The following is a 72,089-nucleotide window of genomic DNA, read 5'->3' as shown; positions in this document are numbered from 1 at the left end:
AGCGGCCACAATTGCAGCAGGGACAGTTTGGGCACCCAAGACAGGTTCAGCCATGCAAGACACTGGGATACCGGCTGGATGACCGAGGGGGAAGGAGGGAGAGAACAACCCACGGTGAGCCTGCTCATCTGTCTGGTGCTCCGTGGGTTGTTCCATGAACAATCCACACTGCATAGCTTATTCTCAAGGTGGCTTAGTGTGTCATGCGAATGCTGCCTTTTGATTGGCAGCATTCGCCAATCAAATGTCTTTTGATTGGCAGTGCTAGGGGCCCTCCATCTGAAAGCACCAGTCTCTGGGGCCAGGCACTTATTGCAACCCCTAAGCCAGGCAGAATTAATACTGTCCCTACACCAATCTCCCATTTTCTCTAGAGACCAGCAGGTTACATACAGACAAAGCAAGTAGGCTTTAAAAATTTTATTGCTCTGAAGTTTGAAGAACATGTAAGTTTGTTTCTAGGATTTTTATAGCTTGTTTCTAGGATTTAAAAAACTAGTTGGCCTAGTCTTTTTTTAATCATAACTTTGGTGTGTATTTCTCACGGTCTGAGATAATTTCTCCAGAAACTCTTAGTTCCAGATCCATCATAATACTTTTCCGTTTTTTTCCTGTGGAGATTTTTGAAAAACTATGGGAACATTTAATGACAGTATATTTCCAGAAGCTATAGCAACAAAACCTAACCTGGACCATGTACTATTGCCTATAAGCAGAATGACAACATAGGACATAGGACTCCTTAAAGGGTACGTGTGTATGTGGCTGTATTTTATTTATTTATTTCGTCCTATTTATATTCTGCCCTTCATTAACAAAAAAAAATCCAGGAAAGGTAAAAACAGTATTAAAAACAACCAACAATAAAATACAAGAAATTAGCCTCTAATAAAACCAATAGATAATCACCAGAGAAATGAAACAATCAGCATTTGATTATTCATTGCAGAGTGACTAAACACTCATAAATGCCGAGGTAAACAAATGGGTCTTAGTCTGGTGCCAAAATTCTTTATTCATTCATTTATTTATTACATTTCTATACCACCCAATAGATGAAGTTCTCTGGGCGGTTCATAGCAATTAAAACCACAAAATGCATCATAAAATACAATATAAAATGTAAACACTTAAAACTACAATATAAAATACATACTACAATAAAAATCTAGCAGCGATGCAGAGATTTAAAATACAATAACAGATTTAAAACAACAGAACTAAATGACTAAGATCTGGTAAAATAAAAAGGTCTTCACCTTACTAAAATGTTAGTAAAGTTGACCCCACACGCACTCCTTGGGGGAGGACATTCCAAAGTCAAGCCACCACCAAGAAGAAGGCCCTATCTCATGTCACCATTCAATGTATTTCCCCAAGTGGTGGGACAATAAGACAGGCCTCTCCCACAGATCCAAGTGCATGGGCAGGCTGCTACAGAGAGAGAGGTGTTCCTTCAGATACCTGGGTCCCAAGTCATTCAGGGCTTTGTAGATTAATGACAGCACCTTGAATTTGGCCCAGAAACAGATAGGTGACCAATGCAGCTCTTTCAGGATCTATGTTATGTGATCCATGACAGCTGTCCCTGGCAGCATCCCAGCAGCTGCATTTTGCATCAACTGTAATTTCTGGATTGTCTTCAAGGGCTGCCCGCCCCACGTAAAGTGCATTACAATAATCAAAACAAGAGATTACCAGAGTATGGGTCATTGTGGCTAAGTGATCTCTGCCCAGGAATGCATCAGCTTCTGGTGCATCAGCTGAAACAGGGCAAAGGCTGTCTGTGCCACTAAGGTCATTTGGTCCTCCAGTGACAAAGCTGGATCACAGAGTACCCCCTTCTATCAGGGAGGATGCAACCCCATCCAGAATAGGCCAACTACCCCAAACCCAAGAACCACTCACCCGCAGGACCTCTGTCTTATCAGGATTCAGTCTAAGTTTATTGGCCTTCACCCAACACATTACTGCTTCCAGGTCAAGATGATGTGGGCTGGTCATTCCTGTCAGTCATTCCTCTCACCAACACAAGGTAAGGAAATGAGGTATGAGAAGCCATGAGCAGTGAAGCAAGTAGTGGAGATAATCTTTTCAAAGGTTAAACTTGCCAATAGAATTCAGTAGTGCTTCTTGGGTCAGTGGTAGCTGGTGACTCCAGTTCCAGAGGGGCAGTAGTTCCATTCTGGGTTTTCATTACCACTAGCCAAAATGCTAAAGGTGCTATCCAAGGTGCTGAACCTTATCCCCAAAATGAGTTCAGCACCTTGGATAGCACCTTTAGATTTTGGGATGGCGGCAACTAAAACCTTGAATGGAATTACCGCCCCTCCAGAACTGGAGACACCAGCCACCACCGACTTGGGTTATATCAGGGGTTCATGGATATGGAGCAGAAATAGATGTACTCTTTCTGGCTTGATAAATCCTTTCTTAATGGTACCCCAAGCTTTGTAGTCTTTGATTATTTAGACTTTGCAATGAAAGTATCCATGAATTTGTACCTTTTGCCTCGAACGAGTCAATACCTCCTGGTTTGGATGGTGGTGGTGAGAGTGAAAAGTCACATAATAAGTAATCTGAGCCATTGTGTTACTTTCTGAAGGTCACTCAAAGACAGTTATTCAATGTATTGTTTGCTAATAGGGTATGTTTACAGTCTGATGTAGACTCAACAATCCAGGGTTATTGTGTTTTGGGCAATGTCTTAACAAGAGAAAAAATGTGTTTATTATTCCCTCAAAGTCCCATATAACTATGAGAAGAATGTGTAAAAAACACCCTACAGTGTTTTCATCAATGTTATTTTCCTCAAAACTAGCAGTGTTGCCATATACAGTACCTTTAGACTGACTCTATGTTAAATAATATAATTTATACATTTTGGGATATACTTCCCTTACCAGAAGGAACTCAATCCAGGTTACTTCAGGTCAAAACCGAATTGGTCATGCAACATCTGTTGGGTAGCAAAACTTTAATAATGTGTTGTATTTAATAACACAGATCTATTTATTTCAACTCAAAACACATGCACTGTCCTATTTCTTTATTAATATGCTGAGCACAATAGTATTCTGACCCTTACACTGCTGTTTTAGATACATTTATCGTGCATGAGTAAGACAGGGCAAAGTAGAAGAAGAAAAGGCTCAACGTGAGTTGAAACTGGCGAGATATACTGGAATTCACAACAAATTCGATATGTAGTGAAAGGGCAGCAAAGCATATATGGCAGACTCCCCCAAATATGAAGGTTGAAATGCCTCTCCTAAAGCTTAGTTACTGGTAGTAAGTTACAATATGCTGCTATTTCTGGAAATTTTGGCCCCACCCCTTTTTCCTTTGGCCACGCCCATCACCAGAGGCTTCTCGAAAATTTAATTTGGTCCTTCGGCTGAAAGACGGTCAACGTCCCTGTGGCAAGGTTTTCTACCGTGTGGTTGCTTGGTCATCAGTATTAATGCAAACATACTACATGTGACGTGACAAAGACTGGGAGTGGTAGTAAGGCTTCTCCATTGGTATGTGTAATCTTGGCAGGTGGCATTGAGCGAGGAAGGTATTCCTCCCAACTACAGTGTTCCATGGCTAGAGTAGCCTTTTGAAGAACAGGTTGCTTTCCCTGCCTTTTCTCCATGGTTTTCAGAACTTAAGTTCAGATTTCTGTCCCAAGTGTTGTTTATGTATTTCAAAAGGTTTAGATATGGCAGTTATTGTGAGGCATTTTTTAAATATTCACAAGCGTTGATGTCCCTGAGGTTTTTTTTTAAAGTGAGAAAACATAATCATATCTCTGAAGTTTCAGTTCTCTTCGTGTTGTGTGATGAGGGGGCTGCACATACGTATATATGATTAATCTTGATTTAAGGTTAACGTGACCTTTAGTTTGGGGGGGGGCAGTTGCTATTGCAATGGGTGCATTTACACACATATGCACATGAAAACGCTGCAATCATTAAGCAACAAAAAAGTTGAAAATTAAAATAATGTTCCCTTTATATCTTAAAATCAATAAATGACTTTGCAGACTTAACAGCAACATAATTTCCTTGTCAAAATACCAGAAATTAGAACTATGAAGTAGGGCTTCTCTACACAGGGCTTTTATCCTGCAATCGAGATTGGTTACTCATGAAATTTGCAGGCCTTTACATGATGTTGTCATCCTCCAGGACCTCTTTGCTCTTTGTAATCATTATTGTGGGTTCTTTCATGACGAGGGAAGTCTAATATTTTCTCTCTATCCTGTTATATTCTGCCATAGATAGAAGCCTTGTGAAAATGAGCAATTCTGCTATACCGCAGCACCATCTAGTGGCTGTATAATGAAACATATAGAACTTGTCAAGAAAGAAAATCCCCCCAAAACAGCCTGTGTAAGGAGCCGATCTGAGTCCAGCAAAGAATCCGGAAGCAGAAGCCCTGGTAAGGGTGTGGGAGTTTACCCTCATGTAGAAAAGCCCATAGTGACAAAACACTGCAGCAATGTATGGAGCGAGAGGTCTTCATAGCAACAGAAGAAATCAATAGCCAGGGCCCCAACTACACAGGAGATTTATTCTGGTTCTACTGCACCTCACAGATGATCATGGCCAATGATGTTACCCCTACTGTACAACAAGCATGGATTTTTCTGCCCGAAAAGCCACTTTTTTGCAAAGTTTTTTTCCACTGGATTTTTCTCTTCACAGCAGCTTCAGTGCAGTTTGGGAGTCAACGTTGCTCTGTAGACAGAGCTGGAGTAAAGGGCTAGATGGGGAAAATAATTCTCACTTGCCTGGCTCCTTATCTAAACAGTGTCTTCAAGCATCTCTGTCACTATATCTACCCCTCCCAATTATCAGTGCGTTGGCAGCAGCCTATAAATGCTCCCCCATGACAGATGCATTCAATTGACATAGAAGGAACATCCTATTCCTGCTTTCTTCCCTCAAGCCAGCCACAAACTTTACCACGCACAACAGACCCAAGTGATTTGCTAGTCAAAAAATAATTATGGGACAGAGCAAGTGGTATGTAAGGTCTGCTGTGTCAAGAGCCACTGAGAGCTTTACGACAGCCACCAGGACTACCAAAACTCCAGGTGACAATTGGTCACCATGGTTACCTCAACCAAAGCCAGGCTTGAAGCCAGACTGAAATGGGCAGAGAGAGGATGATTCATCCAGAAAAGCTTGAAGCTACTCTGCCAAAACACACTTAGTTTCTTCTCCTGAAAGAGGATGTAGCTGTGTAACTGGCCAGTCTGGCTGGGGAGGCTGGGAGTTGTAGTCCAACACATCTTGAGGGCACCTGTTGGGGCAGTCTGGAGCAGACAGATGGCTGAAAAGCAGAGACCTGTGGAAACAGTGGGTGACTACAGATGACCAACTTGATACTTAGTAAATGTGTGGAAGTTTGCCTCACTCCTGAGCCACATCTACATGGAGATGGTTTCTGAAGCAATTCCATGTAAATCCAGATTTTCATGAATTCAGGTTTGTTCCTCCGGTGTCAAACACAGCCAGTAAAGCAGAATATATGGTTTTAAAAATACTGCTTTCATGGGGCAAACAACACCTGAAACCACGTTAGTTCGGGGTTGGGTGGGCAGAATCCTGTGAATAGAACTGAATGTCATCAACTGCATAGGTGTGAGGCAGCGAATGAGCGGATGCTTGCTCCCTGCCCATCTCCCTGCTCCTGTGCTCAGTGAAGTGCAATGGAAGACAATGAGTTACTTCCGAGTAGACATGCTTAGCCAACACCTCTCCTCATGTCCATCCTTTCTTGGCAGGAATAAGGGTCATTTGGTGTTCAGTTTTTAAAATCATTAAAGTTATGCAGACCTTCACTCTTCCGCAAGAGTGGAGATTTAAAACAACAGGCTTGCTCCCCACCCCTGCCCTTTAATGATGCAACTTTCTCTTCTGCCTATCAATGCTGCTCCCCTTTGCCTGTGCTGAAGGCTCAGGCTGGCTGGAGGGTCTTGTCCCTCAGGAGACAAACATGGGGTGGGGGCTGAGATTTTGACCCTATCATGAAATTATGTTCCGTTGTAGATTTTTAGTACTGCTTGGGCCAGATGTTTTTATTGCTGTTTTTAGTTGTTTTTAGAAATGTGTGCTGTTTTATTACTGTATCAGTCTATCTTATTGTAGCAAGCTTCTTTCGGAGGGCTCCTGCCCTGAAAGGTGGCCTAGAAATATTTTAAATAACTAAATAAGGCCTCGTCCCACACCTCCCATCTGCCATATTACTCCTGACAGGGATGAGTCCAAGCCACTTGAGATTTCTGACAGCTCCAACTCTGAATCAGAGTTGGAACAGCTAGATCAGAGCCCAGGGGAGGGACCTTCCCTAGAGCCCCAAGTTACTGGCAGAGTTTCCTCCAAAGATCTTGACAGACAGATGGCCCAGGCTGAGTTGCTGCCCCCTCCCTCCACCATGAGAACTCAGGTTTCCAAGGAGGAGGAAGAAAGGCATGACTTGAGAGATGTTCGGGCACGTCACAAAGCAAAATGGGAAAAGTTAGAGACAGGGCTCCGATGTTCTGCCGGGATAGCCACTCTTGGAAGCCAATGTAGGAGGGAGCCACCCTAAAGGAGGGGCATTACTGCGAAGCAAGTTTGGCCATGAGGTGCAAGGCCAAACTGTCAGCAGCTTCACTACTCTCCGGTTTGTCTCCTCTGATTAGAGATCGCAGATTAGTTGTTTAGGACCCGAGGCAGCCTGATAGCTTCCTTGAATCTGCATTTGTAGAAAGGCTAGTCTCTAGCAAATGAAGTCATATTAGCCTGAAGTTTGTCTCTTTGTGGTGTTGATGTGAAGGGGAAGGACGATCCAATCCCAACAACCCCAGGTGTCTGTGGTTGCTCTTTTTAGGGGGATGAGAAGGATTGTTTTTTATGCTGTCCAGACTGCATTAAAAAAAACACAATCAGTTGTTAGTGAGGTCATTATTTAGATTTTATTATATTTATTGAAACCAGGCAGGTGGGATTGTAAGGGAGGGAGGGAGAGACAGAGCCCATAACATGGATCTGTGCTCCTATTCTAGTAAATAGAGGATAGGAGGAGCTCTCCCAGGAATGGGGAGACACCTGTACTTGGATAGTGGGTGGAGCAGTGGGGCAAGGATTGATCAACAGATCTGGGATGGTACCCACTGGTGGCCTAGCCGTCACCAGATGCTTGAGGCTTTATCACAGGCACTTAAGCTCAGGGGTGAGTACGGCACCTACGGGACACACACGGCATGGACAGCCAGGCCAGTTCCTTGGGTGCAGACAGACTAAGGAATGGGGCCCCAAAACCCACCCCCATTTTTAGTTGCCTCCAGTTAACTTTTATGTAGTTGTATCTAATAAAATCTTATGTAGTTGCAACCATATTTCATCCAATATTGGCATTCACCTCTTTATTGTTGCCCCAGTGCACAAACCCTTAACTGAACCTTCAGTACTTTGGGCAGCAGGTAAGGATGTCTCTAGAGCTAGCACATACAACACTGTATCACCTGCAAAAAGGCTCATTTGATGATGTATACCAATTCAGTGTTAACATTATGCCTGATTGCTTCTGCAAATATCTTGATGGAGGAAATGAAAAGGCGGTAGGGAAGGAGAAATCCATGTTATGACACTCTCTTAATTAGGAAGTCACTAGTTTTCATTATCCTTTACCTGTCTCCATAATTGTTTTATATAAGGCCTCAGTTGTCCAAGGGAGAGTGGGGGCAAATTTCATTTGCTTAAATAAATTTGATCAAAATGCTCCTTCTAGGCAACTGAAAACTTCTGTGTTCAAACAAAGAATTAACATAAAAGGTTTAAAACCAATTTTATATTTAAAAAAAGAATTGATTACCTCCAACATGCTTCTTATGTTTTCAGTAATACAGTGTTTAGGAGTGAGTCCGGTTTGGTCGTATTTGACACAAAGGCCAATGATATTGTTAAGCCCAGAGGCAAGAAGGGAAGGGCACATGTTGATGTCCTGATTCAGGAGGTAAATTGGGTATTATGATTCAGCTATGGAGCAATATTCTCCTGGTTTGGGGAACACTTTGTAATCTGTGCTTCTCTCCAAGATTCCAAAAATTATCCCTTTTCCCCAGTGCCTTGTTTAAAAAGTCAGCTAAGGCCTGGGCCAAAATTTCTTATAAAGCTCAGCAGGGAAACCATCATTGCCTCATCATTTTTAAAAATGACTTCTCTGTAATATCCCAATTTAGAACATGATTCCTCTATGAGAATTTTTGTCACTTACAGCTCCCAGCATTCCCTAGCCAGCCATACTAGCTGGGGAATGCTGGGAGTTATGGGACTTTTTCTGTCTAAACATGCATAGGATTGCGCCCTAAAAATAGTAAACAGCCTCATTGTGCAATGGCAGCTGAGTTTTGTACACGTTGATCTAGTATTCAACAAATCTATTTTCTATTCCAGTAGGCTACGTCAGCCATTTATCCTCGGTGCTTCTGATGGGAAATTATATTAGCATTCAATTTCCAGGAGAGTTGGTGAGCTAAAAGCTTGTCCACTTTACTTCCCTTTTCCATAATGAGCCTGCTTTAGGTAGAAAAAAAACCCTTTGTGTTTTGTTGGTTTCAGGTTTGTTCCTAAAAGAAGAAGAAGAAGAAGAAGAAGAAGAAGAAGAAGAAGAAGAAGAAGAAGAAGAAGAAGAAGAAAAGAGACCTGGATATATCTTTGCATCTGCTTTATCTGTATGGTTGGCCTCAAATGTCGTGCCTCTGTTGGTAATTGCTAGGCCACCTTTGGAGAGATCCTGTTTGGAACTGCAGGTTATTATGTGTGTTCCTTTTGTCCAAAGCCTAGTCAACAACAGAACTGAAGTGCCCAACCACCCTCCTCTGGAATACTTTAGGCTTTTTTAAAGGGACAGGAAAGCAAAACAGCTTGCTGGCTATTGAGGGCAGATGCTGGGCACAGAGGTACCACAATTGCCTTTAACAAAATCAAGGCCTCAGTCTTATCCTATGCCCTCTTACCTGGAACTGGCAAGCCCCACTGAACTCAATGGGACCTGCTTCTGCTGAGAAGGCATGCCTATACGGCACTTTTGGGGTCTACCTGAGTAGCTGTCAGTTCAACAGAGAAATCTTTAGAGGAGATTTTGGAGGACCCTTGGGCAAGACATCCTCAACAGGCCCCCTCCCACAGTGAGTCTATCTACTCGCCACCATTGCCACTTTCTGCCACTATTGCTTATTCCTTTTTAATCATTTCCACCACTTGCTTGCTTGGCAGGTGGAGAGCCAGTGAGCTAACAGACAATGGCAGTGACATGTACTGCTCCTTCTCACTACCACCTTTGTTGGGGGCAGAGCGAGAGGCAGGGGAACAAGCAGGTTGCAGTGGTGAAGAGGAGGAGCAACTTCGGGGGGCTCTGGTCAGTGGGCCCCTGCTGGGGTGTGGGCCCTTGGCAGCTGCCCAGCCATGCCTGTCCCTGACGCCGGCCCTGCCTTAGGGCAAAGAATTGCCACGCCTCTTGATTGTGATGACTCATCGGTTACATGCTGACTTATAAACGAATTGGATTTTATTATCGTGGTTCTGTTATTTTTTGTGGCAAGTCCTGTATAAAGGAGGTCTGGGTTTATTTTTTTTTTGCTGCAACACTATACACAAGGATGAGGAGAATGTGGCTCACTAGATGTTGTTGGACTGCAACTCCTACCAACCCTAGCAAGCATAGCCAGTGGTGAGGGATGATGGGAATTACAGTCCAACAACATCTGGGGGGCCACACATTCCCCATCCTTGCTATACACATTTACCTGGACATAAGTCCTTTTGGACACTTTTCAGCTGACATACATAGGATTGCACTGTTAGCCCCTGGTTCACAATAAGTACTTCACAACTCCAGTTGTGAGGGACAATACTATGGTTCATATTCACTGTAATTGCCCTTGCATTTTCAGTTAATTGACCTCTTAACTCTCTATTAACAACCTTAACAACAAAACAGAGAAATTATATTTCGCAAACAAGCTTTAAATCCAAATGACTTTTCTCTTCACCCCTCGCCTCCCCTTTTCACACCACCATAACTGTGGTTATATCCAGCTGGAGGAATATATCCCCAGTATCGGTCTAAAATAACCATGTATCAAGAAACTGGATAAAGGCAAAGAGAACCCCACCTCCCTTTTCCACTGATACCCATTCAAATACAAGGCTGCTGCACATTATGGAGAATTAAGAGCTGATCATTTAGTAAAGACTGTTAAGAGCGGGGATTATTCCTCTGACTTTTCATCTGTGGAGTCTTAAGTTTCTGTCCTCTAGGCAAATGAGGTTCGTCTTGTTTTCTTTTGTTTTGTTTGCTGGGAAGGTGATCTGGAGGAACAGTGTCTATGGTGATCTCTTGGGATTGACATTCAAGACAACCAAAAGCTTGTAGTCTTCGTTTAAGTTGCTTGGTGTAATAAGGCTCCTGCCTCTGTGACCACCAACCTGATGGGGAAATTGCCAGCCTGCAACAGATGCATGCTGTGGGCAGGGCTTCTGAACTCAGTTTAAACTGCTGCTGTTGTCCACATGCGTCTGGCACATATCTTGAAACATCTTGGATTTGTACATCTTGCTAGAAATAAAGGAATGTTTCCTTTTCTTCATTCTTTTGTGCAGTGGTGCATATTTTTAGCAATGAAGCCTCAACATCTTGTTGCTGATTTATCCATTAGAAGGTCTGTCCTGTATGCCCTTTGCACTACAGGGGCTATGCCTCCTTCCAAGCTCATTAATTGAAATAGTATCCTCCTGGACCGCCTGGAGGGGTTGGGCATTGGAGACACCGTATTGCGGTGGTTCCGGTCCTTCCTCTCTGGCAGGTACCAGAGGGTAGCACTGGGAGAGGAGGTTTCAGACCCGTGGCCGCTCACTTGTGGGGTGCCACAGGGTTCCATCCTCTCCCCGATGCTATTTAACATCTATGTGAAGCCGCTGGGGGCTATCATCAGGAGGTTTGGGGTGCAGTGTCATCAATATGCGGATGACACGCAACTCTACCTCTCATTCAAATCTTCACCAAGGTTGGCCGTAGAATCCCTGTCCAAATGTCTGGAGACGGTGAGTGGCTGGATGGGGTGGAATAAGCTGAAGCTGAACCCTGACAAGAAGACCAAGGTACTTTTGGTGGGAGACAAGAGGAGGCTAGGGGATGTTGACCTGGTGTTGAATGGGGTACGGCTACCCTTGAAAGACCAGGTCCGTAGCCTGGGGGTCATTTTGGACTCCCAGCTATCCATGGAGGCTCAGGTGTCAGCTGTGAGCCGGACAGTGCTGTATCAACTCCATCTGATACGGCGGCTGCGCCCCTTCCTTCCCGACCATCTGCTCGCATCGGTAGTACATGCCCTGGTCTCCTCTCGTTTAGACTACTGTAATGCGCTCTATGTGGGGTTACCCTTGAAGACGGTTCGGAAATTGCAGCTGGTACAGAACGCGGCGGCTCACCTGATTAAAGGCAGCCGCCGGCGAGATCACATCACTCCAGTGCTGAAGGAGTTGCACTGGTTACCAGTTGTTTTCCGGGCCAAATTCAAGGTGTTGGTTTTGACCTTTAAAACCCTATATGGTTCCGGCCCAGCCTATCTTAAGGAGCGCCTCCAGCAGCACCAGACAGGCCGCTTAACAAGATCAGCCTCGGATGGCCTTCTCTCTGTCCCATCAGCCAGGACAGCAAGACTGGTGGGGATGAGGGAGAGGGCCTTTTCTGTGGTGGCCCCCACTCTGTGGAACTCCCTCCCTAGGGAACTCCGTCATGCCCCCTCTTTAATGAGCTTCCGTCGTGCATTAAAAATGTGGTTGTTCAGGCAGGCATTTGGGGTGGGTTAGGGTATTTTAGGAAATGTTTTTATTGTAGAATTTTATTGTTTTAAACTGTTTTATTGTATGCTGTACATCGCCCAGAGTGGCTGGGTGACCAGCCAGATGGGCGATTAATAAATTTAATAATAAATAAATAAATAAATGTATGTCATAAGGTTATACAATTTCCAGGCCCTTCTGCTTCCTTAGGAAATCTATGGATGTACAGGTCATTCTGCTGAAGTCTGTTTTTCCCAGGTCTCATATCATCTTCTGCTTGCTGTGTGCTATACACATCTTTCGAAGTGAGATGGAGGTGAATGGCGGATTCACCCAACCTAGCCATCACTGCGAGCTTGCTGCCAATAGAAGTAAGTGCTGTAAAGAGGTTTGATGTATTATGAAAATAAAGAAGTACTTCCAACTTGATTACAGTGCTCCAGTGTGTGCTTGATTTCTCCAGCTAGGCCTTGCGTATCTTCTTTTGTGAATAGGCTTGGAGATAAGGCATTACCCATTTGAAGTGGGTCTGCCATCTTTTTGTCCTGAGACATAGTTTTTGCAAGGATGTCTATAGGCTTTTTTGTGCACTGGGGAAGACGTATTGTTTAATTACTTTGGCAGAGCCTCCTAGACTTTCCTGCTTTCCTGTTTTTGCCAGTTTAGCTTTTCCACATGAGGCATTTATCGTGCACTTGTCATTCCCTACTCATGGTTGCTTTCGGGTTCTTTAGATGACATCATGACCTTCCAGTTTTGCTTCTGTGCCCAACCAGCACTTTTGGTGAGTTTTTTTAGAGGAGAGGAAATGCGGCATGTAATTGTGGAAGTGGGGAAAAAATGCTTTTTCCACTTGTGTATTTGTGCTATTCTCTATACCACAGCGCCACCTTATGTAGTGGAAAAGCAGGAAAGAGAACATTCTTCATGTAGTGCTCAGATCTCAGTGCTGGGACAAAACCGAAAGTATATGTGGCGGATTAAAAGCCTTGTATAAAAAAGCTCCCAGAAACAGATTTGCGGGATGTGGAGGGTGCAGGGGAGAAGAAAGGAAGATGAAGCCCCATCACATGAGGGTGGCCACTTATGAATTGCCAGAAAAGAATAAATGCATCACCAAATAAGAGGCCAAAAGAGGATGGTGATTAGCAGAAAATTTGCATGTGTTAAATTCAGTAATTATTATAATTTAAATAGCAATTAGTAAATCTCACTACAGTGCGGAAGAATGACCAGGTGACCTGTGCGCCTGCCCGTTCAGTCTTCAGTAGGACTAGGAAAGAATCCTGCCTGAAACCCTGGAGAGTCACTGCTGCCAGTCAGTGTCGACAATGCTGGGCTAGATGGTTTGACACAGCATAAGACAGGTTCCTTTGTAAATTCCTGATGTTGCTGTAAGTTGCTTTGAGCATGGCTTTGTATGCCGATGGTTTTTATCGGCATACAAATAAACTGATGCTGATGCTGTCTCCTCTTCTGTGCTCTGGTCTCAGTTTCCAGCCCCCACTCTGCTGCTCACTGGCTTTCTGGACCATGCTGGACATGTGCTCTGACCCTTTTTCTACAAGATAAGGCTACCTGATTTATGCTTCCTTGTGGTACAGAGCTGAGGGGACAAACTTGTACATTTCAATGGGCAAAGCCCATGCTATGATCAAAATGTGAAAGAACTGGTCTGCTAACCTAAAGTGGCCAGGCCAGACCAGACAAACTGGGAAGTGTGGCTGAACTCTCAGATCAACTTGATCTTGTGCAGTTAGCCATATTTACAAACAACACGGGAATTTAGAATGTGTCAGAAACATTTCCATTGTTAATCAGCTAGTGATTTCACCTCTTGTGGCACAGGATCAAAGAAAACCAGACTGCCAAGGTCACATATGCAGTGTGGTGTACTCTGTTACACTGAGGGCACTGCCCCTTCACACAGTTAATTTCTAAACAAGGATATGTCTGGTCACAAGGGAAGGTCTGCTAACATTTATAGACTACTGTTGAACCAATGTCTGTTCACAAGGTGGTTATAGATGAGTGAAGCTCTGCTCATGCTCAGATGTACTCATTATTCTGCATTTATCAGGTCTGAGCCATGGGACGCAAAATAGTTTTCAACCTTCATGGGTTCCAGGCTTCACACTATAGTGAAGCTTCCCCCAACCTGGTGCCCTCAAGATAGGTTGGACTATAACTCCCATGTTGGCTGGGGATTGTGGGAGTTATAGTCCAATACATTTGGAGGGCACTAAGTTGGGGAAGGCAACTGTAGTGTGCCACCAGCAAAGAGCAGAAATAAGCATGCTATACCATGGGTAATACATTCTTACTTAAAATATTTATGCCCTAACTTTCCATCTATTAGGTTCCACAAGATGGCTTAATAAGAATATAAACTATACAATTAAAAACCTAATAGGACAGCCATATCCTAAAAACATACAAAAATAGCAATAGCACTCCAAAAATAGCAATAGCACTCCAAAGTGAGACAAAGCACTGGGAAACCTCATTACCTACTACCCCATGGAAAAACCCTTGGAAATAGTTGAGCCTTAATCTGCTGCCTGATCCCCTTTAACAAGGGAGCTAGGCAGGTCTCCATAGGAAGAGAATTCCGCAACTTAGGTGCCACCACTGAAAGGACCTGACGTGTGTAGTGTTCAGATAGTGTGGGGAATGGGCTGCACAGTAGACCCCCAGAAGATGATTTAAGAAGAGTTTAGATGCATTCATATGGGAGAAGGCAGTCCTTGAGGTAGCCTGACCCAAATGTAGCAAATGGAGCCAAGGTATCTGTTGACATTCTGCAGAGAAAAGCGAAGAAACCTAAAACCACCAGCCAGTTCAACCAAATTTCAATATTCCTTGCATTATATGATCAGCTGGATTCTGTACTCTGTCCAGACATATTTGCAAAAGAAGGAACAGCCATTCTTGAAGAAATAATGCACATTTTATCATTTGAGCATTTGAACATAATATTGCATATTTTGGACACATTTCACTGCTTTTGTGGTTGCTACCTGGCAGGGTTGTCAAATCTCAGGTTTGCTGGCCAAATCCAGTCCACCTAGGGTCTCAGTCTGGCCCTCTGGGATTCCCCCATGGCCACACCCCCTTTCCCTGGCTCGCAATTGTTTGGTGGTTTCCCAGCTTTTACACAGCTTCCCCCCTCCCATTCTAAAAGGTTGAAATGGCTCTCCTAAGGCTTCATTCCTGGCACTAACAGCTTGGAGCTACAATATGCTGGTATTTCTGGTATTTTGTCCCCGCCCCCTTTGCCTGCAGCCCCTGCCCACCCCTGGAATGCGGCCCCCGAGAGCTTTTCCGAAACTGAATTCAGCCCTCAGGCTGAAATAGGTTTTGCACCCTTGCTGTATGGAATGTGGCATCACAGGTACCTATTGGATACTGGTTGTGACGCAATTAATTACTGACAGCAGTAGTGTTGTGGCCAGTTCTGAAGTGCAGGCACTCATCAAGACAGTCCTCATAACCACACTCCCCAAGAGAGTCCAAAAATGCAGGCAGAGGTGTTGGTCCATATCAACAAACCAATGCTTGCTGTTTTCATCTCTGCCAGGAGCAGGTCTTTTGTGAAGCTAATGCGTCTTCCCTGCCCACTCAAGACGAAGCCAAAATACTTTGCGTTACAATAGGGAACAATGTATTGTGCTGGGAAAATGCATTTCCTTCCAGCTACTGTGAGGATAGTGACAAATCCCAGAGAAAACAGGGAATTCCGAGGGGGGTGGCAGATGACGTCAGCATCCCTGGTAATCAAAAAGTGCTGGAGCTGCGTTCCTGCGAGCCCTGGCGCCACTACACCGCTGACTGACACAATGCATCCCCCCTCAATATGTGTTCAGCTCCTGTGGGTGTCATTAACTTCATGTTGGTGGCGGTGATGTGTTTAAGCCTTTAGAACCAGTGCACTCCACCGCTGCACAACTCCTGTGTAGGAGTGGGGAGCATCTAGCTAAGTCAGATGTTCGCCTTGTTTTAGCGGGCCCAGCACCAGCAGCAGTGCTGTTTTCATCACTGTCACAGAGAGGTGGGCAGTTGTCACTGGATAGCGCTAAGAACATAAGAGCCCTGCGCTGGATCAGACCAAAGATCTATCTCGGGGGGGGGCAACTTGTGCCCCTCCAGATGTTTTGGGCTATAATTCCCCTCAGCTCTAGCCAGCATAGCCAGTGGTGAGGGATGAGGGGAGTTATAAGCTAAAACACCTGGAGGGCCACGAGTTGCTTATCTCTGGTTTATCTAGTCCATCAGCCTGTTTCCCACAGACAGTGGACAACCAGATGCCAACAGGGAACCCACAAGCAGGATCCAGGGACAACAGCTCTGTCCCATTTTTCCCCAGCAAGTGGTACTCAGAAGCACGCTGCTTCTGATCCTGGAGGAAGTATATAACCACAGTGGCTAGTGGCCATTGACAGCCCTATCCTCCATGAATTTGTCTAATGCCCTTTTAAAAATGCCTAAGTCGGTGGCCATCACCGCATCATGTGGAAGCAAATTCCATAGTTTAACTCATTACCTAGTCACTTGGGAGTACTTACTTGCACAATGGCAAAACTGCACTTGGGTCATGTGTTCAGTGACTAATCCAGAAGGTTATAAGTTGCCTAAATGCACCACCATTTACGTTTTGCACCAATGCGTGGACATCTTAAATAATGTTTTAAGTTTCCATTTGTTTCCATAACTGATGCCTGCAGTTTGTGCATGAGTGCTGTGTGGCTTTTCTTCTGTGAGTTCCTTTATGGAACTTTGTGCCTTCAGGATTTGTGGCCTTCAAGAACTCAAGCTGCATTTCTAAAACAAAGTGAAAGAGGGTGCAGGGAGGGAATGGGAGCTTTACAAACATGTGTTACTCAACACCCACAGGATCAAAGTTTAGATCTCCTGGCCCTTGAATTCCTGTTTAAATACAACATACATTTGTCCCCTGAGGGTTTGTTTATACTAGGGTTATGTATGTGACTTGCCTCTTGCTCCACTGCTAAATTCTTTGTAGAATTGTAATCATATCAAAAATAAATGAACAACCAGTCCCCCTTTGTGGGGTGAAATAGGCTAAGGAATCACATAAACAGTGTCCATGGTTACAAAAAAAATGGTCATTTCCCTCTATGTGCCTTAATTCTTCAAAGCTGTGACAGCCTAACAAAGGATTACATGCAACTCCTATAATTTTCCTAGAACATTCCTAACTCGCTGAACAACTGCTAATTTTATAGCCTTTTTAGTGGTGGCTTCCTGAGCTGTCTTATGGGTCTGGGTTAGGCCAAAAAGCAGAATAAATGAATAGGATCTATAACTACAAATACTCATCATAGGCACTATTAGGAAGCTGCTGGTAGAGTTGGCTGTGGGAGCCCCAAATTGATCCATACCTTCACCTACTTACAGTGCAATCTACATGTCTTACATCTTACATCTGAGTAGTGACTTACATCTGAGTAGACATACATAGGCTTTTAATGCAAGAGTCTATGGCAGCTAGGGGTGTATGAGAAATTTGTTTCAGTTGGTTTTTCATCAGGATTTATCCAGCTCACACCTTCTAGACTAAACACAGATTTGAATGCTATGTGCAATCGAAGTCCATAGGTTTCCAACCTTGCAGTGTGATTTGTGGACAAAAGAAATGTGTTCGCCAGCATGTGTACATTTGAAAAATATGCACAAACACGCTTTGATCAATGGCCAAAAAATACACACAATTCAAAGATGCACACAATTGATGTGTATGTTTGGGAAAATACCCATGAAAATGCACACAAATTTTCATGCGAAAAGAAAAAAACAGAATTCACAATCCGATACAGACACAAGACGGAACGAGGTACGAAGTGGAAATGGGAGTGAACTCAATTAAATTGAGTTTTGCTTGTACACACATCCCTAGTGGCAGCTGGTCTGATCCCTTGGGATGGGTCAGAAAAGAACTGTTAAACAAAAATAAAGTAGGTGGCCAACTAACAGAGTGCACTCTGAAGAGGGCAGCAGAACGTGGGAGGTATTTCTCTTTTCCCTTCTTGGCATGGCCATGGTACACTTCCTTCTGCTCAGCATGTGAACAACAGGATGAAGCAGAGACTCATTGCAAAGATGGATGCCTTGGGAAAGTAAGGAAACTTGTGGCGATAGGCATAGCATTCCACACTCTGAACCAAACCTGATTATATCTGGCATGGGAACATGGAAATATAATGTGAAAAAAGAGAGGAGGAGAAAGGCTGTGACTATGAGGGGCATGTTGCCAAATGCACGTAATGTCTTAGAAAGGAGCAACACAGCAACACACCAAGCCCAGAGGTAACAACAACAGGAACTGCAGAAAATACGTTGATTGGCCTTAAGGACAGGGAATACAGGAATATTATCCATATTATTGGGCTGGGGGAGGGGGAAGAACATGGAGATGTGGATTGTCTCCTGGACAGGGCCGGCCCTACCATTAGGCAGAGTGAGGCAGCCATCTCAGGCAGCAGATGCTGGGGGGTGGCAGTGAGGTGTTGGAGGATGTGGCCTGCCCTGTGCCCCCTATAAGCTGGCCTACCACCCTCAGAAGGATGCTGTGCCATCACCAGTGCAAACTACGATTCAACCACCAGTCCAAGCAGCTTCTGTCCGTGGAATGGGGGATATCACCTTGTCCTTTGCTTCGGCAGCAAAATGTCTTGGCCTGTGCCGGCTCCATGTTTTGACAGCCCCTGAGCAAGACACCCTCCACAGGCGCCCTCCTTCAGTTAGTCTAACTTCTCACCGGCTCCTGTTGCTCCTCCTCCTTTCCCTTATCATTGCTACCACCTGCTTGCTGGCAGGCAGAAAGCCCGCAAGCATGGAGGCAGAGGCATCTACTGCTCGTCCTTCTCACCGTCACTTTTGTCTGGGCCAGAATGGGAAGCAGATGAATAAGCAGGTTGCATTGGTGAAGAGGAGGAGCAACTACAGCTGGCTCTTGTCAGTCGGCTCCTGGTGGGGTGTGGGCCCTGGGCAGGAGCCCAGCTATGCCTACCCTTGACGCTCGCACTGGTCTTTAGCCAGCTCTGGTCCTGGGTGAACATCTCACTAGTAGCCTCACTGAACTACCTCTAGCCCCACTTTGAACTAGACCTTGGACCATAATTGTCATGTTCCTGCATGAAACAGTCAGAGGAATGTACGAAGGAGGCTATAGAAGAAAATCAAATCTTAGGGTCCATTCAGAAAGCATTTGCATACTTTGCACAATGACCCCAAGACTGTGACAAATCTCAGGTCATCCTTTTCCAGGGTCAGAGAACTGGTGCTCTATGCCGTGTCTATATATCTTTTGAGTGCTTCCTGGAAAGCTTACTTCATACACACCATTAAAACTCCTGGAGAAGCTGAAATCTGAAATGCTAACTTTGTCCCAATACACAGGTTTCGGTTGCCACCTAGTGACAAGACAGTAAAACAAGACCAAGCGTCATGGATCTGCCACGAAAGGTTGGTGGCACAGTCCTCAATGTGCTCAAAATGATTATGGAAGGAAGTGACCATTTCTCCCCAACAGAAAAGCAAAAGCTGTTTTGTCTTGGAGCTGCAAGCCCCAGGCAACTAAGCACATTGCACAGAAGGTAATTAGATAATTAGATAATCTAGATAATTAAATAAATAATAAGGTAAGTGGTACCAATAGAGAAGACGCAAGCAAGTTCACAATGTATTCTGCCTAACTCACATAAAAATAAGACGGTCAAGGTGACCTGGATGGTATCCAAAGAAAAAATGCTTTTTTAAAGCCCTATCACTTGGGCCAAAAAGTTATTTGAGTAATGAACAGGTGTGAGGCTGTATTATTCTAGGTCAAAAATGTACTTAAAATTTTTGCCTGTCAATTAATTAGCAAAAAAAATTTTGTAAGTTATACACATCAAAAAGCTTGATGTATAGATGCCTAGAAAAATGTATAGACTTGTTTAATCAGCAATTTTTAAGTAAAGAGTTATCTTCTCAAAGGTATAATTCAAAATTGATCTCACCTAGCCTGAAAGGTGTACATATAAACCTTTTACTGTATGTATGTTCTAAATTTTTAGAAATGTTTAATAACAATGAGATAATTAAGACTGTGAGCCCTATTTTATGCAAATAGATAATAGTTATGAGGTAATTTCTACACCAAAAAGGTATAAATATGTGCCGATTTTACAATGCGGGAGCTTCTTCTTAGAAGCTCCCCAGGCCTGTGTACCTGATAGCTGAATAGCCTATTCAACATTGAATAGGGAACTTTGTACCTAGAATGAGATCTCTCCTTTTTAAGGCATTAAGACTAGAAGTCTAAGAAGAAGAAATAGTTAAGAAATTCTATTTCTTGTTAAGATATTAACATCTAAGAATCTTTGGCAAAGCCCTGTTTAACAACTGAAATGTTTTTATCCTTTTATATCCACAATATATTCTAATATAAACATATTTGTAATTAAAAAATAAACCATGGATCAAAATAGATTTTCCTGTACTAATTCTTGTTAGGTCAAATCCTGGATTGCAACCCATGAAATAATCCTAGGTTTACACTTTGTTTAGGAGTATTTTATCTGCTATAAGTGGTAAACAGGCAGCTAAATGCTCCCAAAGTACTAAACTATAGACGGGTAGCTCAAACAAAGTCCCCAACCGTAACACAAGCATTCCTCAAACATCAGGGAAGCACCACTTCAGCTCAGGGACACATCTGGACAAGTAAAGCTAAGCTACTCCAAATAAATTTTATTTGGAAATGGGTCATCCTACTCACCTATTTGGCAAACATAATTACACATCCAGTTGATCTCATACACCACCATACAACCTTCCAAAGAAACATAATATTTGCCAAGCAAGAAACAGAACTTTTCACACTGATGGGGACAAATTTCTCACTCGACACAGAGACAAGGTGAAAGTGTCAAAGACTGGGTTGGGGTGGGAAGAACTGGTTGTATCCGAAGGTAGAATCCAACTAAAGTCCTACTTAGAGTGGACTCATTGAAATGAAGGGGACTTAAGTTAGTCTTGACTAACTCAAGTCCCGTTTATTTCAGTGGGTCCACTCTAAGTAGGACTTTAGTTGGATTCTACCCTGAAAGTACATAGAAAATTCTCTTGCTTTGCTGGTCTTCCTGCAGCTGAAGTAGTTGCAGGCCATTGTGCATATGGCAAGGAGGCCTTGCTTAATTTACTGCCATCTGAATTACATTTTGGGAGATTCAGTCATGGCAAGGATGGGGCAAATTGAATTTGTTAATGTTGCCTTTGTAAGCACTGCCTTGGAAATATTTTATTGAAGGGTGGTAATACAACTTTAAAATAAATGTTAATTTGGCTGAGATTTTAAGTTTGATGCTGCTGTCAAATTCATCCCCCCCCCTTTTTAAAAAAAGAATTGGATCCAACTTTCTCTTGGAATGACTGTGCTGAGAGAAGATCAATGGGATCTTCTCAAACTGGGGAGAGGTAACGAGTGGGGTACCACAGGGCTCAGTCCTGGGCCCAGTGGTCTTCAACATTTTTATTAATGACTTGGAGGAGGAGGTGCAAGGAATGCTGATAAAATTTGCAGATAACACAGAATTGGGCAGGATAGCTAATACTTTGGAAGACAAACAAAATTCAAAGTGATCTTGATAAGCTGGAGCGCTGGGCAAAAAACAACAGAATGAAATTTAATAGGGATAAATGCCAAGTTCTGCACCTAGGAAAAAGAAACCAAATGCACAGTTGCAAGATGGGGGATACGTGGCTGAACAACACTACAAGTGAGAAGGATCTTGGAATTTTTGTCGATCACAAGCTGAATATGAGCCAACAATGTGATGTGGCTGCAAAAAAGGCAAATGCTATTTTGGGCTGCATTGATAGAAGCATAGCTTCCAAATCCCAGGAAGTACTAGTTCCCCTCTACTCAGCACTGGTTAAGCCTCATCTTGAATACTGTGTCCAGTTCTGGGCACCACATTTTAAGAAGGATGCAGACAAACTGGAGAGGGTTCAGAGAAGGGCAACAAAGATGATCAGGGGACTGGAAACAAAGCCCTATGAAGAGAGACTGAAAGAACTGGGCATGTTTAGCCTTGAGAATAGAAGACTGAGGGAAGATTTGATAGCGCTCTTTCAAGTACTTGAAAGGTTGTCACCGAGAGGAAGGCCAGGATCTCTTCTCGATCATCCCAGAGTGCAGGACACGGAAGAATGGGCTCAAGTTACAGGAAGCCAGATTCCGGCTGAACATCAGGAAAAACTTCCTGACTGTTAGAGCAATACGACAATGGAACCAATGACCTAGGGAGGTGGTGGGCTCTCCCACACTGGAGGCGTTCAAGACGAGGCTGGACAGCCATCTGTCAGGGATGCTCTGACTTGGATTCCTGCATTGAGGAGGGGGTTGGACTCGATGGCCTTGTAGGCCCCTTCCAGCCCTACTATTCTATGATTCTATGATTCTAAGTGGACTTCCCCACCCCCTCCTTCCCATGGCAGCCCCTCCAGCCCCCTGAAAATTCTACACAGGGAGCCAGGAGACCCTGCTGAAAGGGGTGAGGTGTGTGAGGGAACCCCAAGAATCTGGTGGAGGGACCTTGTGGAAGCAGAGCCCTTCCTCTTGCAGAAGACATATCCTGGATCCAGCCCATGTTCTTTGGGTGAGAGAATGATGTAATTTTTTTTTGCACTGATCATATGAATGACAGCTTTTGTGATGTGATATGGCAGAAAAGCTCAAATGGCATGGCAGTGGAAATACTGAGAACCATATATACAGCCAGCTAATAAACTGTATGGTTTTCTGCTGTGAAGCAGTAACATCAGTGCCTTTAGGTTTCCTGTAATGGCAAAACATTACACAGACCATTAAGAGTGGGGAGAGGCAAACATTCTAATATTTAGCAGAAATTGGGTTTTCCCCCCTCACACCTTCTCTATCCTGAAAATAAATGGCTCAGAATATAGTGGATGCAGGTTAAATCCATTATCACCACACGTTAGAGCAACTTGTGGGCTTCCAAAAGTTTTGGCCTACAACTCCCATGATTCCTCACCTTTGGCTGTGCTAGTTAGGGCTGATGGGAGTTGTAGGCCAAAAATCTGGAGGGCTGCAGGTTTCCCACTCCCGCTTTAGGGTGAAGACAAGTATTCATTCTGATGTGGCATGGTTAAAATTAAGGCCCAGAGATTGTTGATCACTGAGATGCTGTAAACAGCAGCTTTGCAGAGCTGAGGAATTCTACAATTCTCATGCGACAAAAAATTCAGAGACTCTTTAAGTGATGATTACCAGTGTTTGGAGGGACGTCTATTCCTGTTTTACTGACACCATGCAATTCCTATTCCCAGAGGAAAGGACTCGCCCCACCCTCATTTCAGCTCTACATATCACCACCTGCAGAGTCAGTTGCAAGGAAAAGCAGCCAAGCCATAAAGGAGGAAAAAACAGAAGTCGAAGTCGAGCTTTGTAAACTTCTTCCTCCTGAAGAAAATGTAAGATACTGCCAGCAAGGGAGCAGGCAGCAGTATGCTTTCCTTGCCAGGATCACAAGGCAAGGAGAGACCAGAGAGACAAATTCATGGAGGATAAAGGCTATCAATAGCTACTGGTTATGAAAGCTGTATATTACCACCAGTATCAGAGGCAGTATGCCTCTGTATACCAGTTACTGGGGTAAACGAGTGGGAGGGTGCTGTTGCACTCATGGGCTACTTCTGGGCTTCCCCTGGGCATCTGGCTGGCCGCTGTGGGAACGAATGCTGGACTAGTTAGGCAGGAGGCCCTGCCTTCAGTCTGATCCTTTGCCTCAGGCAGCAAAATGTCTTGCCTCCCTCCCCCATTGCCAGCATGCCCCCCCAATACAGATCAAGATCCTAGCTAGGACATAGGGGGCTTTAACCTTTTGGCCCCTGCTGCGGTCCCAATGCAGACTGAGGCCTCATGCCTGCAATGTGCATTGCAAAAAATAAGAGGTCCCATTAAAACAAAAATTAACTTAATCTGGTGAGGTGGCTGCCTGCAGTGTTTGCCTTGCCAGATGGCGATCTAGCAACTGTAGTCCATGCCTTTGTCATTTCAGCTGCAATGTATGAAGTCGCCCTTAAAGCAGGGGCCTAGCACTCACCAGATGTTTTTGACTACAGCTCCCATAACCCACAGCCAGCACAACTAATGGTCAGAGATTATGGGAGTTGTAGTCCAAAATATGTGGAGGGCACCATGTCACCAATCCCTGCCTTAAAGGCCTCTTAGAAGCCTCTGCCAGTGCACAGTATGGTAGTGTGTGTCATAATGGGGTGAGGGACCGGCAACGTATTACATCACTGTTCCAGTCTGTGCTCCTGTTGCATTCCTTGTACAATTCAAGGTGCTTTGGGACCTTTTAAAGCCCTACATACAACAGCCTTTAGAGACCACCGCCTTCCCTAGGTTCCTTCCTTCATAGCCCTTGAGCGGCCCTTGTAACAATGCCAGATTCAGACAGCTAAAATGCACTCACAGGCATTTTCTGTTTGTGGGACTTCCCGGAAAATGGGCTAGTTTCCAAGCACACGCATCTTTCAGAAGCACTGAAAAGCTTATCTATTTGTACTGCCTTGTGGAGGTCAGGCATAAAGTGGCAAAGGGTTAGTGGATTTTCATATAGTTCAGTGCTTGAGAGTTTATCTTGTTTATATTGTGCCAGATAAGTTTAAATACTTTTTTCCATTCATTATTGACACCCATCCCATGTCTCTGGGATTGGTATGCACTATACATTTAAACAAACAGATTAACAGATGGGAACCACTGAGGCCTTTCTTTGAACTCACAGTATGCCTGCCAGCTGACGTAACCAGTGACTTCCTGAACATATTGATTCTCATTATTTGGGAACAGAAGGCAAAGGAAAAGAATCTGCCATCATGAGCATTAACATGAAAGTGAATAGGCTTTGCTCTTCATTTCGTTGCTGGATGTTTGTTCTGTATCGCGGTATGCTGACTGCATTTACCTTTCCCTAATGGACAGAATAAGCGACTGTTGAAACTGGAATGGCAGGAGTGGAACAGGAGAATCAAAAGCAAGCATGCAGCCCTTAATTTCTGGCCCACCTTAAAAGCATTTGTTATTTAGCTATTAATTAAGGCATGTCCTCTAATAAAACATCCAAAGAATTATTTTTGTCTGGTACTTATCTGTTCAGGTATCCAATTTATAAGTTTATTTAGTCTAATTGTAGTTTATTATGAACACAAATGTCCTCTTAGTGCATGATAGAAGAGAGGAAAGTGACATACGATTTTTCATGTTGACGTCAAAAATAATTATTGTGCCATTTGTTTTCAAGAGTAGGCATGTTCTGAAGTCAAAGTCTAAAGTAAAGTACATTGATTTACAGGAAATTGCTCACTTCCATTGCATGCTAGTCATTTACAAATGTACTTTGAGAGGGCCCCTTTGATGCTGATAAGCTCTGCATTGGCTGAGCCAAGTGTGTCTCCAATAACATCAGTGCCTCTTTAGGAACGTTTATGCCCACTGCTGGTATTCAGAGTTGAGAAAAAACATTTTCTTAATGATGTCCTACTCCAGACAAAAGGCAGTTGCTCACATAGCTGGAACACACTTTACAGAAATGCATCTAAACTGTGGAGCAGGGGTGGGCAATGTGTGGCCTGCCAGATGTTTGGAGGAAACAGCAAGAGGGGAAAGCACTCATGAGTCCCAAAACAGAAAATATACTCAGGTGCCTGAAATAAATGTTTTATTATGCCCAACATGTTTCGGAAAGGACTTCCTTTCTTCACGGGCTACTTATCTTTCTCCAAATGTGTCGGGGGGTGGGGTGGGAATCTTTCCAATGCTGCTTCTGTCTTAAAATGCTCTTTAACATTTTGGGAGTAAGCCCCATTGAACCAATGGAACTTACTTCTGAGTAGACATACATAAGATTGCCCTGCTAGAACAGTAAAATGATCATGCGTAAGACACTGATGCTAAGTTGATCTACCAAGTGTGTCTACAGGTGGTGCACAGTGGATCAGCTCCCACTGTGGTCTAATTGCAAAATTGGCAGAGAGATCCAATGAATAAGCAGTTGTGGACTAACAGCGGCTGTAGCTGAGTAGTGAGCTGAAGCTAGTTAGGTGGCACCACTATCTCCCAGAATTCTCCACGTAACACCATGATGGTGTTGTGATGTCTTCAGTGCATCCTGTAAAAATAAGCCTGCTGCCTCCACTGCCTTATGAGTTCATCTTGGGGAAAAGTCAAACCAGACAACAGGTGGATAGTTCATATGCCTTCTGGCAACAAACCTTTGAACCAGCCAGCTTTGTGTATAAGCCAGCAAACCCCTACCCTGCTTTCTGGGTTCATACTGGGCATCTCTACACCAGCCTAAAATCCTGCATTTAAAACGGGGTTTTATGCTTCCGTTTTAAATACAGGATCACAACGGCTCCCTTTTTCACATGCTTCCTTTGCCCTCACCCCCTTCCCCCTCCTTCTCCCCATATCTGAGTCTTCCATTCTCTTTCACTGGCCTCGCTCCTCTTCTTGCCGCTTTAACTCTTTTCACAGAGGGAACTCAAGCGGAACACAACGGGGTAATTTGATAGCTCATTATCTGCAATCTATTTAAAAACGGAACAAAGAGCATTTAGTGCAGGAGACACCTTGAATGATCATGGTGTCATGTAAAGAGCCTGCAAACTTCTGTGAAGGAGCAATCTCAATTGCAGGATAAAAGCTCCATGTGAAGGAGCCAGGAAAAGGGTGATTTGATTCTGTACTAGAGTCTGTAGCATGGCTTAGGCTTTTGCAGCAGAACATGACAGAAGACACTTTGTCCTGGCTTTCCTCCAAAGGAATGTAGCAAAATGGCTGCCTTATGAAGATGGTCAGTTGCCACATCCAGTTGCTTCACTAAGGCGTAATATGTTAGCATTTGGATTGGCTATTCATGGTCTTGTGTATAACTAAATCCTCAGGCGTTTGTGAGAAAATATTCTGCAGTGTAAAGCTATTGTTTTTCCTGTGGCCTATAAAACAGCAATTAATGCTTTGAACAACAACATTAATACTTCGTATAGCTATTGGCAATCCAACAAAAGACTTCTTTGGAGCTATATCATACTGATGGTTAACACCACAATCCTATATATTCCTCCTTAGAAGTAATCCCCGCTGAGACTGCTTCCAGAGGCTCCTAGTGCTAACATTCAAAAGGTATTGTGCAACTATTCTGTCTTTTCTTCCTTAATAGATTTTTTTCTGGTAAGAAAGAAGATGGAAGAAGTGGTGGGAAAACACAGGAGAGTTACAAGTGGAAGATCATGTTGTCTGGAACCTCACAAAATTCCGTGAATGACACAGTGTGGTTGCACAAATAAAAGCCTTGTCTGGAAGCACCCTGAATTCAATGGGAGTTATTGGCAGGTACACACTTACCTAGGAATAACCCCCATTGAATTCAGTGAGGCTTACTTCTGAGCAGATATGTACAGGATTGTGTCATAAGCCACCTTGTAAACAGATCAGTTCTTTCTTCCTCTATCAGCTGCCATGTCCTGAGAAAGCAAAAATGTTTACTTTTACATTTCTTATCTACAATATTTCTAGACCATCTTTCAACAAAAATGTTCACAAGGTGGCTTACATTTTACTACAACAATGTAAAACTACATAAAAAGTAATGTAATATACTCCCCCAGTACATGACCTTTGCATATTGCAGTAATTTGGGCTCAATTTTTTTTAATGTGTGTATAAATACAGAAAAAGAACAAGAAATTATTTACATACATGGAGCATGTATTTTGACATACATGGAGCATGTATTTTGTCCTATAGCAAAGGGGGGCAGGGAGGTAAATAGAACTACCAATTTTAAACAAACTTTACATGTGAAAAACTGAAAGACTTGGCATAAATATTCTTAAACTTTAAAACTACAGATTCCCCATCCCTAGTCAGTTACGTTGACTGTAGAAGTCAATGAAATTAATGATTAAAACTAATAAAGAAATATCTTGCAATAATGGAAACATTTTTTGTTTTGTTTACACCAAGTGGTAAATAAAAAGGGAATAGATATATAGAAAGTCGCTAGCTGCTTTTACATCCTTGAGACACACTTGTATGCCTTTTTTTTCTGTAATAAGCATGTTTCAGTCTAAATCTTCCCCAATGAGTGAAGCTGGCATGCAGCAAAGCAGGGTCGCATAAGACACACCAGCCACCTGGTGAATAGGCCAGGAACAAAATGTCAGAGCATGTAGCCATGCCCCCTGACATCATTTGACCCATGGAGGGTTGGGTCAGTGGGTCATTCAGGCCCCCCCGCCCCAATTTAGTTGCCCACCTTCTAAGGCCTAGTTCTCAGACGGCACATGAAGCAAAACTATTTCTGGACTATACCCAGGGCTCATCTATTCAAATGTTCCTGCATGCACAGGAGAAAACTACTATGCCAGGGAGAAGTATTCTAGCATAGCCTTATCCCTGCCACACTAGTTTTCTATTTGCAAAGGATTTTTCCATATGGAGGAGCATTCAATCATACAAGCTCCCCACCTGCAGCCTGAAGTGGTATAGTCCAGAAAAAAGTTTATATTCCTCATGTGCTCTCTGTGACAACTAGGCCTTAGAAGCTATTATTGAGCTACAGGGGCATTTGGTATGTTGGCAACTGCACAGTTACTGCATATTGCACTGGAGTCCTTGTCAAGCAATGCTCTTGTTTACCAGAATAGTTTAATAATGCTCCACTTTACATCCCACAATGTCCTCCATTTTTCTGTGATCTTTTGTTTAAAAATATAACATAGATTATCGGCAGCTCCAGTACCTATGAAAAGGTGCGTACAAGCCAGAGTCCTTGAAAACACACCATTACTTGCTATCTTCTGCTGTTGTGATATAGTTATACTTCAAAGGACTTAAATAACATTGGATTAGCATTTTAAAATTCATCTCCCTAATTAATGTGAAGAGATTTCCTCGTTTTCACTATCTCTGAAAATCTTTTTTTCGGATCACGGGACATCCCAACTCTGCCACAGTACTTACTGAGGTAGTGAAATTTGTGTTTGGGCTGTACCACTTCATACTGGAGGTTGGTACTCATATAATGGAATACTCTCCCATACAAAAAAAACCCCTCCTGCTCCTAGACAACTAGCATGCCAGGAAGAAGCCTATACTTTTAAGTGCTGTAAATCGCCCAGAGAGCTTCAGCTATGGGGTGGTATAGAAATAATAACAACAACAACAATAATACAAGTTCTGGTGTGGGGAAAGGATTGGGGTTTAAAAACTGTAGCTCCACCAATTCAAGGTTTTGAATGGTCACTGAATATATAAGGAGAATACATGGACTTCTAACAGGCAGTTCTAGGGAACTAGAAGGAGCTACCATACACAATTGTTGTAAGAATAATACTAGTACATTAACAACTATTACAGCAGGTGAGGGCAATACATGGCACTCGCTCCCACCCCATTCCATTAAAAAAAAATAACAAAAGGATGGCACTCTGTCTTGGCTATGTAGTATTAAAAGGGCCCAATTTCACTTGCAAGCAAGTGAAATATAATCCTTTTAGCGCTACGGAGTGGTTCACCACTGAATTTTGGTGGAAAACTGACAATTTGAAGAAAAAAAATCTCCCCCTCCCAGTGTGGCCTAAGGGTGCACGTGTGTCTGGGGGCAAAAATGGCCCCTGGACCTCATGCAGGTGCCCACCCCTGTATTACAGGGAGAACCGTAAGCCTCAGTCTTGGATCTTATGCTAGAACCCTTTGTGTTCCAATTCATTCTGACTTCCCATTAAGCTATATAAAATGAGATGACAAACATCTGTGCATCCTACATGGGTTTATTTCCCAGATCAGTGACTGAAAGCAGGCTTTTAGTATTTGTTAAAATATGATGGGCTGGATTCTGTGACCAGAGTTCTGCTCATTGAAAGGGTGTTCCTGGCACCTACTAAGAAGTTGGGGGAAGTGATTTTCACCAATACCCCCTGGAGTATCTGCACCAGATGGTTGATAGACCCTCCAGAACTGTGCAGAGGGTGGTTTGGGGGGCTGCAGGTAAGGGAAAATTACCTCCTCGTTTTTCGTTAGCAAGAGCCTCCACTGGATCAAAGGCTCTTCCGTTCACAGAAGGGCATGTTAGGATTCAACTCATTGTAAATTAGCAAAGATTACTTTAGAAAAATCGCAACACATGTTGTCTTTGGCAGATTAAATTTTGCGCCTATTTGTTCAGGTTCTATAAATAGCACATTCAAAAGTTCTTCCTGTTGGATACAACCAGTGTTTAATCGGCCAGGCATTCTTTTACTGTCCAACAACACCACAAACATGAGTGAGACTGCCAAGAAAAGCGTTGACCGCAGTGCACTAATAATTTTACTGGATACCAGTACCTTGTTTTGTTTGCTTCTTGAGCAAAACAGCTGTGACTATTTTGATAAAACAGATGATAAAACAGTTATCATGGCATCTTTTTATAATTGTAATTTACACTCCTGTCCATTCCTAAGGTTCTTGGTGGGTCACAGCAAACTGCCCTTCTGGTTTTGTTTGTACAGATGGAGAACTAAGGCTGACAATGACTTCTCCAAGAGCTACATGTCCCAACTGGGATCTGAACCTGCCTTTTTCTTCTTTTTTTTTAAGTGGGGGCGGGGGGGGGGGAGGAAGGGAAGGGAAGGGAAGGGAAGAAGGAAGTATCTCTTGGCTAGATAGTAACATATAACTATACCTACTTGAACTGCAACAATAGTGAAAATGTAGCATTTTAAAACATTGTAATTATTTTTACAGCACATTTAGCTCCAAAACATTTTAAGAACAAAATGCTGAAGCTGGCCCTATCCCAATGAAGAACAATCCACGGGACAGTCTGAGCACATAATACTCTCGGTTCAGAGACAGAGACCCTTAGACTGGTCTTAGTTTCTTCATTTCTTTCTGGTACAGAGTGTTGTATTTTTGAGTACGAAACCTTCTGCATGGTTGTTGATTATCTTGCCTCATAACCAACTTGTATTTGTGGGCAAGTCCCATTCTACACAGTGCAATGCAGTAAACAAACCTAGGCTGCAAATCTTTTATAATGAATGTTACTGATCTTCTATAAATTAATTCTATAGATTTTAATTAAAATACCTCAAACCAGGAAAGGATGCAATACAATTAAAAACACAGCAACAACAGAATAAAAACTGCATCCGACCCAACAGACCCGCTTACACACCAAAGGCCTGCTTGAATAAAAAGGACTTTGCCTGCCAGCAGAAGGACAGCAGAGAGGGAGCCAACCTAGCCTCCCTCTGGAGGGAGCTCCACAGCCTGGAAGGGGCCACCAAGAAGACACACCAAAATTTGCATCTTCAGGCCTACTTAAAGGTCCGCCCAATACTACAAATGGGAAAATGATCTTTTTGCTTTTAAGCAGCATTACTATTAAAGTGATTTTTGTGGCAAACCACATCTTCTTAGTATCTATGCAAGTTAAATTAGCTCTTTAAAAGTTACATTAATAAGGCTTTTATAATATTTTTTACAGACGTATTAGGCTCATGATTTAGTGTGTTATGTACTTTATTCATCAATCTGATGCATGAAACATTCATTAGTCATTTAATCACACGTACAGACACCTGGAAATCCCATGCACATGAATTAAAATAGCCACTACAAATTTCTCTGGGTTGGATTCAGACTAAGTTAGGTTCCATTGAAATCAGTTACAAAGGTTAGCCATTAGTTTCAATGGGAACTAAGTGCAACTAACTTAGGGCACAATCATATGCATATCTAGATGGAAAAAAGTCCTACAACTCCCAGCATGCACCAGCTAGCCATGCTGGCTGGGGAATGCTGGGAGTTGTAGGGCTTTTTTTCTGTCTATACATGCATAGGATTGCGCCTTTAGGAATCCAACCCTCTGTGTGGTCTTTAACATCTCCTATGATTTTTAAAAAACATAACTGGTATTAACAATGCAATCCCATACATGTTGACTCAGAAGCAGGACCCACTGAATTCAGTGGGACTGACTCCCAGGTAAGTGTGTCTAGTACGGGACTGTGGCCCAAACTGTCAACAGTATTTACCACTGTCCATGGTCAATGAAATATCCTTCAGTATGATGACATTTATGAACTTGAGCACGATCCGGGAGAGAGCAGAGGACAGGAAGGCCTGGCGTGCTATCGTCCATGGGGTCACGAAGAGTTGGACACGACTGAACGACTGAACAACAACAACAACGACATTTAACCAGCCTGGAAAAATTCAGGTTTCCTAATGCCAGAACTCTATGCTAGCCATCCTGCTTTCTGTTGGTGCATGCTTCAAGATCACCAGAAGGCATATTAAATAATGTTTAGAGAAGTGGGGATTGGGAGGGGGATGTTTCGCCTTAACTACATCTAGTGAGGAACCAAATGACACACCAGCTTAACCATAGCCCTATCCACTCATTCCCCCCTCAGCATTCCAATCACATGAAGGGAGGGTGCAGTGTGACACAGTAGTGGGCTCTACCCCGTCTGCTGTATCCCTGCCACCGCCCTCCATAGATGGGGTGTGTGTGTGGTGAATGTCTGCAGCTGGAAGTCTGCTGTCCTCATGAGTGCATCCTGCACAATTTAGAACCCTGCATAGTTATGTGGGGATCCTATGCAAGTACAGTAGGCTCCCCACTGCAGGCGTTCAGACCTCCAACGTGTGGAGGGCAATGGGGACAGAGAAGAGGGGGTGCGGCCAGCAAGAGCAGTCCCACTCTCCTCCTCAAGCGACGGGAATTGTAAGTGGGGGGCGGGCGTGAGTGCATGAATAGGGCTGGTGTCCATCTAGAACATTGCACAGAGCAGCTTACAAGCTCTATGCAGGGTTCTATAGAACCTGAGATGCACTCAGCAGTTTTCAGAGCCTGTTTTGCAGATGTAGCATATACACTTGCATGAGAAAACCATTTCTGAAAAGTTATACTAATTTACTGAAATTACGAAGGCAACAAGTTGTCTGGCATTCTGCTCCTCTTCTTCCCAACACAATCTACCCCACAGCAACTTTCCCCCAAACTTATAGCTTCTTGCTTGGAAAATCAATATTCAGGACAGACTTTGACGAATTACTTCACTTAAATTTTCCAGAACCTAAATTTAGATTTTTATCTTTGCTCCGAGTACCAGTGGCGGAAAGCCATGCATCTAAGCATTGGACCTTTAACCAATCCAGAGACTGCTTTTGTTCATAAGGGTAGTATCTCCTTCAAATTATCAGGGGAAGAATAGCAGGATAGTGCCAAAATTGGCCAAGTCACCAGGACAAGGAAGTGCTTTGCTTACACGCAATTTATTTTATCATCATCATTACAATAAAAATTATTGTGATTTTTCTCACTCAAAGAAACCTGGATGTTCTCACAAAGTTTTTCCAGGTTTAGAATAATGTAAAAATAATTTTAAATCTAAAGATGGCTTTTACCTCCATCTACCAACAAGGTTATAGCCCTGCGCATCATAAGACCACATAAATCCCATTAAAGACAAGGGGATTTCAGCCAACTAGCTTCGTGCACAATTGTAGCCCATGCATGCAGTGATTACCAGGCTGCCAGCAAGATAAACACCATATTGCCATTGCCTATCTTGAATTTGCATGACCACATTCTAACCTTAAACAGTGGGAATATCAAACGGAATGTCTTGGACAATAAGATTAGGAGAGAAGTGCTTGAACTTGATGAGGCGATCTGTGTAATATTGTTTCTGGCTCTTTATAACCATTGTCTGGATTCATCACAGCTGAATATACTTCACTATAGGCTCTGCAGACTAGTTCCGTGGACAGCTTTATGATCTGTTGTCTAAAAACACACACACCAAAAACAGCCATGTAAGTAAATACACAATTGATGACAATAAGGAGTAGGTCTGAATAATGCCCTGCTGCCCCCCTCAAAGGAAACTACTGGGGGTAAACACTGTGCTTGTGCACTGCTCTTGTGGTGCTGGGAAGAACCTCGGCAGCAGAGGGCAGGTGCTGCTACCTTCACCTGCTAGGGTAGGAAATCAGTTGCAGGGGGCATCGGGAGGACACACAAACTCTGGTGTAGGTCTTCCAAGCCCAGTCCCTTCCTACACTTATTTCAGTAGCAAAGTACTACTGCCCCACAAGGCAATGGACCACAAGGGTATCCTTGCCTCATGTATTTCCATGGCTCTGCACTGTTTCATTATAATGATGGAAACAGGGCTGCAACCTTTCATCAGTGAACTGGTGTGATGAAATCATTCACCCCCCACCAGCACCACCTTGGTGCAGTAAAGAATTACCAGCCAAAAGGGGGGGGGGCTTGGACCCTTTGCCACCAAACAGTTGATTAGATGTAGGAGGGGTGGTGGTACCCAAACACCTTAAAAAGTAGCTGCAATCATCTCACTAAAAAATGTTACTGAATGTTCCGGTTTGGGACCGATGTAGCCCTGGCAACTTCCACGGACTCTCCGTGGGAGCTTTCTCAAACAGCTTTTTAAAAGGCTGAAAAACCTTTTCATCTCCCCCCTAGAAATGAAGGGGGGGCAAGGCAAATAGCTCTGGATTTTTGCCTGGAGTAAGGTGACGCCCACGCGATAGTGGAGGAGCTGGATGCCAGGGTTCTCCCCAGGGCTGTACCAACATGAAAAGCCGTAATGAGACTCCTATTTTATAGGAGAAAAGAGGGCTGGCGTGTTCCATAACAATATATCCTGCAAGAAGAATCAGCAACTTATGAGAGACAATTTAAGAACTTTGAACAATATCTGAGATAATCTGAGGACCTGTATGATTTATTGGAGAAAACAATGGCTGAACCGAGGTGAAAAGGGCTTGCTTCAACACCTCCCACAACTCCTGTGTCAAAGGTGCCGAAAACAGAAGATTTAGCAGAATTATTTACGATGATGAAAACCCTATCTTCGCAATTTTCGGGACTAGTTCAAAAGCTGGACAATTCAAAATTCCAGAAAAATTCCAGAAAATTCTCAAAAAAATGGAGTCCAAAATTAATGAGCTTGAAGACCGAGTGGCAAGAAATGAAACTACGACACAAGTTATTTGTAAAAATATATCTGACAGAATCTCTCAACTTGGAGGCCTATATGAAGAGAGCCAACGTACGTATAGTGGGGATTAAAAGCTTGTCTAATGATGTGAAATTGTCTACCTTTGTGGATAAACTTTTGCATGAGATACTTTCTATATCCTCTAATTATTCTCTTGATATTGAGCAGGCATTTCGTACGCCAAATCCTAAAGGGAATGATTATACAATTGTAGTTCAATTTGCAAAAGTCTCCACAAAGTGTTATATCCTGAATTTGGCAAAACAAGCTGGAAGCCTTTCCTGGAAACAGGATAAAATTATGCTGTTCCCAGATTACATCAAAGAAGTGGCGAATAAAAGAAGGCAATTTATCAAAGCAAAGAATCTGGCAAAACAAATGAACTTGCAATATTACTTAAAATATCCTGCTACACTTTGTATTGTGTCTGAAGACCAGATGAAGAAGTTTACGAATCATGAAATGGCGGAGGCTTGGTTGAATGTTAAAATGCGTGAGAACTCTGTCACAATTCCATGAATTGGAATTTCTAAATAAGTACTGTTAACTGCTTGTGTGTAGTTTTCATGATCTAGGCTAACTCAGAAGAAATGACTTTATATATATTTGTTTACCTTTATGTATTCTTTTTTTCTCTCTCTCTCACTTTATGTATCTTCTTCTATTTTATATTTTAAAATAGACAAAATATCTAGTATAAAAATATTATTGACTGTAGAAGATTTATCTTAAGTTTTATTATTATACAATACTATACTCTCTCTTTTTGATTATTATTATTATTACTAATATTCAGGCTCTGGGGAATGAAGTGTAGAACTGCTGCGTTGATATAAAAGATTGTTTTACTAAATTGTAAGATTGTATAATAGATATAGTTTTTTAAAACAGAATACCATTGGAGGTTGGGAGATGTTGGAGTTTATTTTTCTTTTTTCCTTTCTTTCTTTTCTTTCTGTTATTATGGTGTCCTAACTAAAATATTGTATGGATGAGAACTGAAGTACTGAATAGGTTGTTGATAATGTTGGTAGTGTTTATAAAGATAAAATAAATAAAAAATATATTCAAAAATAATAATAAAAAAATGTTACTGAAGAACACTAACGAGTAAGGAAAAGGTTTTTGGCCAAGCAACCTTGAGGCAAAAGCCCCTCCAAATAAACTCTTGCTACTTCAGAAAGAGTTGTGTATAGGTGTGCTTTCATTCTCTGGCACAACTGCCAGCCAAGAAGCTGAGGGCACAAGCATGCTGACTTTGGTCAAAACTCTTAAAACTTCCCACTTTGGGGCCTGTGATTGCCGAATATTGGCTTGCACAGATATAGAAAGGAGAACTAGGAATTCTGATATGGATCATCATCTACTATCAAAAGAAAGAAAGGAAGGAAGGAACCCAAGGCCAAAATGCTTACTTAACAGCAGTGCTTAGAAGAAAATTTATTTGTGGCATTAGCAGACCATCAGGAGCAGACAGATAACGATCAAACTGGACCTAGCAGAAGAAGAACAGACATTAGCCAATGTGTGTGTCACCCAATGAACTGTACACAAATTTCCTCCAATGTAAAGCTTTGCTCATACACCGGAGACTCAGCTGGCATTATTTGTAATAATTCCAGGTCAGGAAACAGGCAGCATAAAAGAAAAGGCACTAACTAGAACCACACTGTCTCCAGAATGTGTTTTAGAGGTCCAGGGGGAGCGCGTTGGGAGAAGGACCTTGGAGAACAAGAAGTTTGGTGGCTCCAAGCACATATCAACAGAGGGCAGGCAGAGGCACACAAAGATGCTTCTTCTTAGCCCAATCATTATACTGCATAGTGGTAGTGAGTGAGTCTCACAATGTCTTTGGAAGTGAATATGGAAGTGAGATCTAAAACTGACTCCAAAACTGACTTATTTTGGGTGGGAAGGAGGTTGGCCCAGATTACCCTGTCCTTACCCAGTCTGTCAGGTGCCCCTAGCCTCTGTCCTCCTCCATGAAGCATCATATGGCCCTGATCCCCCTGCAAAGAAAGCTTAATTCTGGTCTTGAATCCTAATCCATAATGTCCGTGTGTGCAAGTGTACTGTTTATTTTAGCAGCACAGATTAAATCAATGTCCATGATCAATGATTAGGAACAACACTGGACATATTTCAAAGTGACACAATGGAACAGTTGCACCAGAATGGGATTTGGTGAGTACCTCTTACGTGTTCTACAATAACACCGACTGTACTAGTCATTAGTCAAAATAGTTTTCTCTGCCAAGAATTTGCTTCAAAAACCAAATGAAGTATGTCAATTTTTGGATATTTGCACTTGATGAGATGTCTTACTTAATACTTCGGGGAATGTTTTTTTTTTTATCTCTTATTGCTGTGCAGTGATTCAACTAGAAGAAAGGTAAGAATCACTACACAGTAAATAAATTCTAACTTTCCTTAAAATACTATGAAATACTATACAAAAACTCCTTATTCCTATGCCCTACTAGGCCTAAACAAATATAAGTGAAGGAAAAAAAATGTATTGTTTCCTTGCTTAACCCTGCCTCTACTTCCCTCACCTTACTCTTAACGTTCCTCCTGTGTTGAATTTTAGGTCGTAATATCCTCAGAGCAGGGACCTGTTCTCTTATACTCTGTAATGTGTCATGCACACTGATGCTGTTATATTATTATTATTATTATTATTATTATTATTATTATTATTACTACTACTACTACTACTACTACCCACTATCAAAATAGATTTCAGTGTCTTCCCCCCAAAAGAGTTTAACACAGCTACATACAAAATTTCAGTATCTTACCATTGCAGCTTTTAATGATATAGAATCCATACTGGGTACATTTGCCAAGGGACCCTAAAAATACAGCAAAGCTAAGTAAGTAAATAAATACATGAAAATCACTGCAAAGATCTAACTAGAATGTATATCGCTGCAAAAGGTAGCATGCTCTAAAGCTGTGTTGTGCCTGGGACATCCATGGAACCGAGTATGATTATCGTCTTGATTGCTTCCTTGCCAGCCCATGTGCCACAGGTCAGACTCTGATCAGACTCTGAGTTTTAGATCAGACTCTGGAGTTTTAGGGCACAGTCCTATCCAGATGCTCATCAGCCTCCAAACTTGGAGGGTGACAGTCATCCTATGCAGAGCGGGAGAAGCGTGGAGGCGATCTTTGCCTTTGTGATGCTCCTGCTCTGCATTTTTGTTAGATGGGCTTCTTCACCCATCTAGCTAGGGCTCTTCGGAGGGTGAGGGAAGGAGGCTGGGGAGGGCGGGGGATAGCTCATATTCCTGCTTCCCCAGTCCCCTCCCCACCCTGCTCACAGAACTGGCCCCTTTCCCTCCTCTCCGAGGTCGCTTTTGCAACCGCAGAGGCAGCCAGAGCAGTTCTCTCCACACCGGCTACAAGGGTGAGGGAAGCTTGGACTCCTGGGTCCAAAGGGAGCTCAGACTCCAGGAATCCAAACTATCCTATGGCCCCCCAGATGCTGTCTAGGGGCCATAGGATTGCTCTCTAATTTATTTAAAAGCACTATCACCTGCTTTTCAGCCAAAGAAGGCTTCCAGAGCAGCTTACAAAGATCAGTAATAAGAATGTCCCTGGCCTCAGGCTTACAATCTGAAAGATGCAATGGAAAAGGGAAAAGGATTGTGAGGATAGAGAAAAATTCATACATTGTTCCGTTGTCTAACATGCACAACTTTTCTGTGGGTCTCTGGATTATTCAGAGGAATGGTCTCATGACCACAAAAGACAACATGTGAGTCTTGTATTTGATGGAAGAGAAGAAGATGACACAGGAAGGCTGTAGGAGACTATAGAGGAGCAGAGGTAACAAGGATGCTAGGGGATCAAAACTGCAAAGATAGGTGAGATTGGGCAAGGAAGGAAGATTGAAAGAGAATTTTAAGATTGAAAGGGAGAAAAGAGAAAAAAGAACTTGGTATTGGTATGGAATGAAGAGTTACTAGGTTTTGCTAACAATATTGCAAAACATTCTTGCTATTTTTTAAGCCTGATTTACGCACTCATGAGCTATGAAACAGCCTTCTTTTTCAAGAGTCAGCTTGGTGCCTTAAGACTGAAATAATATCATTCTTCCCTTCCATTATTTTATCCACAAACAGTCAAGGACACTGGGAACCACTGTTTATCTTCACAAATGTGAGGGCAAAAAACTTAAACAAAAATAAAATACCAAAATCTGAAGGAAACAACCATGCCACAGCCATATGTGATGAACCAAGTTGTAACCAACAATAATACTCCTGTCACAGTAATTCAATCTATTATTCTTAAGGTGAATAAATCACTGAATTTGTGTCTTGACCATGTAGATTTGAATCCCACATACAGCCGTACTGTTGAAACCAAACCAGGGTTGTTTTAGCCCCATTTCATATTTACACATTGGCAGCATTGACACATCACTTTAAGCCTAAACCACAATGTGAACGACAGCATGCTCATGCATGCAACCCATTTATTCCCACTTTGTGCAAGTGGGTAAACAAATCAGAAAGGGATAGCTTCATGTTACATCTGAATCTGGGATTATGGTTAAGTGCCCCCGAACAAGCCAGAATTATAAACTAGCTTTAAACCAAGGCTGGTTTATGAATCCTGGCTTGTTTTGCCATACTCCAATTATAAAATATAAAATCAAGAAATTCATCTGCATTTATTTGACAGTATAATTACACTATAACTGCTTTCTAATCCCAGTTTAGCACAAAAGTGGGTAGTATTTATGGTTCCCCAAATTATTGCTTACCTGCTCTGGTTTGTGTTGCTGTACAACATTATATATGCAGCTTAGGCCCACTCTAGTTAATACATATGAAGCTTGTTCATTTATAAGGGTATCCAAATGTGCTTCAATCTAAGATGCAGAAGGAAGACATTTTTTATTTATTGGGATTGTATTCAAAGTGGTACATTGCTAGTGAAAGAAAATTAGTGTTAGAAAATTAGCCAAAGGCAACAAAAGCATTTTGGCTATGTTCCAAAAGTAAGTGCTTTCAAATCTCACTACCTAGGCAAAAAGACATTTCAGAGAGCAAACTGGACCTTTACAAGATGTCGGTACGTAAAAGCATTTGGGTTTACCATGTTTTAATAACTTGATACCATTTTTTTTTAAAACCACGTATCTGCCTGGCAATTAATGTTGTGCAAATTACTTGCCCCACAGTCTATGGAGTTAAGGAAATCTCTGAAGTGTTCCCTGTTAAGATTTTTGAATACTACTCATTTTCTCAAACATCTCACCATGTAGTAGCATTTCTCCTCCTATATTGAGCAGTCTTAGAACTAAGATCTTAATCAGCGGCCTTTGTGGGTACCTCCACCTTCAGAGGTGAAGCCAGCAGCAACTTGAAAGAGGGCCTTTTCAGTGGTGGTGCTCTGTTTATGTAACATGCTCACCAGAGAGGTCTGCCTGGTGCCTTCTTTAGGCACCAGGTTAAGGCCGTTTTGTCTGCCCAAGCTTTTTAGCAAACAGAGACCTGCTGAAAACTCTAGCACTGACTGTTGTAACTGCAGCTTTATCTGAGTGTGCGTGTGTGTGTGTGTGTTTTATTGCTCATGCAGCTTTTAGTCATACGATCTGCTGCTCTATGATTTCACTTTTATTGCTTTCTATAATTAATTTTTGCTATAATTAATTGATATAATATTTATGGTTTGTCGATTTGGAAATTTTCTTTCAAGATCGAAAAGTGCTGCAAGAAATAAAATAAATAAATATTCCAAATAAACTGTTCCCACTATAAAGTGAAATTGCTTGAGGAAGTTATATAAACTATGGCTAAATTAAATTACCATGAAAACTGTTGTAAAGTACTATTAATTTAAACATAGCAGATGACAGTCCTTTACACAGCAGGATTCCCTGACTTCAGAAAAACTGCTCAAACCTCCCCTAATGCAACAGACTTGCCTTAACACAGGCAAGTGTTAACACAGACAAGTGCAGTACTATTCTGTAATGTAACGCAAAAAGAAAAATAAAAGAAGGAGATGTAGGACTGCTACAAACATTTTTCTTATGAAGATATAATCCACACCCAAGCATACATGTTCATCTTGTACTCTCACTCAGATTTTGGAACTGAATGTTATCTCTCCTAAAAGACTGGGGATAAAGATAAGCATTTGGGCCCGGTACCAAGACTAATCCACCACATCCATTTGCCCTTCCTTATGCCACAATAACGCTGCATTCAGATGATCATTTCTCTGCTTATTAAGACAAGATAAGAACGAGCCTTTTTCCTGAGCACGCAGCCCCTCTGCAACACATAGCAATCTAGCCAGGAAGTCTCTAATTGACCACAGTTTCCTGTTTCATCCGAACTGGGAAACTATGGCTAGAGACTTCCTGAAGGAAGGAGCAAAGGGGCCATGTTTGCAGGCAAACGGCTCATTGATGTCTTGGCTTAATAAGGTGCTGCAAATATGGATTCATCAAAGGCAAATGCAGGGCAGGCACAAGGTGGTGATTTCTGCAACTCAACCATCACTTGCCAGCACTGCAGATTTCCTATGATGCCTGCTAATTAATTGTACCTGTCCATCATGCTACCGAGGCCCACAGGAATCCTGGTTCAGCATGATTCTATTTGAAAAATCTAGGAAATGCAAAATTCCGCTAACCCTAACATTAAGAGGGCCCATATAAAATAAAGATGAAGATTCTATATCCCATAAATCAAACACTGGATAATGCCAGCAGTTTGTGTGTGTTGTCATTCTTTGAAAAATAGCTCGTTCTACAGGTATGGCGAAGTTTTACATTTCCCTGCTTCACTGCATAGGGGTTCTTTTATCTTAACTCCCCATTAATGACGTTTTTGTGGTTGTATGCATCTGTGTGTTTACTTTATATATAAAAGCTGTGAGAATACACACATTTACGAGGATTGTGTTATATTTATTCCCTGTTAATGTTTAATGGCAAAGAAAACATTAGGAGGTTGACTTTGGACATTTACCTGGTACTGTAACATTTCTAGCCGTTTATCTGTGAATTCAAATAGAGCTAGTGTTGTCTTCATCATATGAAGTGAATTCACCATGAAGGTTGCCATGTCAGCAGACCCTAAGTTACTGGCAGACACAGTACACATCTGTAACAGTGGATCCAGCACACAAGATATAACCTGAAGAGAAAAGAGTGGGGTGTGGGAGCAAACATAAAATAAATATTGCATCTTATGGAAATTCGTTTGTATTTCCCATTCTATTAATCTCTCAATGCAGAGGACAAATCCTGAAAGGGAAAAAACTATGCTTGCCTCTGAGAGCAATTTCAGAAGTTACAAACGGGCTTTGCCAGCCATTTATGCAATTTATTCCACCTTTAGCTGGTGATGCTTGTTGGTTAACGTCTAAAAAGGCTATTGCATAAGAAATGTGCGCAGGCACTGTCAGCCCAAAGCAGAAGTGACAGCATGGGATCTACGCTGCAGGCAGTTGATGATGCTTTGTTTGTAGTGTCCAAAACTGGTTTGAGAAAAAAACCCAGACAGGTTCAAATTACAAGGATGCAGATTTAACTTCAATGTTTGAAACAGCTTCCCATCACATCAGCACAGCAGTAGAATAGGCTGCCTGGCAAGGTTGTGAATCTCCTTCTCTGGAGGTTTTCAAGGCAAGGCTCAACAAGAATCCATCTGGGATGCTTTAGGCCAGCCTTCCACAACCTTGTACCCTCCAGATGTCTGGCCTACAAGTCCTAGCACCCCATCCAGGCTGGCTGGGGGATGATGGGAGTTGTAGTCCAACACATCTGGAGGGCACCATGTTGGGGAAGGCTGCCTTAAGCAGTGGACATCCAAGCCCTGGATAGACTCATTGTGTTCTGCCCAAAGCCTGATTTAATAAGACTCATGATCAGAGGCTGCAGTAGTCACAGTTACAGAACCCGAAATGTATGAAATGATAATACTAGATGAAACCTAAAAAATAGTGTGAGCAGTTTTGAAGACACTTAGGTGGCAGTAATGCATGGCCATCATTTGGAAACTATCAGAAGTTTATTATTATTATGTCTACGGTAGGGGTGAGCTGAAAATAGCTCAGATGTTTGGGACTTCAGCTCCCAGCATTCCTGATCATTGGCCATGGTGGCAGGGACTTCTGAAAATTGACGTCCCAAACATCTGGAGATCTACCTTCTGCCCACCCCTGGTCTACAGTACCGGTACAGTAATGCACCCTTGTTAACAAGCCCCCAAAACTTACTATTCTGCAAAAAAAAAAATGTACTAGTCTGCAATGGGCTGGCAGACAAGGGATGTAGAACCTGACCCCTTCTGCAGAAGCTGGGTGCAGCGAAGGGGGCTTCCCCTCTCTGGTAGCCTACTTGGTTTCTACGCTGAGCTTGGAGAAGGGATGGAATACTCTGTCCCTCCTTCAGCAGCCCTCTCACTTGGATGCATGCAGTTCCTTGTCACCTATGGCTACCAGGCTAGTGCTAGTTTGTAAGGCTGGAGTAACTGTACATGAAACAAAACAGTCACCAGCTATGCCCCTCTGGCTTACAATCTAAGAGTAAAGAGTAATGCAGCACTGCTCTCCTAACAGTAAGAGGGGGGCATGACATTTAACAACCCCCATGACAATTGCATTTGCCAAATCAGACCTGACCTCAAACTCCATCAGTATAGGAGGAGAGAGCCTGGTTGCTAGAAGCAGTGGTGGCCCCAGGCTGTGGAACACTCTTCTTTCTGAGATGTTAAACTGAATTTCTTTTACGAAGGGCTGAAAAATGCACCCTTCCCAGCAGTCTTTTGGCTTGGCTGATTTGGTGCTATAAGCTGAGCTAGGTGAGCTGGATGTTTAGTGGAGGGTGCTATTTTGTGGGAATGGTTTCATATGGTTATGTATTTTGTTGTTTTAAATAATCTTATCAGTCTGAAAATCAATCTCAACTTATGGAAAATAAATCCATGCATGTTTTAAATAAATACATACATACATACGGACATAAAATAAAGAACACCATAAAATCATTGTACACTGATCACTCCACTTATTTTGTATACATTTAAGCTTTAATTGAATTGACACAGACTGTGCTTTTTTTACATTTCATGACCACTGAACATACTGGTGACAATTTTGCTCTGCACTGAGGATAATACTTGATGCATCTATGAAATGGACTCTAGTCAATACATTTATTTGCCATTAATGTGCCACAAAACTCCTTATTTTCACTGTGCAGTTATTATCCTTTGTTCATCCCTAATGACTCTGCTTCCCTTCCTATATGCCTTGTCACTACTCTTGTTCCAGAACACAATAGGTCCCTGGGCAAGGATTCTGCTAATTCCCCCCTCAGCTCATCTTTTTCTCAGAAGGATACCTATTTCCTCCATCTCAACCCTGCTTCCTTTGCCTCAATTCCCATTTTAACCTCCCTGTCCCTTAAAAGGGTATCAGGAAGAATTTGGCATAGTGGGGGCTTATTTAAGGCAGCTCCACATCGCATTTCCTACATAAGATTAACCGACTGGGAGAATCTTGAGATAGAGCTGGGGTGGGGGTGGGGAGAGGCAGGTTAAAGTAAAAAACTTACTCTAATGAGCCAGATTTAGTGTAGCCTGATATATGCTTTTACTGGCAGAGAGGCAATGTTGGCATTTGATACAATTTAGTTACAAAGTAAGATAAACACATGTGGCCAAAGAATATGGAAAGAACTATCTATGGCTGAGGCTGCTCATCAAATTATTGATCTGGTGACATATGGTTATGCAAAATTATGCTCCCTCTGCTGTTCTTTCAGGATCTAGCAGCATTTCTCCTTCTTTCTTTTTGAAGGGCAAATCAAGTATAGAATCTGGTAATTTGAAGTACCATTTGTCTGGCATTCCCTCCACCCCTTCCTTTGGTCAAGCTGCTCTGGCTTAGCAGCATTAGGTTTGTGGAACTGTGATTAAGTTACCTGCACAAAGTCAGCTTGTCGAGTATCCAAAGGAACAACACACGAGTCATGGGATGCGAGCACCTCACGCAGCAGAGCAAGTGTTTGATTCAGTGCCGCGCTTGGCCCAAGATCTGCAGGCGGCAGTTCAATCTACAAAACAAATTAGAATAATCAATCCTATTTAATAAAAAAATTTAGAAGCTTCCTGTATACTGCGAGCATATTGCAGACCTAACATCATATAGGAAGGACATATCTATCAAAACCTCATTTATCTGTACCATATACCAGAAGACTAAATAATATATGAGGACACTGTCCATTCCAGGGTGGCGTGCACCTTACAAGATGCATGCCAATTAAAACCTTCAAGTGGTCAACAGCCACAAGAAGTCCTTCTCTGCCTGCCACTATCTATAGCTCTGATATGGCCCTAATGCCTTTGCACTGTGCGTCACTACCTCTACTTCTTCAAGGAGAGGGAAGGGTCATTTTGACATGTAGGGCAGCCATCTGCAATACCAACTCTCAGATGCTGAGAGAAGGAATACTGCAGTTATCTGCCCACAGTGCAAACAAGAATTGCTCTATTATCTTCAATGGTCCATCAATGAAGCCTGTATTAATTCCTTTGTTCGCGCACTTGGAACTGCTGAAGAGCCACTCTGGACCTACGTTTTAATGCGACAATAGCCTTGAGTTAACTGCAGGTCCCATTACACTACAATCTTAATCTATTTTTAAATTGGCTCTGACTTCCTCACAGAAAAACAGTAGGTATGAGAAGTCTCCAATATATTTTGACATTCTAATAATTGCCAGTATTCCTTTCTTCAAAGAAACAACTAACAGTTGAGCAGAACTTAAATCTGCCATGTAATCATGTCACAGAAAGTGTGTGTGTTTGTGGGAGGTGGGATGTATGGGGCGGGGGGGGAATTGGGGATGTGTAGCAAGGAACCTATTATACTGTCTCAACTTCTTTCTATCTATCAGAACCAAAAAGCTGGAGGACTAGAAATGTCTGAAGAATTCACTGCTACATCTCTCCTACTTCCTGGTGCAAGCAGAAGAAGACTAAGAATTGTCCCCTACTGCTGAGGGGAGCCTTGAATATTTTCCCCTGCACACCATATCACTGCTGTTGCCCTTTCACAGTTACTGCTGCTGAACAGCAATGGCGACACTATGATCTGAGTGCTTCCATAACTAGCAATGCCCAATTACACCAAAGAGCAACTGAGCTCTAAGGAATCTGTGGATAAGGAACAGCAGTAAGAGGAATAATCAGCACCCTTTTCTCTTTAGTGCTCCATCACAAATGCCTGTGACGCAAGTTCAAAAATATATTAACCCCCATTCAGAAGTACACATTTCAAGTAGACGTTCCTCATTACTGCAAAGTATATGCCCAGTTCTGTTTGTCCTTCAATGGTCCCATTTTATTTAATTTGGGACAAAGACTTTAAGCACCAGCTATTGTGTACCAGTTTACAAAACAACATGGGGAGGCAGAGAAGGGAGCTGAGCTGGGCAGCCAAGACTTGGTGGCTGAAGGGTGTTGTTGACGGGCCAAGGAGCCTGGCTTGAGGCTGAAGGGGAAACAGAGTGTAGATACGCAGTGCAACAGCAGGGAGGTCACTTCCGGACAGTGCATAGGCCTGGACTTCCAAATCCCTGCACAGAGAATCAGTACCAAAAAATTCAATGTGAGGATCAAGGCTGATCCTTGCCTATGAGAGTGCTACATGTTCTACACTAGAAGGAACATGGGGAATGACTGAGACAGACCTTATCCATCAGTTTACTTGCATGAAGGCTCAAACTGTTGAAGAATATCTTTTTACTCAAGAGATGCATCTCTTCTATTGTAATTAGCAGCATGGCTGCACTGTTTCCCACAATATTACTGAAAATTGAAAAAAAATGTGTGAGAGAGAAAGTAAGTGAGAGATTTTTAATTATACCCAAGGAAGACATATCAGGCCCAGCTTTTAAGATTTTTTTTTTTTTTTAAGGAATACCTGATAGCTAAAATGAAGAAATTCTGTTTCTCACCTGATGCATTTCTATGAACCCCACAGGTAAGGCAGGAAACCCCACCATGAGGCACAGCAATTGCTACTGGGTGGGAAAAGTCTACTGAAGAAACATTCATAAGCTGCGCCTCCCCTCCACTCTCAAGAAAAAGGAACATTGTTCAGTTCTGAACAGAAAATTTGAAACTGAATTAAGGAATGCTGGGACACTGAAAGGCCCACAAATATGGAAGCAGTGTAATTACTGCAGAGGGTGGCTGTGGCTGTCTTCAAGGAGAATAGAAATTCACTAGGTAAGCAACAGAAGTTCCTTTTCACCCTTTAGAGGCAGAAGAGCAGTATATCCTCAGAGGGTCTAAGAGCAGATCATAGCCCTAGCTGAGCTATAAGTTGTATGCCAAGGGAAGCCCAAATATCCCTCACCAAGCACTCTCTGCAGCACTCTCCTACCGAAGTCTGCCTCAGCCGATGGTGTAGGAACATACTTTATAGTGCCTAGTGAATATGCGAGCTGAGGCCCAGAGGCAACCCTCTGAGAGGCCCTCTCCTAGGTAGTTGTGGAGATGTTGCCACTCCCCTAATCAAGTATGCCTTTATCTCCTACAGCACTGTGAGGCTCAATAGACACTGAGTACGCTGTTCCTAGCATCCAAACCGGGTGGAGCTGGACACTTTCTTGCTTTGAGAGAAAGGGATGAAGGACATAAAGAAGAGCCTGGGGTACACAAAGGGCCTGGTTCCTTTCCTTTCCACCTAGAACCTTGGAGACAAGCATACATATCCAGTGAATGCCACTCACTCTCCCTACAAAGTGGTGGTGGTGCTATAAGGACACTCTTCTACTCCATGAGAGTTATCCTATGGGGTTTCACAAAGGTCAATACTGTTGCCCCGTGCTGTTTGAAATCTACCTGTAGCTGCTAGGTGCCGATAACATTGAGTTCTGTGTCTATGAATGAAGGGTGGTGGTGGTAAGAAACTGCTGGAACAAGGGGACTCTTGCCCACTGGCTCTTGGCCACTCACCCAACTATGGCCCATCTTTATGGCCATATTTCAATATATTTTCCTACCATTTGGTGGGCTTCTTGTGAGTAAGTAATATTACTCCAGTGCTGCAGAAACATACAATCACATGTAGCACTGTTTGTAAGACTTGCATTCAATATTGTAGTGATGAAATATAAAATTAATCTTATTTCTTTTATTTAGAACTGCTGATTTATGTCCTTTATACTGTGGAAGATGTATTTGTCCTTGTTACTGAACACATGGTTTTGAAGTTATTTATATTTATTTATTAAATTTATATCCCACCCTTTTTCCTCCCACAAGGACCCCAAGGTGGCTTACACGGTCCTCCTCCTCTCCACTTTATCCTCACAACAACAACCCTGTGAGGTAGGTTAGGCTAAGAGTCAGTGACTGGCCCAAAGTCACCCAGGGAGCTTCATGGCCGAGTGGGGACTAGAGTCCAACACTCTAACCACTACATCACACTGGTGCTCAGTTAAACCATAAAGTGATCCTAAGCAGCATGTTCTCATTTTAGAAACTCTGCAGGAGACTGTAAATGCAGGAGGACTTCAAAGTCATGCACGTTGCAAAAGTTGGCACTTTTTTGAAAGACTAGTTACGGTGCAACTGCTGCCAGGCAAGCTGAACAACCCATAATGGTACCATCATTGCTGCCATAGCTTCAAGTGTGAACTGACAATGACACAGGTGGGAGCCCAGAGAAGCTTATCTAAAAACATACCTAGAGTGCAATCCTAAGGGATTGCCTCTCGACAGGCAGAGGGCTCTGCTCTTGAAGCCCTTGTCTATCCTATGCCCTGCCAGCAGGAGCCAGGCAGGGGGGAGGATGGAGACAAAAACACCTCCAGTTCCCCCTTTTCTTCCCATATACAGCTAGATGAGTCTCTTGGTTCTGTGGGACAGGTGACAGAAAGGCTTTAGGATCCTGTGGACACTAGCCTCTCCTCCTTTCCCTCTCCACTCACTGCTCTTCCCCTTTTCCCTCCCCCAAGCTCTTCCGAGGTTGGTGTTGTAACCTCAGAAGTGCAGCTGCTGCGGTGCTTTCTATGGTGGTTGCCAGGTGGAGGGAGGGGGGGAATGGTCCCATCTCAGATTCCCCCTCCAGAGGTCCTGGCAGTGTTTAGGGCCTTGGGAGAGGACATCTGCCATATCCTATGGTCCTTGGAACGCTCGCCCAGGGACCATAGGACTGCTCTGCTAAAGGACTTTATGCAATAACATTAGAATATTAGAAATAAATAAATTCAAGTATCAAAAATAGGGTGACCATCTTTTCTAAGAATACAGATGTTGGTTTCTACTAATTATAGTATTTGAGGGAAGAGCTATATTATTTCCCCCACTCCTCAAGCACAACCAACTCTTCGAACTCAAAAATTCCAGTCACTGTATTCCAAACATAAAGCAAGTTATTTGTTTTTAAAATTTGTTTTGTCTTTACCTGATGGTGTGGTGGTAGAATTTGAGAAGATTAGAAATTTTATATAGCAGGACTGCTCCTGGTTCAGCTACTATCACCTGTTCAATTCTAACCTGAAGAAATAGATTAACACACACACACACACACAATACATGTTTAATTGGATTTTAAAAATATCCTATAAAGTCAAACTTCTATGTACAAATCAGTTTCAAGAAAATATAACAATAGCAGATTTCAAGATGATTCCTCTGTGACCAGAAATCTGAGAAGTGAAGTGCTCTAAGTTCTGTACATTTGCCATACAGTTTTGCTTCAAATGATCTTGGGAAATTAAACATGCTGAAATTCTTTAGGGGAATAAGCAGCTAATATTATTAATATCCAGCAAGTTTCCTACATATACAAATTATGTACATGCAAATACTCTGTCTTCCACTCTTTGTTCGCAGGCATATAGAGAAAATACATCTTGTTAATAAATGAACTCTTATGCCAAAGACTCACATAAACCCAAATACTCCACCTTCAGAGGCCGGCAGACACCTTCTGTGATGTGTCCAACTACTTCTTGCATATTTTCTTCTACTCCTGAAAATAAACACACAGCGAGTGTTATTCACAGGCTTTTCACAGACCATACTTCCTGTCATTCGGAAATACACACTCTCGTGAGGAATTCTGTGATTCTATGAGAACTGTAGTTTTACTGAAACTGCCAAAATTCCACATGCTTTTACTCTCCACATCAATTTCTCCATGATTTCAACTTAAAACCATTTACAATCACCCCCACCCCCATATACTCAGATTACACATAGAGGAAAATACCTAGTGGAATACACTGGCAACTGTTTTTCACCACACACTTCTTTTGCCGAAGATGTGCATTTCTTAAAACTGAGTAATACCTTCAGCAGTTGTGTGTTTTAACAGGGCCTCCAGATGCTCTTTTTCAGAAGCAGTAGCTTGATGCAGCCATGCCAACATGTCTCCTACATATCTAAAACCAAAAACCAAACACCCTGCTGCATTAAGAATGGATTATTCTAGCAATAAAAATGCTATGCAATGTACATCCCATGAGTGCTGTACCTCAAAGGATCATGGGAATGCATTTCAATAGGCCGGGGAGTTCCACCAAGACCTCCTCTTGTAAGAGCATCTATAAAGCCCCGCACCACGGCACTTCTTCTGGCTGTTCCAAACTCATCAAGGGTGTATCTACAGAAGAAATTAATATTCGCTGATTAAAATGCACATATTTTATATTGCCACCAAAATAATCAAGGTGCCTTGTTTTACGGGAATGTAAACATTCTATGCATAGAATTAAATTGACTAAGCAATTTACCAGTTGTCACCCCCACCCAATATTTTTAACGGCCAAGGTAATTATTATGTGAAACTGCCTGGTTTCATGCCCCAGCCTCCCAGCAAAGAATCTTATGATTCAGTACCAGATGGGAAATTACATGAACTAGAAAATATCAGCATCCATGGAGCTATCACATGTGTGCGTGTGTGTTTTAATGGAAGAGAGCAACAAGTCATGGTAAGGCAATTTATAAGCTGGAGATCTGGAAGAGTGAAGTTACTCAAGAGCTGCACTGGAGCAAGTTTTAACCACTATTTGCATTAGCAGCTGCAATTTCCAGCGTGAAGAATGAGAAGATTATATATACAGTTTTTGCTGGGGACTCTAATCAGCTGGGAAACAATAGTGAAATGGTGGACGATTCATGGTTGCTTGCAAGATTATCAAGAGCTATTGTGCCATGAAGCCACAAAAGTGTAGATACAGTGAGGCATGCAAAATAAAAGATAGAAAGTTGATACAATGGCTATAGCATTGAGTGGGCATTCCAATATTGCCACCTTGTGGTTGATATCAAGCATAGTCTCTGTTCTTCTCACAAAGTATCAAAAAGGAATTAGTCCGCTGCAGATAAAAAATGGAAAGTTACTCCTAACGCTCAAGTAGCAAGAAATGCGGAAGCCCCATTTTAGAGAACAGATCGGGCCCCTCTTTAGTCGGATGAACAATGGGATTCAATTTAGTGGATATCACCACCATAAGTGAGATAATGACCGGGTCTGCACCATCACCACAGCCTACCATGGCTTACTTATTTAAACCATGGTGAGTTTCTGTGTGTGCCGGTAGCAATTTTGAATACTCAACCCCCAGTGAGGGGTTGCCATGGTTTATCGTGTCATCTAAATGCAGGGAGCAGAGGTTGTTTGAGGGTTAAAAAAACCCATGGTTTCTCGTAGGATTATTTGATAATCCTACAGAGCAGAGGTTGTTTGAGGGTTAAAAAAACCCATGGTTTCTCGTAGGATTATTTGAGGGTTGTCTAACCCTCAAATTACCCCTGCCACCCAGGTTTGGATGACATGGCAAACCGTGGCAGCCCCTATTGGGGGCTGAACATTAAAAATAGCTGCCAGCATGTGCCATAAGCCATGGTTGGCTGCAACAATCATGCAAACATGCCCCATGTTTGCCAGTACCAAATATTTTGCAAATGCAAACAAACCTGAGCATTCTATCCACTTTAACAGAGTTTATGATCTCATGTCATTATGCACTGTTGCCATTTTCTTACATATTTTGGTCAGTAAGCCTTCTTCCGCTGAGACTTGGAAAATATTCACTTCAGCCTTCAACAGAAGATAGGGCGGGACATTGCATTACAGCAACTAAATTAGGCTGCCAGAAAAGCAGTGGTCTGTTCTCTAGTTCTGAATGGTGTGTGAGGGTCTGTCCTCTAGTTCTGAATGGCATTGGCAAGGGTTTGTTCTGTTTTCCCTCCCTTCCCTTTCTGGGAATACTGCAGGCTGGGGTGGGGGGTGGGGCAGCCACATCATTTTTAATCTGTCTGGTCCTGCTTAGTATTGTGTTTCAGTTTCTTTCTCTGTCTTTATGTGCAAAGCTGCTTTCCCTATAAAGTCTCTTTTACTTCCCTCACTCTGGGAATATATTCCTTCCAAATAACTCCCAGTCAACAAGTTCTTGCCATTTGATTGTAATTGCAGGCAGATATTTTTTTTAAAAAAACAAGGTTTGCTTTGTAAACTGATTGACTGATGAAAGAGTGAAGGCAAAGGGCAATTTCAAAACTGCCTTTCACTTCCCTCACTGTCTCTACTCTGCAGCCTTTCTCTACTCCTCAGCAACACTTCCCTTCTTTTTCACTCTCCTTTTCCACAGCATAAAGCAAAAAGCCACTCTGGGAGCCTTTTTCTGCTGAAGAGTGGGGTAAAAACACCCTAAATAAATAAATAAATAAAAGTCTGTTTTTAGAAACAAACAAAAGAGGACAGCAAAGAGGAGCTGCTGCGAGGAAAGATGAAAAATCTGGAGTGGATTTCAGCAGAGGGGGAAAGGCTGCCTCCTAGCCCTTTTAACCCTTGTTTTTAAGACAAATGCTTGTTGAGCTATGCTGGGGTTTGCCAGCACAGCCTGCAGGGGACTCAGGCTTACAGGGAAGAATGCCATCTGCGCTATTAACTCTTCTCCTTAATTCTGTGGGAGGAGCAGCCTGCCACTTGCTAGGTAGAAAGGGCAAGGCACTCTGCATGTGTTCAGAAGCACTTTCACTATATTATTTCTAGCTAGTAGAAATAACTTTTGGCTATTCAGCCCAGGCAAAATTGGTGGACCTCTGCTTAACTTCAACTTTTTAATGGTCCATGTCTTTGTTATACTTTATTCTTGTATTGTAATTTATGAATTTGGACCATGCTGAAAGATCAGAGATTGAAAAGAGTCACTGGAAATTAGCAGAATATCTTCTGATTATTCTCTTCTATTGTTATCAGTTTTATGAAGGTGAGTGTAATTTATATCTACCAGAGTTCCTTGCTCTTCATTCCCCCACCCCCTAGACATTTAAGCCTTTCTTTTAGACTGATTCTATACACAAAGGGATGATGACCAGAATAAGAACCTGTGAAAGGCACCATTAATATATTTTAATCAATCCCTACCCATCCCTTTTGTCACAATGTTTGCAATTTTTCTGAAACTTCCTAACATGTTGTGGATAGGATAGCGGCAGAGAGAGGTATCAAGGGTAGAAAACTGTGTATACAAATGCCAATAATATAGTTAGTTATTCTCTATACTGGCTGTGAGGTACTGCTGAGCTTGGGCTGAGGCCTGCCTTTGAGGTCCTGGACCTCTGTGATCTAGTGATCTTGCCTGCAGACTTAAGAGTTTGCAGTTTTACCTATATAAATAAAAGTGGTTACAGAGGGCTGAGCTAAAGGTTACAGGAGACGCAATTCTGTGTCTGTTTTTCCCTTTGTGCTGGTAATGTCTGCATGATACAACGTGTGATATAAAAGTGCAGGCAAAGAAATGCACAACACAACGATGTCGCAGTTTGTTATTCTTAATGTTAGCGGGAAGACAGCAGAAAGATGTGAAGTGGTAGAACTTTCATGTCCCTTGAAGCATTTAATTCCACCATGAATTTCTAACTTTTTAATCTCGCTTCTGGTCAGAAACACAAGGCCCTACTGTATGGTTTCATGGCCAAAATTAATGCTGTTATGTGCTGTATCTAAAACATGAAACATACTTATAGAGAACAGGCCTGTCCTGCAAAGCTTCCATTGCTTGAGCTAGAACTGGAGAAATGTCACAGGATTCTTGGGTTAAAGACCTGCATTCACCTATAAAGAGGAAAAGAGATCATGTCAGTATTCAGAATCATGCCAGTAGTAAGATGCCTGCAGCATTCAACCTTTTTTATCATCTCTTTTCACTTTACCGCATCGAATTCCTAGGCAAAACTTTACAGTTTGACTATCTTCATTTTAAAAGCTATTGTCAGGATTCAACTGGACTTGGACTTCTGCCGCTCTGGTAGATGTCCACTGTATGTTTAGGAGCAAGGATTTACCCTTCATGATTTAGGTGCTTACTATGGGAAACACTGGCATAACAACAGTGTAGCTGTGACAAACACAACGGCTGCATAAAACAAGAAAAGACAAGGCTGGTGAAGTTCTTTCTCAGAAAACACCGACTCAAGGCAACCCAAAGGATGCAGCCCCTGGGGCCAAAAAGGTTCTACACCCCTACATTAAATGATCAAAAGTTCTGTCTTTCCATTGCATGTTCAGGACCACTCCCACCCTCCCAATGCTGATTCAAGTAGATTGCTAGACCTAGAACACACTAAAACAGGATTCAGGCCTACTCCTAGTTTAGATGAGAGACAGAGAAGGTAACGGTGACATAGTTGGTTTTTCTAGGAGTGTTTTTTTTTAGCAGACAGCAAACATTTCTCTAGTTCATAATGGTTTGGGAGTCTAGTTCAAGCAAGATAGCCCACCAAAGAGTACTGCCTATGCTTGCACATTAAAAAACAGAACAAAACAACCACTTATGCCCATAAGTAAGAATTGCTTAAAAAAAAAAGGGTACCTTGAGCCCATCGATAAAGCTGCTCGTAAGAAGTCTCTTGCAGCAAAGCCATCTGTTCCATAATTTCGAGGCTGTAGATTTAAAACATTTAAGGCCTTTAACAAAAAGTGTTTTATGTAAACAAATAGTCTTTAAAACCTTGTACATCTACATATGAGGCTTTTTCACTATAAATCCCAATAGATTAATATAGTTTATGTAGTTTAGCTGAATCAATGAAGCATGACTCTTATCTCAACCATTGCTTTGTTAGTTGTTCAGTGTGAACTCACCCTGATCTCTGCTGGTTTGTGCGCAGAAGAATCTTGACATCATTGTGAATTTGCTTTACTCTTCCCAATACCTTAAAAAAGGCCTTCAATAAATGGAAATACAAGATTAAAAGCACTGGTATTTTATTAAAGCAAACTATCCACATGGAAATAAATCCCTCAACCTGCACCCATTTTGGGAAGCCTTGCTATAGGAAACATACCATACAAAAGGATAGTGAGAATCAGAGAAGAAACACTCTAATATGCTGGGACGTTATTGCTGTGCATGTGCAGGATACTCACCTCTGTAACAGGCCCGTCTCTTGTGCCTCGAAGGACATTCATCTCCTCTGGAGAAAGCTGGAATTCTGCTATAAAAGCATCTGCTATTTGTGCTTTCAGTTCTAACCTCTGGCTGCAATTTTTTAAGAAAGGTTGGTGTCATTTTATGGTAATTCTAATTTATTTCACATGTTTTGTAATTTACACTCTATTCAAAAGTGCACAATGTGCCCTGTCATATTTAACTTACATGGTGTCCCAATATGGGTCCACTCAGCCTGTTTTGGGAGCAAAACATTATTTTATGAGCATTTTGTGGTTTTAATTGCTGTGAACTTCCCAGAGAGCTTCAGTTACTAGGCACCACAGACATGTAATAAAAGAATAAATAAAATTAATGCTTGGCATTTGCATCGTAGAATGGGGGATGCAGTCATGGTCCGCATGTGGAACCAAAACACACTTCCATGGGCCAGCAAACAGAGATGGGGCCATCATGTTGTAAGCTGGTTACCATGTGGATCACACCAATCATGTGAAGAGTTTCCATACCGGTGAAACACGTTCCTGGACTCTGCATACAAGCCATAGGAAGCTGTCTCTAAACATTATGATCTCTGCGTAGGCATCAAAATTGTTAAGGTACTTTCCTATAAGTTATAAGAAACCTGAAATTTGGTTCATATGGCCAAGGCACTCATGTTGGTAGGAAAAAACCCTGAAAATTGAACACTTACAGCGCAATCCTATACATGTCTACTCAGGCGTAAATCTCAGTGGGTTCAATGGGACTTACTCCCACCAAAAGCAGGACAGGATTGCAGCCTTAGACATCTCTGTCTCAAAACAGAAGATATGGATGGAAAAGAAAAAATAAACAGATTGAAAAGGAAATGGAATTATGATTGCTGCGAGGAGATATCAGAACAAATATGGAAAAATATTTTTATTGATGACGTTAGCCATTTTATATTTATTTTTATATTTAGAAAAATATTTACATATGGTCTTTTGCCCCAAAGCAATTTATAATGATTAAACTCTCATTACAATTAAAACTGGAAAGTATTAAGAGCCAGACTCAGCTTAATAGAAAAATTACGAAAGCATCTGAACACCTCCTCCTGGCAGAGCCAAAGGAGAAGGTTGGGGGTGGGGAATCACATGAGCCCAAGGCCCCCTTGCACTCGTTCCCCCATTGATGAAACACAGCTTATCATTATGTCGAAACAAGGCCAGTAGGTTTCTCAAAATATAAGCCTTTGTACTGTATTGGCAGTGTTCCTGCTTTTCTCTTCTGCTGGGCTGTTGATGCAGCTCACATATAATTACGATGTGTTGTTTCATTTCTACTTTCCATGTTGTTTTTCTACTGTATTCGAAAACAAATATATCCACTCATACAGACACAAATACACAGAAACAAAGAATCCTGTTCATAATTATAATAATTATAGCTTTATTTCCCTCAATAATGGTGACTGTAAAATCTTATCAGCAGTGTTGTTGGCTGACAGGCTGAGAAGTATGATTGCAGGACTCATCCCTTCAAATCGGCCTGGGTTTATCTCACATAGATAAGGAGTCGATTGGGTAGGATTTGGCAGCTACTCAAGCCAGGCATCCCCATGTCCAATGCTCTTTCTTCCTCAGCACAGGGAAATGGCTGTGAGCCAAGAGGAGGAGGCAGCAAACTGTGAGACAAGGCAGTAGGGAGGAGCAGGCCAGGCAGGACAAGCCAATGAGGGAAAGCAGCAGGAAAAACCAAGGAAATGGCATGAGGGCCACTTCCACAGGCCCTACTCCAGGGCAGCTGTAGGCTAGGGATTTAAGAAGGGGGCGAGCAGAAGAGACGAGAGGGAGAAAAACAAAATGCTAAGGAGATAGGGGTGTGTGGAGACAGGGGGTGCTTTCAGTGCTCAGCTTTCAGTGCTCAGAATATATTATGCAAATGGTTTTCTAATTTTGAGCCGTGACAGGAGAATGCTATATTAACAGAACTCTAGACGAAGGACAGGAAACCTTTTTGTTGTTATTGAGGGCAGCATTTGCACAGGAGTAACCCGTCAGGGGCCACAGGCTGGCAGTAGGCAGGGCCACCCCTTTTCTCTTTCTGCTACCCCATTCTTTCTCACTCATTCCCTTTCTGACACCTTCTCTCTTTTCTTGATCACCCCCTAGAGTCTTCTAGACCCTCTCCTCGTAAGCAATCCAATGTATGTTTACTCAGAAGTAAACCCACTGATTTTAGCGAGATTTACTCCCATGTAAGTGCACATAGGATTGCAGTCCAAATCTCTATACCTATACTATACCTCCCTACCCAGACCCTAATGTCACCTTCTGTGGCCTTTCTCTGGCTACCCCTGCCAAAAGACATAAGGCGGGTGGTTCTTAAAAGAGAGGACCTTTCAGAGGACCCACCCAGGAAGGCTCACCTGGTGCCTATGTAGTAGTCTTTCTGGCACCAGGCTAGGACCTTTTTATGTTTTACTGTTCTTGTATTTTACAGGCTTGCCTCTGTTTTGTGAATCACCCAGAGAGCTCTGGCTACTGGGCAGTCTAGTTAATAAATAATAACGTCTCAGGATTAAGTTAATGTAAATTCCATTAACTTCTCAAGAGACCTTTAGTTTAAACATAGCACCCACATTCAGAAATAAAGAGGAGCTGATAGCTTTTCAGGACACAATAACTTGTCACCTTAATTACAACAGCTGCATATCTCATGGTAATTGCTATCCAAGGATCATCTGCATCAAAAATGGCCACATGAAGCAGCCCTACAGTGATATTTATTATTCAGTGTAAAAGTCACAGAATCTACAAATCATTTGACATATAGACCTGGTTCGCAAGTAATGGCAGCAAATCGTGTGTTAAACACGATTAGTCCTTAGGTTAACTTTGGGTTGTTTAACGTACGAACAACCCATAGTGTCTAGGTCCACACGTCACGCAACGACCTACAATGGGGCCAATAAGAGGTTGATTATGCAAAGCAGAAGCGGCTCGCACAGAGCACTCTACCATTATGTGCGAACAGGCCCAGTCCAGTATATAACAAAAAGGGTAAATACATACTTCTCTGCTTGAAGCTTAGTTGTCTTTACAATTAAATCCTGAGTTTGCTCCTTGGTTGCCTGCAATACAGACCAGAATAATTAAAACTAAAGACCATTAAGGACTTAAGGTACATTATTACTGTTTTCATTTCAATCAAATGACAAGTCACTTAAACATAGGTTGGTGGGAAGGCCGTTCTGTTACCGAAATAAGCAATTCTACATTTTCCTTTCCACTGCTATGCAGAAATGCAGAATCCAGTGTATTGACTTACTAGATTTATATACTGCTTTTCTGTTATTTGAACCAGGGCCGAGTTCCATACTAGCATGTAGCAGCTAGAGTGTTCAACTAGGATTAAAGACAACCAGGTTCAAAACCCCACCCAGTCATAAAGCTTACTAGGTGACCTAGGGTCACTCACCAAGTTGTAGCCTAACCTACCTCAAAGAGATGGTATGAGAATAAAATGCGGGGGCAAGGAAAACCATGTACATCATCCTGAACTCCTTAAAGGATAATCAGGATAAGAATATAAAATATAACATACATTCCATCAAACTGACCATAACAATTCATTAAAGCAATTAGGTTTTAAAAGTTTTTTTTAATTACCAGGATGATTTGTAGACAGACACCCCACATGTACTCTGATGTTCACCATCAGCTCTTGTACATATGGAATGCCCTATTAAATTCAACAAATGGAGCAAACCTCTGGACACCAAAGAGACATAGATCTGCTTCTTCCATAGAAATGAATGGGGTGCTCCTTTCATGCAGGTGAAGCCTTTTAGGGAGCAATCCTACCTTGATCGACAGTTGCCTCCGAGCCTGGGGGCAACCGCCTATCCAGTGCAAGGTGGGAAGAGTGGTGAGGAGCGGATCTCCTCCTCACTTCTCCAGCCCTGCTTTCGTGGCTAGACAGCTGATTTTGGCTGTCTATCCACAGGACCTTGGAGCACAGGAAGTGGCGGCCAGACAACACATAGGATGTGTCGTACAGGATTTCTGACTTCCCTGCCCCAGCATGTCCCCGGGAATGCCCTGTTTTCGCTGCTCCATGCTCCTCTTCCAAGCACAGAGGTGATCCACACTGCCTACGAGGCAGTGCAGGAGAGGGTGGGGGTCAGTTCTCCAGGAACCAACCTCGGAGCATGGGCTCTCAGGTCGGTTCCCGGGACCTGGCCTATTCTATGGCCGTCTAGCCGCTGACTAGCAGCCATAGGATTGCGCCCTTAGTGTATTACAATTCCAGTGCCTGTAAACGATCTTCAGACTAGCATCAGAAGTACACTTTAAGGTATTGTATTAGGGTGAAAGTGTTGTGTTAGAAAAAATACAACTTCCAAGGTGCAAGATTACCCTTATACAAACACCCCACTCCAACAAACACCTTTTACAGTACCTTCAGGTGATTAGTCATGTCTTGGCAGCAGTTACTCATAAACTGCACATCTTCGTTTATGCTTTCAAGCTCCTGAAACACATAAAAACAGACATTAAGTAGCCTGAAACACTAGCACACATATGAGATTTGGGTTATCCACATTTTCTCTATCTTCTGAAATAGCAGGACTAGCCACGTATTTGCTACAGTTATATAGTACACCCACTGCCAAGAATATCCAAAGGTTTTTCTCCATGAAGCTCCACGCTTGGCTTTTTCCAGCCTTGGTGAAACTGGGTGTGCAGAAGTATAAGGAGGCATGACTTTCAGCATCCATGCTTCTCGCAACAAGTGCTGGAGAGATTCAGATGTGCAACTAAAATAACCACTTCTCTTGACACATTTATCTTGCTACAGCAGCCTTCTACAACCTGATGTAAGAACAGTTCAGGCTTAAGGAATCTGTGGTGACAAATGGAGACCTGCAGCATTTCATAGAGTCTGCAAAGACACTCAGCGTGGGTAATGAATGGATAAAGAGTGGCCAGTGAGGGATGTACCTCCAGATAGGAGGATACCTGGCAATATTTTTTCCAAACAGCTTTCTAGATCCCAAAGCTGCCAGCATGCATGCATGACGCAGAGGTTCTGCCTATCACCCTGCTCTTTCCTTTGCCCTTTTCTCTTATTCTCTCTATCCCTTTTCCACAGGATCATTTAGAAAGATTGACAGGGTGGTCAACTGTGGTTTTAGCAAGTTTCTGTTTTGCCAACATCGCTGTGTTTCAGTTTCAGAATATGAACATATTAGCTACAACAAGGTCCGGTCCAGTTCCTCAAACCAATCTCCTGAGCTTCCTCACCTTCTCTCCGTATTTGAGAGGTAGAGCAGAGGCAGCTGAGCCAAGCAATGAAGCTGTCATCCAATCATTTACCTTAGGGGCATATAGGTCAGTTCACAGAGATCTGAGCAATCCAACAGCAGCCCAGAAAGCTTGCACTGAAAATTATAAATGGTTAGTACATGACAGGCTATGGCTTTTTGTCACCAGCTTGGGTCACAGTGGTTCAAGTTTTTATCTCAACTGCAAATTTTTTGAAGTGTATAATTTGCAAAGCTGGTGTAGTGCATTGGTTATAAATGCTGAACTATGAGTTGGAAGTCCAGCAGTTCAAATCTTTAGCTCAGCCATGCAGGGGTGCAGTGGTGGCAGGTCACACCGGGATGAAGACCCGGGACTTTTTTTAGAGCCAGGTCTCAGCCAGGTCCCTCCCACTCCCAGCCGACCGCTGTGGGCCAGGCTCTTCCAGCTGTCTCCTCCCCTTCCCTGCCGCCGAGCGCTCAACGCCCTCTCAGGGATGGGATCGGGAGGCGATTTGCATCGCCGCCGCCAGCTCTCCCTTCTTCCCTCCCTCCCTCCTTGCTGCCAAGCAGCCCTGCCAGGAGGGCCCCGTTCTTCATGCTGTGTAGTGCTGCCTTTTGCTCTTTCCCTCACCAGGCTTTTGGGGCCGCTGCTGCACCTTGGAAGGCAGAAGAAACACCTGTGCAGCAGGTAAGGGTTGCTTTTATTTTTTGGTGCCAACGAGCCCTGTCCTGGACCTGAGGTAGTTCCTCACCTCAGGGCTTTGCACATGTTGGGCAGGAAATGCTCAGAAGAGGCTTATCGCCTGTCATAATATCTGCCTCTTTTCCCTCAGACCTCCTTCTCTCCCTGCTAGAAGCGGCACTCTGCCTGGGACAGAGACGTCCAAGGCTGACCCTCACACATAAGAGAGGATAACGCTGGTCCTTCAAAGCCAGGCTCTAAAATGAATCCCGAATTGAAGGGGAAAACATTTTACTGGCAGAGGAGCAAGCCCGCCCGCCCTTAAAAATAGTTTTGTGCAGACCTTCTCTGGAGGCATGAGGTGATGTCAGGAAGAAAAACAAGTTTGGGGGAGCAATGTAAGACAGCAAAGCTTTAACCCCTCCTATATGGAATATTAATATAGGTGACTGAATGCTAAGGGAGTGAATGGGTAGTGGGAAATATTTTTTGGGGGGGAGCGCCCATTACCCCTTGCTGCTCCTTGTATGAATTACCTTGTCACCTTTCCCCTAAAGATAATTCTTGCAGAGCTGACCTCACAGGGTAGTGAGGGGTAGCTGCTCCCTCAAATATTTCCCACTACCCCATTCACTCCTTCAGCTTCCAGTCACCTATATTAAAATTCTTTATAGCAGGGATTAAAGCCTAATAATGGTCTTTGCCACCCCTTTAAACTTTTTATTCACCAATAATATACATCATGCCCCTTTTTCTCAACTACAGGGAGTGCAGGCGGCATCCATTTTTGCTTCATTGTCTAATAATGAGGCTTAATAAGTACCAGAGCTCAGTTCTCACGTCTTTTTAATACCAGCAGTTGGTTTTGGAACCTATGAAATAAGAACAGATGAAAGTGGCCCTAAGGAGACAAAGCTGAATTTCTTGTGTGTTCATGAGGTGTCATTTCCAAAGTAATACTCAAAGCTCATGACTGGATCTCTTAATGGGATCATGTGGGCACATGCGTGTGGAAATGTTGCATTGGAGATTAATAATTCATACAGCTTTATCCCTGCATAGTACACAACAGAAATCTATGATTCTGTTCACAGATACATGTAAGAAATGGGACATTACATTCCACATGTAATGTTTCCACATGGATGTGCTTTAAAAAGTTTGTCTATGAGCTTTCAATGCTGATGTTTTGTGGTTAATGCAACGCAGCAGTCTCAGTCCCATGAGCTCCAAATGTTCAGAAATGAAATGTATTGTACCACATGAAGCACATAACCTGACTCTGCCATATTTTATGGAAACTCTGATGCCCATCACAGATTCAACTCAAAGAGATCAGATGAATCTGTCCCCAAAGAATCTTTTATGGAAAGATCTTTTGTCTGTGGAGAAGCTGAATATAATTTGCTAACAAGTCGGTTAATATTGTCATTACAAAACTCTTCCACAGTAAATCCAGCTTCCCCAAATCCAGTGAAAATTATGCAAAATTGACCAAACTACAGGATTACTGTTTCAATTATCACCTTACATAGTTCTCTTTAGTATGCTGGCGAGAGATATAATGAAGGAGTTTAGGAAAGGCTAATGGGTAATGTTGGGGCGCTAAGGGAGTGTGCAAGGGGGCCTCGGAGTGCGAGGCCTTCTCATTTAAAGGGATCTGTCCATGAGGGCTGAGTCGAGAGGGTGAAGCTTCCATAGAGGATCATATTCTGAAAACCTAAAACGTCTGTGTTTGAGTGGGTGGGTGGGTGGGTGAGTGAGTGAGTGAAAAAGATTTTTAACACCCCTGCATTTTTTCCTCAGACGTCCAACTGAAATACCATTGCCTTACTCACAGCTGCACTGTTTTTGGATCCCAGTTGAAGGGTTTATATCTTACAAGGTTGTGTAATCTTAGAAGGCAGCGTGGCTGTGAGGGGGGAATGGCTGTGACTGTCATGAAGGGACCCTGCACTTCTGAATCTGCCACTACACTACTGCAGCCATGAATACACTGGGTGGCCTTAGGCAAGACTTATACTGTTTCTCAGCTAACCACCAATACTCACCTGCAAAATATACTGAGATAAGCATACTTTTGGGCTACCTTACATTGTGGGGTAAGAATTATTCAGGGAAACATCTGAGGAGGAAAAGGACTATGCAAATTCTAAGGGCACCGTCTAGGCAAAGTTAAGCACTTTTAAATACAATTTATTTCACCGGGAAATTTAAGCACAAGTTTCACTATTTCCTGTTGAAATCAATGTAACTTTAGGGCTAATATCCCTACACATGCTTACCTGGGAGTAAGCCCCATTGAACTCAAGGAGCATACTACCTAGTAAACATGGATAGAATGGGACTGCTTGTCTCAATACAATCAATAACATCCAAGTAAACATTAGTATAAATGCATACATTTGCACTGTAAAATAATTTTGGCTACAGTCCTAAATACACTTTTTAGGAAGTAAGCCCCATTGAACACAGTGACTTGCTTCTGAGTAAAGATGCATTGATTTGCATTGTTGGCAGGATTGTGCCTATGTAGTAGTGGTAGTATTTTAATATTTCTGTTATTATTTCTAAACTTCATTTCTGCCATATCTCCTACACATGATAATGGACACAGTAAAAGTGCAGGTGACGGTCTCTTTTCTATACCTTAAAACAAAAACAAAACCCCCAGCTGTTTATTATTTTGTCTTTTTTGTTATTGCCTTAAGGTGCAATCCTATGCATGTTTAGACAAAAAAAGGCCTACAACTCCCAGCATGACCCAGCCAGCACAGGACTTTTCTTTGTCTAAAAATGCATAGAATTGCACCCTTAGGGAGCACTCCTATATGGATCGATGGCTGCCTCCGAGCCTGGGGGTGACTGCCTATCCTGTACAGAGTAGGAGGAGTGGGAAGGAGCAGATCTCCTCCCCACTCCCACTGCCCTGCTTTCATGACTAGACAGCCAATTTTGGCTGTCTAGCCACAGGACCTCGGAGAGGTGGGAGAGGCGGACGGACAACACACAGGATGTGTTGTACTGGCACTTCTGATCTCCCCAGCCCACCCCTGGCAATGCCCCACCCCCAGGAACACCCCATTTCCCCCGCTCTGCGCTGCTCTTCCGAATGCAGAGTACGGGGCCAATCCGCGCTGCCTACAAGGTGGCACGGGAGGGGGTGGAGGCCAATTCAAGGTCGGTTCCCAGGAACCAACCTATCCTATGGCTGTCTAGCTGCTGACTAGAGGCCATAGGATTGTGCCCTTAGTGTATCTACTAAGTTCTGTACAGTTTCATTAAAGATATAATAAATGTTAATTCCAATAAAATTAAGTTATGAAAGTATCAATGACCCCAGCAATATATTTCAGAAAACAAAATATATAAAGTACTACATAATAAAAATAACAGATAGTACAAACCTATGAATCATAGCCAGTATAGGGTAGAATTAACTTGAGATCAACTATTTTTTTTACGGTCAACTGTATGGTGGATATTTAGAACTAATTAGTTAAAATACCTTACCTCTTTCACTTGCTTGAAGATGTAGACAAATTCTTCATTTATGGATAAACTGCGATGTTCAATATCCCCCCGCAAATTTCTTCTGGTACGCAAACTATTTTCTACAAAAAAGGCTGAAAGAGCCTTGAGTGCTTCTAACATTTCCTACGAAGATATATAATAAAAATTAATACAGAGACCATGTCAATAGTTCACACACAAAATGCACTTTAAAAAAAAGCACAAATGTTTAGATACGATCAAATCACATCCATTCCTTACACACTACACTACACTATAACAATCACGGATCCAGCATTTCACAGCACTACTACGGATCCATGAAGTTTTACTTACAGGCATCTCAAATTCACTCTCTAATCATAGCTCTGTGCCCACTGTAAAAATCAACAGGTCCAGCACTAGATCTATGATTTTTACATCACAGTTTGTGCACTCAGATATAAGCTACAATTAGATGGTAGTTCTCTGTGGTCTGTCTGTAAAGTGAAGTGTTCATACTTCAAACCTAGATTTTTGCGCCACAGCAGCACCACTTGGAGCTGGAATTCTGATTTTAACAGTGCAGTCTGTGAGCATGAATGTGACCTATGAGTAGAAAGACAACGGATTTTTGTGGCCTGTGCACATCAGTCATGAGAATCCATGCCACAGATGCATCTTTTTGTACCATGGCAATGCCTTAACACATAGCCGAGATCCAATGCCTAGCTTAGATCCACTTTTAAATATACAGAAGCTACAGTTATACAGTAAACCAACAGCCCAACACTCCTTTCATTAAAATAATCAGGTCATTAAACATATTGTTTTCATATGACTACTACATTATGTAGTCTTGCTTATACTACATAATGGATGGTTTAGCTCTTTAATATTCATAAATTCCACATAAGCTCTAGAATGGTTCACACGTGAATGTTTATCACTTGATGACTGCAACATCAAAAAATGACATGAATGTAGGAATGACCAGGAGTGACTATCACAGATACAACACCACAGTCAGACATCAGTTAAAAAGCAATGCTTTTCAGTGGAGCCAGTTCACAGATTCAGCTATCATTCATCAAGTGTACAGTAATCGAGCATAAAACAGAATCAACTGTGGTGTGAAGGGTCCAGTATAGATTTAAAAACATATACTACAACATTCCTAATTTAGCAGCAACATTCTCTGCTTCCTAGTCTGCAAAATGTGTTCTTATTTTATCTCCAGGGGATGCCTTAATTTATGTTTTGATCATGAGCACAGAATTACCACCATGGCACTGTAAATGCTACAGAACGTTTGAGTTGCAGCCCTCTGTGAGATAAATGTTCCATAATAAACATCCTCAGGAAACAGTTCTGGTCAGTTTAGATGCCAGTGCAGGGCAGACTGTTAGATGTTCAGGCGGTGATCCTTGGGTGGTCAATGGGCCTGCAGTAAAGTATTGTAAAAGCCTCCATGAGGCTCTCACTTGAGAGCCAGAACCTTTCTTTACGTTTCTATTTTCGTTTGGGAAAATGTTGTACAGGATGCTCATCCCCTCCCAACTTGCGGGGACCGCACTGGAGCTGCCAAGGAAGGCAGGGGGCCTGCATTAAAAGTGGGAAATGGCTCAACCTGATTCCCCGGCCCCAATCCTCGGAGGAAACGGGCGGGGCACAAAAGCTCCCCCGAAACGCCTGGCAGGAAGAAAAGGGTGCCAGCAAGCCAACCTGCCTCGCTCACCTTGTCTGCCTCCAGCCGCGTCTCCAGCACTTTGCGGAGCTTACGCGAGAGCGGGTTGGCCCCGGAGCCTCCAGCCAAGCCCTGTGACGACGAGGAGGTCGAGGAGATGCCCAGCGAGGAAGAAGCAGCAACCCCAGCCCCAAAGGGCTGCGGCGGGCGCTGCTGCTCTTCGGAGACTGCCGCCATTTTCTCTTTTCCCTGAGGCTGCCGTGGCAGAGGCGGCGCCGTGACCGGACCAGGAGTGTTGGTGCACCTCTTCCCACCACCCCGTTTGTCGGAGAAACGTAGTTCCGCCCGTTTTCTAGCCCGATGAGAAAACCGTACAGGCAACGCATCACCCCAGCGGAGGCTGGTGGCTCCGATTGCGGTGGGCTGTGAATCCATTCTGAGTTTCAGTCAGAATCAGCCAGACCCCTTGGGGAGCTGTCCAAGGTGCTGAAATTCCCCCCCCATGGGTTCAGCACCTTGGATAGCTCTATTAGAGTTCTGGGTGGTTCTGACTGAAACCCAGAATGGATTCACAGACCCACTGATATCGAAGCCACCAGCCTCCACTGCATCAACCTGATAATTTTTTACGGTTTTAATCTTTCTAACCGTCTAGAGAGCTTTAGCTATTGGGCGGGATAGAAATGTACTAAATGAAGTAAATTGATTAGGTGTCTGCTGCAAGCAAGTGGGAGACTTTGCTCGTTTTGTGAACCACAGAACACCACCTCCCCGTCCCACTCCGCGAAAGAATATAAGAATAATCGCGATCATAAATAATAATGATTAAATAAAGAGTCTTGTAATCACAGGTATTTAACTTTAAGCTAATTTTAGTGCAATTGAGTGTTTTATTATTTAACATTTGAATTTTTCTCTTTCAATACCATTTTTTTTCTTTTCTGGAATGTTGTATTTGGATTATTTATTTAAAAATCAATTTAAAAATTAAGAGTCCTGCGGCACATCTGACAAAGTGGGCTCTGGCTCACGAAAGCAGCAATAAACGTGCTAGTTTTTAAAGTGCCAGTTGGTTTTGCTGCAACATCAAACTAACACAACTACCCCTCTGGATTATTATAATTATAGCATGTTCAATTATTATAATTATAATTATTATAATTATTATAATTATTATAATTATAGCATGTTCAAAACACTTCACGTATGATCTTACTGTAATCTGTACAGCAACTTTCAAAAGTTCTTATTCTCATTTTGCCAGTGTGTGTGAGAGAGAGGGCCACTGAAGACTACCTATATTATTATTTATTAAATCTATTAGATGTCTTTCTCTAAAAAAAACTCAAGGCATTTTACAAGAGGGATCAAAACATATAAAGGGTTAAAACATTTTAAAACAGCTAAAAACAATTAAAATGACAAGACCTGATAAACACCTAATTCGTTTATGCCAGGGGCATAATTCAAACCAGGGACATCATGATCAATCTCTTGACTACACCTGTACTGCCAGATGAGGCATGTTTTGTCTCTGTTTATAGGGCAGACATCTGACGCTGCACTCAAAGCAATCCCATCTGTAATTACAGGTAAACCTCTCCATTATTTCCACTTTCATCCCAGCCCTTTGCAATGATCTGATTATGGTGATGATTTGTTATTAGTAAATTTATAAATTATATAGCATCATTCAGTGGAGGCTGGTGGCTCCTATGTCATTGGGGCTGTGGATCTGCTCTGGGTTTGAGTCAGAACTCTAAAGGAGATATCCAACGTGCTGAACCCAGTGCTGAACATTACCCCCAAAATAGGTTCAGCACCTTGGATAGCTCCCTTAGAGTTCTGGTTGGTTCTGACTGAAACCCAGAGCGGATTTCCCACCCCACTGACATCAGAGCCACCAGCCTCCATTGGCATCATTAATGCATCTTCCTGAAGGAATATGCAGTCTACATGTTGAATGAAACTAAAGACAGTAATAGAATGGGGATTTGGCATAGTTAATCTGCAGGGACGATGGAAGTAAGCTCGGACCTCCATCTGTAAGACTGGAACTAGGGGGTTTTCTCCATGACTGCTCTAAAAAATACTGACAGAAAGTGCTGTTTACAAACAGGAGCAAAATTGGAGCATCACAATGTCTTCTAAGGAACCCATAAACAACCGTGAGTAGGGAATGACAGGCACACAATAAATGCCTTCTGTAGAAAAGCTCTAGAAGTTATGGGAGCAGGATGTTCACCATCTCCCTCTTTTGTGAAAAGAATACTTCCTTGCCTGTCTGGAAACTTTCTAGGTGTGTCTGCTTGCCTAGGTTAGCAGTGGCCCCAGACATTCCTCTGCTTTAAAAGCAGCCTGTGGGAGATGGCAAAGAATCCTGTGACTGGGAGGGTGGAGATCCAGGATCGTGGCTTCACAGCCACCGGGAGACACACACATGGAAAGCACCATGCAAAGTGTGTCAAGCTACTCCATTATAATGATATTAGAGTGCCATTTGGAGGCACTGTGTACACACATTTGTTTTTACAACTTAAAGTCTTCACACTTTACACAACCAATGAATCAACCACCCTTCCATGTAACATGTTGGTGCCCATCACCCAGGCATGCACTAAAAGAGCACGTACATGCACTATTAGCAAGAATGTCTCAAAAAGCAAAGGCCATCTCCATAAGAAACATTCCAAATCTTTGAAAAGCAGAGGAGGAGGAAAGAACAAAAAAGGCTGGCTTGGTTTTGAAGCCTTAAGCCTGCATTGGCCACAACTAAAATGGAGTATAGGCAGACTGGCTCATATAGATGCTATGAAGTTTTCAGGTCACACCTAGAGATGCTGGAATAAAGTATCACGCAATGAATGATTTACCATTTTGGAAAATAACATCCAGAAGTTACCTGGATCTGTCTCTAGCTTTAACTGAAACACACAGATTCCTTGTTAGGTAGAGCATACTAGTAAAGAGAAACATGGCACTATTTATATTAGCAAAGCTGGAGATGAATGTTAGGTGATGCACTTGAAAAGTAGAAGTCAATTTGGGTTGTATTACCTAATGGACAGAGGGAATTTTAAATAAATCCTTCTTTAAAATGATTAAATCCAAATCAATGTGGCTGGTTTGTCTGGGACAGAGCAAGAGGAAGGTGAACAAGCAGGTTGCAATGGTGAAGAGAAGAAACCTTAGGGGGCTGTTGTAAGTGAGCCCCTGCTGGGGTATGGGCCCATGGCAAGTGCCCAATCATGCCTACCCTTAATGCTGGTCCTGTGAGGGAACCTGTTTATTACATCATGATGATCTTCAGTTTTGTGTTGTGGTTTTGACTGGCTCCATTCAAATGTTTTAAATGAAAATGTTTAATTTCAACAAAATGAATAGTTTGGAGGTGTTGAGATCTGATAGCACTTAATTTCAAAAAATGGTACAAATGAAACAAATGGCTGTGGTTCGGTTTCACAACATGAACATATTAGCCACAACGAGGTCCATAACCCCCTGGAAGCAGATTTGGGGAGCACAGGGGCTACAGTAGGGAAGGGGAATTCAATCCACCAGTGCAAGCTCTAAAAGTGAGTAGTAATTTTTAAAAAATGTACATATTCAGAGGATGTCTTTTTATTATTCACATAATCCATGTTTCAGATTTATTTTTTAGAGCTGAGGATGGATGGAGAATGCTCAACCCATTCAAATCCTCAATCAAATGCCCAGGCTTGTAATTTTTAAGACATTGTTTTTTGCTAAGATCCCATAACATGCTGCACACATACAAATAAACAGAAGCCCATAATAAAATTATTTTACATAAGGCAGGGGTGGGCAACTTGTGATCCGCTAGATATTGTTGGACTTCAACTTTCATCAGCTCTAGCCAGTATAACCAGTGGTGAGGGATGGTGGGAGTTGCAGTCTAACAACATCTGGAGGGCCACATGTTGCCCACTCCTGAAAAGGACTCAATTTCTTTGCAGCATGATCCTACATGTTGACTCAGAAGAAAGGCCCACTGAGGTGAATGGAGATTCTTCATCAGTATAGACCAGAGAGCAGGTGTATCCACCTCAATTCCCAACCTCCCTCTTAGGGAATTTTCAAGACATTGGTTAGGGGTAAGTCCTTTTCTTCAGGCAAGTCTCCAGGCAAATTCCCCTGATAGCCTTGTTGTGGCGAAGGGGTTTGCGTAACTCAGTGAAGCCATAAGCTATGCCGTGCAGGGCCACCCAAGACAGACAGGTCATGGCAGAGAGTTCTGACAAAATGTGGTCCACTGGAGAAGGAAATGGCAACCCACTCCAGTATTTTTGCCAAGAAAGCCCCATGGAACCTATCACAAGGCTAAAAGATATGACGCCGGAAGATGAGCCCCTCAGATTGGAAGGTGTCCAATATACTAATGGGGAAGAGCAGAGGGTATTTTCAAGTAGCGCCAGAAAGAGTGAAGCGGCTGGGCCAAAGCCGAAAGGACACTCAGCTGTGGATGTGTCTGGTGGTGAAAAGAAAATCTGATGCTGTAAAGAACAATATTGTTTAGGAACCTGGAATGTAAGCTCAGTGAATCAAGGTAAGCTGGAGGTGGTCAAACATGAGATGGCAAGATTGAACATTGACATCTTGGGAATCAGCGAACTAAAATGGACATGCCTGGATGAACTTCAGGTGACCATTATTCTACTACTGTGGGCAAGAATCCCTTAGAAGAAATGGAGTAGCACTCATAGTCAACAAAAGGGTGGGAAAAGCAGTACTGGGGTACAATCTTAAAAATGATAGAATGATCTCAGTACGAATCCAAGGCAAATCATTCAACATCACAGTAATTCAAGTCTATGCCCCAACCACGGAGGCCGAAGAAGCTGAGGTTGATTGGTTCTATGAAGACCTACAACACCTTCCAGGACTAACACCAAAAAAAATGTCCTTTTCATCATAGAGGATTGGAATGCTAAAGTAGGAAGTCAAGAAATCACTGGGAGAACAGGCAAGCATGGCCTTGGTGTGCAAAATGAAGCAGGACAAAGGCTAATAGAGTTTTGCCAAGAGAACACGCTGACCATAGCAAACACTCTTTTTCAACAGCACAAGAGGCGACTCTACACATGGACATCACCAGATGGTCAATATCGAAATCAGATGGATTATGTCCTTTGCAGCCAAAGATGGAGAAGCTCCATACAGTCAGTAAAAACAAGACCTGGAGCTGACTGTGGCTCAGATCATGAGCTGCTTCTTGCAAAATTCCAGCTTAAATTGAAGAACGTAGGGAAAACCACTAAACCAGTCAGGTAAGACCTAAATCATATCCCTTATGAATATACAGTGGAGGTGAGGAATAGATTTCAGGGATTAGACCTGATAGACAGAGTGCCCGAGGAACTATGGATGGAGGTCTGTAACATTGTTCAGGAGGCAGCAATGAAATCCATCCCAAAGAAAAAGAAATGCAAGAAAGCCAAGTGGCTGTCTGATGAGGCTTTATGAGTAGCTCACGAAAGAAGGGAAGTGAAAAGCAAGGGAGAAAGGGGAAGATATATGCAACTGAATGC

General features: G+C 42.6%; 1 protein-coding gene across 4 annotated transcripts; it reads right to left on the bottom strand.

Annotated features, from left to right (window-relative positions):
* Positions 1-31,412: 31,412 nt before the first annotated feature.
* Positions 31,413-66,802, bottom strand: COG6 (component of oligomeric golgi complex 6). Of its 4 annotated transcripts, none has more exons than XR_014786506.1 (20): positions 66,592-66,802; positions 64,875-65,018; positions 59,833-59,904; positions 58,443-58,501; positions 55,380-55,491; positions 55,095-55,177; positions 54,823-54,893; positions 53,972-54,065; positions 50,475-50,603; positions 50,291-50,382; positions 49,906-49,970; positions 49,401-49,492; positions 46,675-46,792; positions 44,902-45,033; positions 41,942-42,109; positions 39,721-39,828; positions 37,745-37,798; positions 36,359-36,438; positions 31,888-33,703; positions 31,414-31,667 (listed from the first exon to the last, which is right to left on the bottom strand). XR_014786506.1 is itself a non-coding variant. In XM_084826219.1 (19 exons), exons 1-19 carry the CDS (start codon positions 66,775-66,777, stop codon positions 33,556-33,558), a joined length of 2,007 nt encoding a protein of 668 aa, XP_084682345.1. In that variant the 5' UTR covers positions 66,778-66,802; the 3' UTR covers positions 31,413-33,555. The 4 variants fall into 4 exon arrangements, 2 of the variants coding, with proteins under 2 accessions (XP_084682345.1, XP_084682357.1); XR_014786507.1 differs by having other exon boundaries at positions 66,636-66,802; XM_084826219.1 differs by having other exon boundaries at positions 31,413-33,703.
* Positions 66,803-72,089: the final 5,287 nt, after the last annotated feature.

The sequence above is a fragment of the Heloderma suspectum genome, chromosome 1 (assembly GCF_057233095.1).
Source record: "Heloderma suspectum isolate Gila_16-S chromosome 1, 16-S_ref, whole genome shotgun sequence".
NCBI classification, from domain to species: Eukaryota; Metazoa; Chordata; class Lepidosauria; order Squamata; family Helodermatidae; genus Heloderma; species Heloderma suspectum.
Note: the sequence above shows the minus strand (reverse complement) of the source record. Positions and strands in the feature narration are given on the sequence as shown.

Excerpts from the sequence above, each read along its gene's own strand:
- COG6 (XM_084826219.1), bottom strand. The coding sequence starts at position 66,777 with ATGGCGGCAGTCTCCGAAGAGCAGCAGCGCCCGCCGCAGCCCTTTGGG. Across the intron at positions 42,110-44,901 it reads GACAAGCTGACTTTGTGCAG|GTTATATCTTGTGTGCTGGA; the intron begins GTAACTTAATCA and ends TTTTCTCTTCAG. Across the intron at positions 39,829-41,941 it reads TAGAAATGTTACAGTACCAG|ATTGAAGCACATTTGGATAC; the intron begins GTAAATGTCCAA and ends TCTGCATCTTAG.